At 34.8% G+C, this 72,089-nt stretch overlaps 1 protein-coding gene and 1 long non-coding RNA gene across 3 annotated transcripts; both read left to right on the top strand.

Moving 5' to 3' along the window:
• Positions 1 to 14,812: 14,812 nt before the first annotated feature.
• On the top strand, positions 14,813 to 17,093 carry LOC111022977 (uncharacterized). The gene is made up of 2 exons (XR_015790369.1): positions 14,813 to 14,956; positions 15,505 to 17,093. It is a non-coding gene; the product is annotated as an uncharacterized LOC111022977 (long non-coding RNA).
• An 11,305-nt stretch (positions 17,094 to 28,398) lies between these two features.
• LOC111022970 (WAT1-related protein At1g25270-like) lies at positions 28,399 to 41,787 on the top strand. Of its 2 annotated transcripts, XM_088122392.1 has the most exons (8): positions 28,399 to 28,532; positions 29,285 to 29,329; positions 37,253 to 37,315; positions 37,527 to 37,643; positions 39,334 to 39,586; positions 40,262 to 40,420; positions 40,515 to 40,666; positions 41,425 to 41,787. In XM_088122392.1, the coding sequence occupies exons 3-8, from the start codon at positions 37,269 to 37,271 to the stop codon at positions 41,612 to 41,614; spliced, it is 918 nt and encodes a 305-aa protein (XP_087978518.1). In that variant the 5' UTR covers positions 28,399 to 28,532; positions 29,285 to 29,329; positions 37,253 to 37,268; the 3' UTR covers positions 41,615 to 41,787. The 2 variants fall into 2 exon arrangements, with proteins under 2 accessions (XP_087978518.1, XP_022155995.2); XM_022300303.2 differs by lacking the exons at positions 28,399 to 28,532; positions 29,285 to 29,329 and adding an exon at positions 36,892 to 37,171.
• The last annotated feature ends 30,302 nt before the right edge of the window (positions 41,788 to 72,089 follow it).

Here is a 72,089-nt window from a genome sequence, read left to right as displayed (position 1 = left end):
TCAAAATTATCATTAAATTTTTAATAAAAATGATATTGAATGTGATTGTCTATTTTTCACATTTTTTAAACATGAACCTGCATTAAAATTACTAAAATGTCAAATATACGCTTATCTTGTGTGAAATTAAAATAATAAAAAAATTATACCAACTATTCAATATACAAAAACAAAATATTAAACCAATTAACGGCCTAAAAAATAAAATATTAGAATTAAGATAAATTTTTAAAATTACTATAATTTTTTGTTTGAAAAATTATTATAATTAATGATACTTCCAAAAAAAACATTTTAGAAGTAAGTTATTTCAAATAAGAAAACATGTTCATTGTTAGATCTATATAATATATTAAAAACCTATAATATTTGAAAAATATTTTTGAATTATATTATTTGATGTAATCTATATCAACTCATATTTATAATATATAATTAGAATTAGAATATATTAACCTACAATATTTGAAAAATATTTTTGAATTATATTATCTGCAATTAAATTTTAGATTTACAAAATGGGTCACTTACCATTAATTACTATTGATTAGTAACTTATATATTTAATTTAAATGTATAAAATATATTAAAAAGTTACCATCTAAAAAAAGATTTTGGTAAAATTTTAAATTTACATAACACGGGAAAAACATGTCTACAATCATATTTATATTTTTAACTTTTTATTATTATTACGAAAACATCTGACTTACAATCAATAATTATTTTTAATTAATAACTTACATATTTAATTATTTTAATTCTTTTAATAAACATATATATTTAATTTAGATTATAAAATGATTTGAAAAGTTAAAGCGTAAAAAGTTTACTCACCTAAATTAGTTGAATTATTTTTACCTTTAATTATATTATATTTAATTTAAGAATAACGAGATTTTTCGAATCTCTAAATATTTTTAATTTTAGTATATATTTTACATTATTAGCATATATTTAAGATTTTACTTTTACTTATAATTAATTATATATATATTTTTAGTACAACAAGCGGGATTCATTGTAGAATTATAAATGAGTTGGAATTTTAAAAGTTTATAACTCTTTGGTTCTATACTATTATAAAAATGAGTCATTCTATGGTTCTTTCACCAACAATTTGACATATTAAGGGAGCATGAGATAATTAGTCAATTCATATTTTATATGTTATGTTTCAGATGTTACGATTCAATTTTGAAGTTGTGTGTTTGCTTTAAAACATATTTTGCTTTCAAATAAATAAACATATTTTGAGAAAGTTTGCATACAGAAACATCTTAATTTTCTTCCTTGTTTATTATTATTTTTTTTTAACAATTAATGGTATTATTATTTGTCATTTGATTTATTGATTTTCCTATCAAATTAAATTAAATTAAAAACATTTCGTGCACCGCACGTGGTAGCATACTAGTGTAATATAAATGATTAAATAATATTATATGGAATCGAATAAAATATAAATATCATATTTAATTACATACATTGACCCAATCATCAAAGACATGTTTCAAACAATTAATACACTTCTCTCTTCATTCCATGCAAAACCACTACATTTTGGCCCTAACATTTATGCAATTGCATTATATTGCTTCTTCAATGTTTCACTCTTGATTCTACATTAGGTTGAGCTTTCATCTTGCATCTAGACAACTTTAACTTCATCATTTTATCTACTTGTTGTAGATAACCCGATCTAAATGTTCCATTAACACAAAGTCGTTGGCTTGAATTCGCCAACCCAATAGACACTCAACCAACTTCTCATCCTTTTCTTTAATCCAAACATGTTTTTTTGGTTGGAATTCCATTTAGAATTATCATTATCTTAAATTGTGAATTCGTAATTAATATTTAAATAAAATACTAACATTGAAATACTGTATTGGTTACCATACATAAAATATAATACAATGACATGTTAAAATCTATATAAAACAAAATTAAATAAAGAAACAAATTAGAATAACAAAAATTTTAATAAGCTTAGTTATAAAAAAATAATAATTAACAATAATAATATAATTAAGAAAGATATCTCAGTTAATAATGAATTGAAGGAAATAAATCTAAAAATATAAATATTTACTAGCTCATCCTAAACTGCCATTTATCATACATCTCTCGTGCTAAGTTATGTCGCTAAGCATTCCAGTCATTCGATGTCTCCACGTAAGTCATAGGGTCTAATTCAGTTTCATCGAAAATATTATGAACCAACTCATCTTCTATTGGATCAATGGACATTTCCTGTCTAATTAAGTTGCGGAGAAAACAACAGGTAGTAATTTTCCTAAATTGAATTTTTACAGGGTAATATGACTTTTATCTCACTTTTATCTGAGAATAGCTCATCTTTCTTTAAAAAGGCCAAAGTCCTTTTGAATTATATTCCTTGTAGAAGAATGCTTCATGTTGAAAAATTCCTCTGGTGATGTTGGTGTATGACCTTGTCGTCATTCATTTAAATGATAACTTGTCGTTTATATGGTGTTAAAAATCCCTACTCATTTGTATACCCACCATCAAATAAGTAATAAAATCCTACAAGTTCAACGGATTATATAAATTAGAATTTAATATATTAATCTTTACATTATGAGAAAATCCAAATTATTCATGTAGTCAATTACTACCTTTGGGAACTGTCAATTCATTCCTCCTTGATATAACATCTCTTAAAACTATAATATACATATCATATTCCCCTCAAACAAAAGCCTATAAGGCATGAGTTTGAACCGAAGAAATAATAAATGCTGAATAGTGAGGGGCTTTGTAAAAAGGTTTGGAAGTTGAGATGTTTTAGGAACAAAACTTAGTGAAATATCTTGCCGTGCAACACGCTCTTGGATAAAATGAAAGTCAATTTCAATATGCTTTGTATGATCATGAAAGACATGATTCTTAGCAAGATGAATAGCCGACAAGTTATCACACCAAAGAGTATGAGGTTTTATGCCAAAAACATGAAGATCTTGAAGCAACTAACGTGACCAAAACAATTCAGCAGCAATAACAGCTAGTGACCTATATTCATCATCCGTTAGTAAATTGTTTCTTAGCACCCCATGACTCATGAGATACGATTAGGACCAAAAAAATATTACAAAACCAGAAGTGGAGCAATAATCAGTTGTATCTCCAACCCAATTAGAAAAAAAAAGGCATTTAAGCATAAAACATTGTAAGATCCTTTCTTGAATAATAAGCCAGAAGAAACGATTCCACTGATTTATCAGAGAACTCGTTTTGCTACAGTGAAATGAGTGTAAGTAAGAGAATGCATATATTGAGATAATTTGCTTACTACAAAGGTAATATCGGGGTGTGTAAAGGTCAAATAATGAAGAACACGAATGATGGAGCGAAAATGAGATGCATCTTCATTGGAACAGGATGCAACAATATCGGTAGGAACTATCCAGACAATAGGAGTCACACACGTGGCTTAGCCAAAGACATACCAAAACGATGAAGAATATCCTTAGCATACTTTGTCTAACTCACAGTGATACCTTGGGTAGTATGAGAAATTTCAAGACCAATAAGATATTTTAGACTTCTTAGATCAGTCATATCAAAGGAAGAACACAGTTGAACCATAAGCTTATCAATATAGAAGGAAGAGGTCTTGGTGATAATAATATCATCCACATAAAGCTGTAGATAAGTAATGGAATCAGACGTTCAACAAATGAAGAGTGAAGACTTAGCAACAAAGCCAAGAGTTAAAAGATACGATGTAAAACACTCAAACCAAGCTTGAGGGGCTTGTTTGAGACCATAAAGAGATTTGACTAGCTTACAGATATGATTAGGATTTTTGGAGTCAACAAAACCTTGTGGTTGTTGCATATACACATCCTCAATAAGTTCACCATGAAGAAAGACGTTCTTCACATCGAGTTGCTGTAGAGACCAACCAAATTGAGCCGCTAGAGAGAGAATAACTCGAACTGTAGGATTCTTGACTACCAGACTAAATGTTTCATCATAATCAATTTCTTCCTCTTGATGGTATCTCTTAGTAACCAATCTGGCTTTGTGACGAGCTATACTTCCATCATGATTTCCCTTGTTTATAAAGGTAAAAAGAAGCTAAATTGGTGCTGTTTTCTAACATTTTACATTTGGAAACCGTGTTTTAAGCTTGGTTTAGTGTCCAAAACCTTTCATTTTAAGTTATCTTCGGTTATACATGCACATAGGACGTTTTTACATCATTTAGAGTTGATTTCTAACTGAAATTACAATTTTATGCAGAAAAATATCAAGCTAGGTGCCTAGCGCCTTCCCTAATACCAAGAATGCCCTTAATGTAAAACACACGTTTTGGTGTGATTTGAAGCCTCCCCAAGCTCTGCCACGTGTCTTCCATGCATGAATATTGTCAATTCAACAACAAACCAATTTAAAGGTGTTTGAAATGGATGGCTCTCCATAAAGCTCTCAACCTCCTAACCACCTTAAAGTCCCTATAAATCAGCAGCTCATTCTCTTCATTCATCATCCCGGAGTGATCATTTCAGCTTTAGACATTCCTTCTCAGCTTATTTACGTTTTTCCTTTTAGTCTTTGAGTTGTTATTATTTTAAACCTTGTTTATTTCTAGTTCACTCTTTATTTCCAGCTTATTAGTCTTGAATTGTAAGCTTTAATCTTGTTTAATTAAAATTCCAGCAAGTTCTTTGTTACTCATCTCTCTCTTTTCCTCATTATGAAGTTGTAATCACTCAACCTTGAGGAATCGACCGAGTACTACTCCCCAATCTTGAAAGAGAACGGGTTAGGGTCATTCGGGTTACAACTCCACCATTTTTAGCTTGTTTTAATCTTTTAGTCATGTCGCCTACTTCCATCAACATTAAATTCTGTTTTTCCTTTATCATGATGAGCTAAATTTATTTTTCCCAGACCCGGTTATGGATAGTTAGTTAAAGTTTTAAAATCCAACAAGGCAAAAGACGTTTTTCTTCTCTTTTATCACTTAAAGTTGTTTCCATAAGTTAAAACTTGATTTGACCAATGAATGTTTTAACCAAGCATCAATACTGAAAGGGTTGCTACATTTTCACAACTTTACTGATTTAACTTGAGAGGAAAATACTTTAAACATAAAGATTTCGCTCGGGTAGCCTAGACATAGGACCTCGACCTAAGGTTACGGTTGGTTTTTACTAAATTAAGTTCTTTATTTCTAATAGACATATTAGGAATGGACTTAAATCTTCAAAATCACTTAGACATAGGAAGATAGCAAAGTAAAACAGAAGAAAATTTATGAGAGGCGCCAGACGCCTAGCTGGAAAAAGTTTGCGTATTTTTAGCTAATTTGTAGTAACTGGGCTGGGTTTATTGCATTGAGTTTTTAAATATTAAAACCGACATTATCCTTATTATTTGTTACTCCAAATTCAATTACAAAATCACCAATCATTAACACTTCCTATAAAAATACTCATTTGTCCCTGAGGATCGATACTCGGAATACTCGTTCCGTTTTACTACTTGTGATGGGTGTACACTTGTGCTCTCATTTATTTTGAATTCAAAATCCCAAACAAGTTTTTGGCGCCGTTGCTGGGGACCAAGTTGATTTAGTCTTTTATTAATTTTTCTAATCGGTTTTTGTGATTGTTGTTTCTGTTCTTAAAAAGTTTTCAATTTTACATCAAAACCGCGAAGGATGTTGTTTAGTTCATGAGCACTGATTCATTTCTGTTGCCCTTCGATCTTGAAACTAAAAGAACCTTTCGTCAGTTGAGAAGAGAACAGAAACTTAGAAACTGAAAAAAAAAAAGAGAAAAAAAGTAGAGAGATACTTTTATTCTTTCATCCAACAAAAAGTGCTTGAGATGGATTCCTTTTCACCTTGGAATGTTCCAGTTCCATCGATGTTTCAAATGCAGCATAATCAAGCAATGAGAAGTAACTTCTCCATAGTTAATGAATCAATTCCTTGTAGATATTGTGGTGATAACCATCCATTTGATTATTGTCCATCTAATCATAATTCTAATTATTTTGTAGGTCAAAAACAAAATCATTGGAATTCAAGCCCTTATCTGAACACCTTCAACCAAGGTTGGGGTGATCATTCAAATTTCTCGTGGGGAAGACAAATATGATGAAAATTATTCTCATCCTACCCAGAAATATGAGCAAACATTCCCACAAGAGTTCCCGAAACAGCCTTAGCAAGACTACGATCAACAATGGATGCCAGTACAAGTGCAAACGTCGCAAAGTTGCAACCTTGAAGAGATGATGACGAAATTTATGGCAAGAAATGATGCAGCAATATGCAACCTACATATCCAAATGAGGCAGTTGGCCGATGAGTGGAGGAACATTACATAAGGAGCATTGCCGACTAATGTGGAATCCCCAATGCGAGAAGAGGAGCAAAGTGAGGTAGCGAACCTAGGGAGCAAGCTACTTTATGAAGAACCTGAGCTCCAAGTGGAAAATGATGATCCAAAATATCTGATATTACTAACGAGGTAGAAAAGGAGAAAGAAGTTGAACCAGAGCAGCCAGTTGAGGTAATTGAACAAAAAGATGAATATGAGGTAGCAATAGGCCCAAACCTAACGTTCGTAAATTTGGAACCACTCTCTCCATTCCCTCAACAAGTTTTGAAGAATAAGCAGGACATACATAAGGGGGAGTTGAACATTCATCTTCAGGATAAAGAAAGGAGATTAGAAAACAAAGAGAATTAGATAAGTTCAAATGATGAGATTGTAGTAGGCTCAAACACACCACTTGTAGCTATGTGATCACTTTCACCTTTCCCTCAAAAGATTTCTCAAGACATACAAAATTGGGAATTCACCATACACCTCATGGATGAAGAAAATAAACAAACAAAAGAGGATGAGACATATGTAAATGAAGGATTTTATGTTGAAACCGAAGTCTCAATTTCCAAAAGTAATTGTAGAAAAGTATCAAACCTACCGCTCGACCTGAACCATGAAGCATATTGGGCTTTAAAGAGGAGAAACTATGACATGGTTGTAGCTTAAGGTAGATTGAATGAGCTCGAGGAAATGAGTTGAAAGTCTGAAGCCTCCAAAAGTTCTTCAAAGTTAAATCTATAGGAGAGAAGTTTTAGCTTACTGCTTATTTAAATTCCAGTCTTTTATTTTACTTTTTAATATGTGTATTTTCATAGTGTATGATGAATTTTTCAAGAAAACCATAAAGATAGGCACAAGTGCGAGGAGAGCCATCTGACACCTTGGTGGATTCTCAGATTGAATGTTCAACTAGAAATCCACTATAGGTGATAAATCAATTGGATCCACCAAGAGAGTTTAAGACTACTAAGAACCAAGCATTTTCCCATGGTTAAGTGGGAAGAAATCATTTGAGTAGCGGTCTTAAAGCATATGAGATTGTCAAGAGAATACCAAGACCAAATACTACCTTGCAGCTGTAATTTGAGCCTGCACCATAAGAGAGTTTTCTTATCCTTATCTCTACTTTTCTATTGTTTGAGTGTACTTCGTAATTGCTTTGTTAGGTAGATTGTTAGGTATTAGTTTTCTTCTTATGAAAAGTCAGTTTATGTTAGTTAGGTTAGTTTTCTTTTGTTTAAAATTAAAAAAATAGAACTATTTTCAATTGTAGATAGGTTACTTTGGCTAAGATTAAGTTTTTAACAAGTTGTCCGGGCGGATTTTGAAAAATTCGAATTTTTTTTATGGGAGACGCTTGGCGCCTCGGCCCGATCCAAAAATTCAAAAAATTGTGATTTTAATTTTGGGAGTTAGTTTTGCCTTAAAATTAAGGGGGGTGCGATAATATTTCGTTTTTAATCGAATTGGGAGTTAAAAAAATAATATAAAAAATAATAAACACACATGTTTTTCATTTAGAATGCTTTAAGATAAAAAAGTGGGCTTTTGAGTTTTTGAATCCTTGTGGGTTTCCTTTTCCAATTGGGTTTTTGATTTAATTAACATTTAACCCTATTTGTTTTTTTTTTTAAAAAAAAGGAGCAAAGGACACTTCATCTCTTTCTTCCCCCTTATTGACAAAAAAATCAGCCCCAATTTTCATCCCTCTTTGCATTTTACAGCTATAAAAGAAGAAAAAAAGTCTCCAATTTTATTTTCATTTGGTTTTCTTCATCATCCATGGCTTCATCTTCTCAAAGCATTACCTTCCCCCGTCCTCTACCGTAATACCCATAAGTTCTCATCTCCCAAGCTCCCAAATTTTGAATTTTCAAACTCCTAATACACAGATTTTTTCACCCAATATCAGTGATTGGGAGTTTCCGGCCATTTATCGCTAACCCGACGTTGCCACAAGCCCCGAAAAGCAACTAATATGATGGATCATTGGTCCGGGCTCAAAACCCACCTATTTTGGGCACGTTTCAGCAGCGTTTGGACCCTTTTCCGACCATTTTTCAACAGCAATTCGAGAATAATTTTGTTGGAGAGGCAGTTAGAGGCGGCTCACCGAATTCTAAGATTCGAGCCCTGAGGGACACTGTTCGTCGGTTGGAACACAAATTGGAGGTAACAGAAGTGAAGTTGGAGGCCACGGAACAAAAGTTAGAAGCAGTAACACAGGTTACAAGAAAGATGCATTAACAGTTAAAGGATGTCTTTAGCATTGGGGCTTGGCTGTTTGATCCATGAGGCTGATTCTTCATTTGAGGGAAGTTTCATTCTTTTTCTTATGCTTGTTATATTATTTTTGGAATTTAGTTGCATGTTTAGGTTTTGATAGGATAATATTGTGAGCTTTTCTGGTTGTTTCTGAGTTTAAATGTGAAAATATGATCATCTAGTTTCTTCCTGTTTCGATCATTGCTCTCGTTCTTGGCCTTAGTGAAGTATATTTCTTAAACAAAGCATGCTGTAAATTTAATCTCATTTAGCATTTTGGAGTGTCTTTTCTTATTTTTCATGTCGATGATGATTTGTAAGGATTAGATAGACCTTTTTTTCTTTTTGTCCGAAAAAGCATGAGCCATTTCTGACCAAGTTCTTTTCAATAACATGTTTTCTTTGCTTGTTTTTTTTTCTTGTTGAAACTTAAACTTTTTCAATGTTTTATGAAGTCCTTGTCCTCTTTCATTTTGATTTTTGCATATGTTATTTTTTATTCATGAAAGAACATGTTATTATTTTTGCAAGAAAGAGTCACTAGAAAGAAAATGCATATAATAAGAGTCTTTGCAAGAAAAGAAAAAAGTCGGAAAAAGAGTCGAAAAAGAAAAAAAAAACAACAAGTTTGCAAATAAAAGAGTCTTCGTTCTTTGTATGAAAAAAAAAAGAGTGGGGAAAAGATTTAAATTGTGAGAGAAAAAAAAGAGAGGTAAGAAAAAAGAGTGGCAAGAAAATGTCTTTATTTTTATCACTATAGACACTCGGTGTAGCTTAGGTCGAGTGGCGTAAGCAGCTTCGAAGGTAGCAATTGGGTCTAGTGTAACATTGTGCAACTCACCGTAGATATGTTATGACCGGTTGTTACTTGAAAGGCCTTTACAAAGTTGTGGAGGAAATCTCCGCATAGGCTAGTAGCCATTCCTTCAATGTTAAAATTTAAGTGAAAAATGAATTGTGCAAATTCTAGAGCGTTGTCAAAAAGTTTTCATGTTATGAAAAAGGAAAGGATTTTAAGAAACTTTTTATTGTTTTGAACTTTGTTGGCTTATTGGTAATTTGACTTTTGAAGATAGGAAGACGATAAGGTTTTGATGATCTTTCCTGAGACACCATATGAAAAACAAGTCTAGTCTATCCTTATGTTCGATGTTGCTTATGGTTGTTGCATGTGATTTAAAAGATATAAATTGTTAATTTTGCTTGGAGACAAGCAAAAAGCCAAGTTTGGGGGTGTGATTTCCCTTGTTTATAAAGGTAAAAAAAAAAACTAAATTGGTGCTGTTTTCTAACATTTGACATTCGGAAACCGTGTTTTAAGCTTGGTTTAGTGTCCAAAACCTTTCATTTTAAGTTATCTTAGGTTATACATGCACATAGGACGTTTTTACATCGTTTAGAGTTGATTTCTAATAGAAATTACAATTTTATGCAGAAAAATATCGAGCTAGGCGCCTAATGCCTTCCCTAATCTCGAAAATGCCCTTAATGTAAAACACACGTTTTGGTGTGATTTGAAGCCTCCCCAAGCTCTGCCACGTGTCTTCCATGCATTGAAGATTGCCAATTCAACAACAAACCAATTTAAAGGTGTTTGAAATGGATGGCTCTCCACAAAGCTCTCAACCTCCTAACCACCTTAAAGTCCCTATAAATTCAACAGTTCATTCTCTTTATTCATCATCCCGGAGTGATCATTTCAGCTTTAGACATTCCTTTTAAGCTTATTTACGTTTTCTCTTTTAGCCTTTGAGTTGTTATTGTTTTAAACCTTGCTTATTTTTGTTGGGTGTGTTGCCATAAACTCGTAGTTTGTATTTATGTAAAAACAAATGTATATTCAATAAAGTTTTATTCAATAAATTTGTTGTTGAATTCATAGCATTGCATTGTCCAAAATCCAATAAACTAAACATCCAAGGTAATTATTATGTAATCGGGACAACATATATACTGGATATATATTTGATATACTAGGTATATATTTGATATACCCCTGATATACGAGTGGATAATGTCCCGTGAATAACCTAAAGGGTCTATAGTATATGGATAAGGTTGGGTACCTTATCCTGGCAACACTATGGATACGACCCACTCTGTAAATTTTACAGACGACGCGATCCAGGTCGTTCGTGTGGAGACATGCGAATGGGGGTATCCTATACAATGAGTTTGTATAAGACTAGACCACGAAATAACCAATCTTTAGATGTAACACCGTTAACTAACAGATTGCTATTTCTTTGGATGACCAGACAACTCATTCTCAATTCTGAGTGAGTTATGGACTCCTGCTCGTGAGACTCGTCCTTTGATCTGTATGGGTGAGAGTGGCTCGAGTCGCCGACTCAACATTCCTACCATTTTGGGGACGAGACCGAGTGGGGAGCTGGGAACATAACTTTACAAGATGTAATTCATTTCTCCCTGACCTTAGGGGAGTAGATCAGTGTTCTCTTAAATGCTGACTCTAGGACTTGAACAAAGGGCCCTACCCTCTCATTGGCCCAAGAGGGACTTCCAATTATTGGTCTAACCATAACCGGGTTGTTCATTAGAGGAGCAGTGGTACTTAAAGAGCAAGATGTAACTCAAGAGTAAAATGGTAATTTGACTTAGCTTGAGTTACGAACACTCGTGAAGGATTGATTTGTCATTAATGGTCATATATCCATGAACACGAAAACATTCTGCAGTGAGAAGAGTGCAACTGCAGGTCTTTACTGGAGTGACCTGTAGTTAACGAATGTTGATTAACTCGGTCAATGAGTTTGATCGGTTAATCTCGTATCGTTGGAACTTCTGATATGTAGGTCCATTAGGTCCCTTTGCTAGCTCATGACGGGTAAAACATGGATCAAGTTTTTGGAAGAATTTGAACTGTTCAAATTGCTCAAGGGAATATATCTATATTGATACATTATAATATATAGTTAATTTAAATGGAAACTATATATTATGAGAGAAATTATTTGAATGAGATTCAAATAAAATTAATAGGAATATGATTCATATTTAAACTATAGGTTAAAAAATAATGTGCCTAAGATGTATATTACGACTATAGGTTATACGAGAGAAATGCTATAGAATATGATTCTATTTTTGTAACAAATAATCGTGTTAATTATTTATTTGATTTATATATATATATATATAAATATATATATATATAATATATATATATATATATATATATATATATATATATAAATATATATATTAATTAATTATTAATTCGATTAATAATTAATAATTATTTATTAATTCATATGATTAATTAATTAAATATATATATATATTAATTAATAATATTAATATATATAAAATTAATATTTAACTCCCATGCATTTTAGTAAGGGAGCGGGCAGTTTAACGACGTGGGGTAACTCCCCACGTCATGTGGTTGATTTTTCTACAGAAGAGTTCTGCAAAAAAAGATATACAGAACAAGGAATATCCCAGTGGTCTTCCTCTCTCGATTAGACTCTCTTAACGATACCTACGACACCCGTTCGAAAACGATACCACATTTTGTCAAAAATTATTCTATTATTTTATTTGTTCCAAAAAAAAATTGGTACTTTTATTTTAAATGTCTCACATTCTATTAATTCATACTTTGTAATAAAATATGAATTGATAGGTGTGAGTGGCACGAAGACCATTAGAAAAAATTTAACACCTCGAGGCTATTGAAAGGTTCCAATATCCGTCATTTGAATTTTTAAATAATTATTTAGTAAAAAAATAATGATAAATAAAAAAAGAAATAAAAAGAAATCATGTCACAAATAAAGGCTCAAACTTTTATTGTGGTTGTTAGGATACAACTTAAATTCTTTTTTAAAATATAAAAGTTTTATTTTTAAAATTTGTTTAAAAAAATGAAAATTTTTTTATTTATTTAAAAAATATTTTATTTAAAATAGTTGTTTAGTAAAAATAATGATATTAAAAAAATAATAAAATAACTTTAATTGGGGAAGCAAAAACTCAAATTTGGGACAAGCAAATTTACCCTAAGAATCCTTCCACTATCAACACCACAAGATGAAATTTAAATTTCCTTTTCAAAATACAAATATTTTATTTTTAAACTTTGTTTAAAAAAAGAAAGAAAGAAAAATAAACGGAAAGGAAAAAGAAAAAAAAAACTTCTATTTTATTTTGGATCGGAAATTCGTTTAAAACTGTTTTATTTTTTAAAAAAATCTTATGTATGTAATAAACTTATTTAAAAGATTTTATTCAAAATTTTCAAAACTTAAATAACAAATCTTTCAAAAATTATTTTTACTTAGTTTTAGATTTTATTAATTTAAAACAAACTTTTCTTTGAATCTTTTATTTATTTTCCTAAAAACTTAACACTTGATTTAAAAAAAAAAAAACTTTCCTTTTTCAAATGTAGGTTTATTTTTATTTATTAAGAAATGTTTAAACTTAAAAAATAATAACAAAATGAAATAAACTTTTCCTTTAAAAAACGTAGGTTTATTTTTATTTATTAAAACATGTTTAAAATCTCATAAATGACTCTTAAACCAAATTTCCAAACATAATTAAAAATGATTTCCCTTCTTTAAAAAAAAAAAACAAAGACAAAGATTTGTTTCTCTTTCTTCCAATGAAAAAAAAACTTTAAACCTCGATATAACAAAATCTAATTAACCACATTACTTTCTAATTTTAAAAAATAAGGGAAAAGATTAGTTTATTTTTCATTCAAAAATGTTTTTCATTTAAAAATAAAGAAAAGAAAAAGCTTTCTCTCCAAACAAAATTCTTTGCCTTGTTTACTTTCTCTCTTTTCATGGTAAAACACAGTTTTAATTATGGAAAATAAACTTTTTCCTTTTTATTCAAAAAACTCACCGGAATCTTAATAACGCCGGGAGACGTGAGTGTGTCGTGCCGGGGGAGTGGGTCAGTCAACAAAAGTCGGCTGCTGGATCTGCCGTGGTCTACTCTACTCGTCGTGCGCCGTTGGGAGGGAACACCAGGATTTGCGGTTGTCGTGGTGTGTACGTCGTCGGAGATGGTGAGACTTAAAATGAGAAGAGGGGAAGAGGTGGGAGATGGAGGAAGAGGAGAAAGATGAAGGTGGGGTAGAGAGAGAATGAGCTTTAAATCTACCACTTCTTTTCGTTTTTTTTTCCTCTGTCCTTTACTCCCCATAACGGTAAAAAAGAAAAGTCAAATAAAACTAAAAAGGGAATGAGAGAGGAAAAGGAAGAGGAATAATAGGAATGTTGACGAAAGAGAAAAAAAATATGTTTTGCTTTGAAAACAAAATCTTTATTTTATTTAAAAAAGAAAAATCTTTTATTTAAAGTTTAAAATAAGATAACAAAATCCAAACCTTTAAAAACAAAAACAAAAATTTAATTTATTTAAAACCTTACATTAAGACTTATGTTACCTTGTTTTAACCAAAACAAATTCTATTAAACCCTTATCTTATTTTTAATCAAATAATAAAATAAATAATATTTTTTTAATAAAAGAGAGCCAGACCAAATACGGTGTTTACAGTCCTGAAAATTATTATAGTTCATACGATTGTAGCAGTTAAGGGTTGTATGACAACGACCCTTACAAATGTGACACAAAACAGGCTCATCTTGAGTGAAAAATTTTGTAGAACCAAAAGAGAAGTAGTTAGACGATCGACCATGATCTAGATTCTGTGAAGAAACATGGCCCCCACAATTCTGATTTGAACAGCCTTTACCATTGATACTGCCAGAAGATTTTTTCCAAGAGAAATTTGGGGAAACATTGTGCTGCTGATGAGACGCTCGAGAAGACATAAGCATAGCAGATGGCTGAGTCAAGGATTCATCACATTTCGCTTGTTTCTCAATAGCCGATTCTTCATAAATTAAAAGAACATGTAATTCTTCAAAGGTGTAAGGACAGTTTGTTCTTTTTGTAAAAAAAAAAAAAAGAGAGAGAAATTTGGGAATTATTGAAGTTTATGGTTTTAAGGGCATTTTGGTCTTTTGGCAAAAAGAAAAAAGAAGAAAATTGGAAATTGGAAATTGTGGTGAAGGGCAGGTGTGTGTAGGTGCGGGTGGTGTGTGTGACATGTGGTTGTGTTTAAAAAAACAGAAAGAAAAGAAAAGAAAAGGAAAGAAAATTATAGAAAATAGAAAAGGAAAGAAAATGAAAGAAAAGGAACGAAACAGAGGGGAAAAAAAAAAGAAAACCCTACGCTCCTCCGGTTGAGTTCGAAAACTAGAGAAAGAGAGGGAGTTGGGAAATCGAGCTCAGAAGCTTGAATCAAGGCGTTGAAAAGGTGAATTTGGGTAAGTTTATAGAGATTTAAGCTTGAGAATCCTTAGGTTCTAGGATTTTTGTTAATGTAAAACTGTGGATTTTGAGATTTATGGATTTTTCTTGAGTAGTAAGAACTGAGAACATTTGTTATTTTTGGTTGACATAAAAGATGGCATAGGATGATCGATTAAGTGAAGAATCTGTGAGTTTCTTACTAGGGTTTCCAATGAAAATTTGTTGGAGAACTTGTTGAGTTGTTGCAAAAAAAAAAAAAAAAAAAAGTGAAAAAGAAATGTTAAGCCTATGAGTTGTAGAAGGGAATTTAATTTGTAAACAAAAATTGGGTAAATTAAAGAGGTGTTGCACGTGACAAGATGAAAGGAAGAGAAATTGATTGGTAACTTGTGAGACCCACATGTGTAAGGTGATATGAAAGAGAAGGAGTGATTGTTTTAAATGAAGAGAGAGAATGAGGAATTTGGATAATTGATTTATTTTGAAAATATGGTGATTAAAGTTTGGAATTAGTTTATGTTGGAATTAAGTGAAATAATTTGGTATTGGCTTAATATTTCAGGTCAAGCGGAATTTGGAACGGCGTACGATCCGATTTAAAGGATTTGTGAGTGGTTACTTTATTAAATGTTTTGTATATTATTATTGATTTGTGAGTGGTTTATTTTAGAAATGTTTTTAGAAATATATTATGATAGAATTTCAAGAAAGTATATATTAGATATGTTTTAATATTTCTGTTGAGAATTAAAGAAAATGTGTTAGAAAGAATTATTTTAGAAATGTTGATTAGAATTGAGAAATGCTTTATGATTTAGAGAAATGTTTGAGAAAAGTTATGAAGTGTTATTTAGAAAGAGATTTCAGAAATGATTTTAGAATTTCACGGAATGTGTTTAGAAAGAAATATTTCAGAAATTATTTGAGAAAGTTAGGAAAGTTCTTAGAAAGAAGAAAGAATAATTTTAGAACAGTTTATGAGAATAGTTTCAAACCACCATGTTATTGTATCCAGGTGATTAGCCGTATGCTATAAGAATGTGTTTCTATAGTATACCCAGAAATAGAAGGTTTTTGGGACCATTTGACTCTACTTGTTTTGAAAATTATTCTGCTATGCATATTGAGATTACTCTATGCTAGTAGACCAAAATTATTATGCTGTGTGTATTAAGATTACTCTACGCAAGTAGACCAGAATAGAATATGGATACATGTGTGGTGTTCAATTTTATCTATCTGTTTTATGTTTGAAAGAACAATGTTTTATATGTTTTTAGAATGTGTTTTTATAGCAGGTTGAGAAGTTGACGTAACTAGGTTGCAGGGGACGTAGGGGAATGCCGGGGCAATTAGGGCCAAATCTGGATTCCGAATCCTGGACTTGGGAGCAGTTGCCTTTTCAATTTGACTAGAGAGAAATTGTTGTTACAAGTTTTATCTTGAGAAAGTTTACCGAGTTTTTAGTTGTTCAAGTTTTAAAACATCTAAATGAGAAAGTTTGTTACTTTAGTTTTATGAAGTTTATTTTAAGAATTGAATTTCAGTTGTTTATGAAAGAAGTTTTACGAGAATATTTTCTTATTAACCTACCACTCACTGAGCTTCCCAGCTCACTGTTTATGTTTTGTTTTTCCTCCCATACCTGAGTATTTGACTTTCTGAGTTGCAGGGAGATAGTAGTTAAGTTTCTACCACCCAGAGTAGTTCAAGAGTTGCATGACATTATGTATGCAAGTGGTTGTTTGTATAAAGTTTTTATCTACACCTTTTGATAGAAAAGATTGTATATAATGAATGTAAGAATGGTTGTTCTGTTGAGATTATTATTTTATTGTGCATCCATTCGGAGTTTGTTGGTCAAAGATCATATCAAAGTTAAAAAGAAAGTTGACCATGGACTTCGTAGCTAGTCGGGGTCTATGGTCGGCATGACTCATTCTAGGACTAGTAGGTGTTTTGGGACGGGTTGTATCAAAAGGTAACAGGTTGAGATCAAGTTCTCATTGAGGTATGGAAGGTGTTAGAATTCTGAAGGAAGTTCGTTTAGAGAGTAAATCAGCGTTCTTTATTTGTTGTATTCGAAACATTTGTTGACTTATCTTTAATTTCTTTGATGCACTTGATGTAATCACCAATCGTTTCGCCTGATTTTTTGGATAGTTTGTAAATCTGATTTCAGATTGAATACATTTGTACGACTGCTGGAGAAATAATGCTTCTCCAAGGTATACCAGACTTCTATTGAAGTATTTCTTCCAACAACATAAGCTAGGACAACGGATGAAAGCATTGCATTTGTCGCAACGACATCGCAACACGGAGCGATCGACGTCATCCCCTAAAGGGTCTCTTTCGAGATAAGGGTTTGGAGTAGTCATCAACCATCTATAAGGTTGATTAGTCGCCTATTTTAAAAAAACGGTCTGCAAAAATAGATTTTTGGTTTGGGAGTCGATTGAGCGGGGAAGGTGTTAGCACCCTACGACAACCGTTTGAAAACGGTACCACATTTTGTCAAAAATTATCCTATTATTTTATTTGGTCAAAAAATAATATTTTTGTGTTTTGATTGAAATGTCTCACATTATATTAATTCACACTTTGTTATAAGATATGAATTAATTAATAGGTATGAGTGGCACGAATGCCATTAGAAAATTTTTATCACCTCAAGAATATTGGAAGGTCTCAATTTGAGGCACGCAAGGACATGAACTTGGGTCATGAACATTAATACTCAAGTCTCTTGCCATTGTGTCAACACCTTATAATACAATTTAAGTTTCTTTTTTAAAATACAAACGATTTATTTTCAAACTTTGTTTAAAAAAAAAACTCTGAACGAAATCTATTATTCAAAAAGGAAAAAACCTTTTATTTATTTGGACTTTGAAATTCGTTTTTAATAAAAATCTCTTATTTTATAATCAAACTTATTTAAAAAAGGGGATTTGTAATGGGTAGCATATAAGTTTTCTATATTTAACAAAATAGCATGTCTTTTTGATATTTTCAGATATAGCATTTTTTTGAAAATCCTGATTTTAAAATTTTCAGTATTCCCAAATTACCATTTTCAGTTATCGCTTCGTTATTATATATCAAACATATATCGCATATATATCAGGAGTATATCTGACAACATTAGTGTATCAGAAGTAAATCAATAGTATATCAAAAGTCAATCAGTTCTATATCAGTTGTATAATAGTAAATCACTATTTTTCCTGCTTTAACCCATTGTCTTGTATTTTTTTGATCAGTTAGAAATTAATAGGTATTGGCATGCATGGAAAATGAGAAAAAAATTTGATACTTACTGAAAATGAGAAAGAAAACTTGAAAGGAACGTGAATGTGAATGTCAATGGTGATTTTCGAAATTACTGTGAATGAGAAATCAATTAGAAATTAGAGGTAAATAGAAACTTGGGGTTTTTCTGTATATCAATAATATATCAGTAATATATCAAGTATACATTGTACATATATCAATAGTACAATTAAGTTTTATTTAAAGTTTTAAAGATCAAAATGGAAGCAGCAACAATGTCATTCTTAAAAGGTTTAAATATCATTCTTGGGTATCAACATCAACATCAAATCAGCAGCAAAGTCCTTCAACCAAAAACTTAAAGGTTTAAACATCAAAACGAACCAGTAGCATAAACCAAAAGTAGACTAACAATATCATTCTTAAAATTCTATAAAAGAAGAAGCATAAGTTCCAGAAACATAAGTTTCAACAGTCTAGAAAAGTGTAAGTTTCATTCTTGTATAATCTTTAGGTAAAAGCTTGAGACATCAAGTTCTTGGTGATTGTCGTGTTTTTGGAGATAATATCTTTGAAGCTTTCCGTTTTTCCAAAGACAACACTTTTGGCGTTTGTTTATGTTGTCTTTTGGGACGAACGACATCAACATTTTCGACGATGTTTTTTTATTTCATTTTTCATGTTTGTACCATTGCTTTTATCTGAAAAAAAAATTATTTCATATATTAGTATATCATAAAACATATATTAGAGGTAATATGTTCGAAATAATTGGTAGATATCATAGTTATATAAGAAGTAAATCAATTTCATATTATATGTATATCAAATATATATCACATATATATCAAGAGTATATATGTTAATCATAGTTATATTAGAAGTAAATCAATAGTATATAAGAAGTCAATCAGTTTTATATCACCTATAGTAGTAGATATCATAGTTATATCAGAAGTAAATCAATTTCATATCATATATATATCAAACATATATCACATATATATGAGAAGTATATCTGTCAATCATAGTTATATCATAAGTAAATCAATAGTATATCAAAAGTCAATCAGTTCTATATCACCTATAGTAGTATATATCATAGTTATATCAGAAGTAAATCAATTTCATATCAAATATATATGAAACATATATCACATATATATCAGGAATATATCTGTCAATCATAGTTATATCATAAGTAAATCAATAGTATATCAGAAGTCAATCAATTCTATGTCACCTATAGTAGTAGATATCATAGTTATATCAGAAGTAAATCAATTTCATACCATATGTATATCAAACATATATCACATATATATCAGGAGTATATCTGTCCATCATTAGTATATCAAAAGTCAATCAGAAGTAATTTATTGTTGGTTCGGGCCTACAGGGTATATTTGTAATTTATAACGTGTGCCTCCGTTTTTTTGCCAAAAAAATGCTATATTTGAAAAACCCAAACCTTGTTGCTATTTTGCTTATTTTCCTAACTTTTTTTGCCATATCTCTTATTCAATTTTTTTAAAACTCATTTGACAAATCTTTTCTTTTAAAAACACCTTTACTTTGTAATTTGAGATTCATTTATTTTAAAACATAAAATAAAATTTATTTTCTTTTGAATCTTTTATTTACTTTCCTAAAAAACTTCATCCTTAAACTTTCCTTTAAAAAAACTTTTTCCTTTAAATTTAGTTTTTTTACTAAATCAAAGAAAATCAAACAAAAATTTTATTCACTTTTAACAGGGATTTATTTAAAAATAAAAAAACAAAACTTTGGATTTTAAAAAAACATTTTAAAACATAAAATAAAATCTTTCTTTTTTTTTTTTGAAAAAAAGTTCACCTTGTTGTCGAGGAAAAAAAGTTTTTATTCAAAAACAAATTTTATTTATCAAAATATTTTCTTTCATTTTCGAAGTTTTATTTAAAACAAACTCAAATCTTTATTTCTTTTTCAAAACTTGTTTAAAAAATTTAACAACAAAATCTTTATTTTAAAAGAAAATTAAAAACGAAGAATGAAACTATGTTCAGGATTATTTTTTTATTTTAAAACAAAATTTAAAAACAAATCAAAATTTTTATTTTTTTTCAAACAATTATTTAAACTTGGTTTACAAGATTTAAAAGATTTTCTTTCATTTTCCATGATTTATTTAAAGCTTATTTTAAAAACGTTCTCTTATTCATTCCTTAATAACTTTAAATACAATTTCTTTTCAAAACATTTACTTAAAAAGAAATGCTTTCCAAAACAGTTTTATCCTTATTTAAAAAAGTTCCTTTCTAAAATGTTTTTGTTTTTCAACTCAATTAAATGTATTGAGGAAGGAGGTCGCCGGAGTGTTGTGGAGGTCAAATGATGCTCGATCTGAGGTCGTGGGTTGGAGATGTGCAGTTCACGCGGACTGGGTGCCGGGGTCTGTGGTCGAGGCTTGCTGCGCTGCTGCCGGAGGTCATTAAGGCCGCCCGGTTCGTCGGACCTGTTACGCCGGGATGGCCACCAAATTATGCGGGTCTCTGGATCTAGTGTTGCTGTACTGTCGAAGTTTGCCGCTCGAGTAGTATCGCCGGAAGCCGCGAGAGGTTGTCGGGGTCATGGTAAGTCCTCCACATGTGGAGCTTTTGACGAGGGAGAAGAGAATCCTTTGAAACATAAATAAAAAATAAATAAAAATAAAATATTTTTATTTAAAAAAACAAAAACAAAAACAAAATAAAAACTAATTGGTTTAAAAACATTTTTCTCTTAATTTTAATAAAAACAAAACAAAATCTAACTTAAAACTTTACCTTATAAAAATAAAACTAACCAAAATAAAATAAGATATAGAATAATAGATAAATAGTAAAATAGTAATAATAATAACAATAATAATATAAAGAATCAAATACTTTTTAAAACTAAGTTATTTTTTAACCAAAGTACTTAATAAAGTAAGAATAATAATAGAAAGGAAAATTAAACCGGATCAAATACCATGTCTACAACATTGATTAACATTATAAGGGTTGATCCTTTGCGATCTGCCAAACAACGGATTCGGAATTAGAGATCAAGAAATGATTAGGTTGAGTCGTAGAACCATCGATAAAACCAAAGAGTTTGTGCCTTGAGAATTGTAGAAAGCAAAAATTTTCACAATACATAATTCGAGGAATCGAAATGGATTGGGATCAGATTACAAATATTGGATATCAAAAATATTGGAGAATGAAGATCTCCAATTGATGTAGCTGAGATATGTGACGAAGTTCCTGAAGCAAAGGAGTTCGCCATTGAAGAGCAATGGAAGGCTTGAGATTGATGATTCGATAATGTGATTAGTGACGTGTGGAAAAAAATACTCTGATAAAATATGACAATTCACAATATATGAATTATTTCCATTAATAATCAATAATGCAATTGATTTACAAAGCTTATATTTATAAGCTGGTCAAATAACTAATCTCCTTAACAAAACAATAACTAATTGTAACAATATTTAGTGAAACTATAATATACCTATCATAACGAGTACAAGATCCGATCTTTTTTAGTAGGAATTTATGTAGGCACAATATTTAATTAAGAACTTCATTAAAGTATCTACTAACTGTTTCATCCAACCATAGGAAATGTTTATGCATCACTCTATTGCCACCATTTATCCTACCTCTATACGTTTACTTGCATTTATCTTACCTACTGTGTTGAGCATATGACAAACCTCTATATGTTTACTTGCATTTAACTTACCTACTGTGTTGAGCATATGACAAAGTATACTAAATGTTCTCCTATTCATGCGTGTATTCTCAAAACATGATAAATCACACTCATGGATCAACCTATAGAGATTGGGTTAACTAACTTGTTAGGTAAGAAATATACTTTCACTTCTTTTACATATCTCCGGGAATACTTCTTGTATACAACAATTTTTTATAATGACAATAAATTAAAAAAAAAAGAAATTCATTTGGTTCAACATATCTATATATAAAATTAACATAGACACAATATTAACCATTAATTCAAAGAAAGATGATCCATATCTTCAAAGAATATAAATATATTACATAAGCTTCAAAATATTAACAATACTTCCTTTCAAATAGAATATTAGCACACATTGAAAAATGCAATATATTAAAAAAATACAGAATTAAAAAAAATGTAAGAAACTACAAAAGATAAAAAACTAAAATACATCAAGCTAAGAAAAGAAGAAAATTAAAATGCAAAAAATTAGAAATAAAAATAAAAAACAATAAAATCAAAAATAAAATCCAGAAATTTAAGAAAATTTATTTGCACAAAATTAAAATTTAGAAAACATAAATGCAGAAAATAAAAAATACAGAAAATTTAAATGCATAGAATTTAAATGTAGAAAATTAAATGCAGAAACTAAAAACAAAGAAAATTAAAATGCATAAAATAAAAATACAGAAAATAAAAGGCAGAAAACTGCTTTTGGATTATGTAATCCAAATAGTAGAAATTCTTAAAACAACTTTTTTAGGGTGTGTTTGGTTGGTGATCTGAAAACAAAAATATGAAAACAAGGAATTCAATGAAAGCAAAGTTGTTTCCAGTGTTTTCAGTTACGTGCTTGGTAGCAGATTTATGAATTGAGTTTCTATATAAAAGATTGTTCAAGGTGTTTAATAGTATATCTGTAAACTAGTATTAGTTATCAACCATATATTTAGTTAAATCTAAAATAATATTAATTGATTTGTTAACATATATGTTACAAATTTTGTATTATTATTATTTTATAATATTATATATATTTTAATATATTATGTTTTACATTTTTTTAGTTTCAACAAAGATGAAATGAGTTTATGACATGATATAATATATTTATCAAAGTTTTTATCTTTCTTAATGTAATTCTGCATTTATAGTTTTCAAATTCAGAATCTGAAACATTGAAAACATAAAAATATTGTTTACAGAATTTCCACTATTTTGATCATAAAATCTGTAAATAGTTTTCAAAAACAAATCTGCCAGACATATATTCATCGAATCCATTAGATTCAGTGAATTTGAAAATAAAATAGAATCTGGATTGCATACCAAACAGGCTCTTATGTTTTCAGTATTTTCACATTTTGAATTCAAAATTTTGATAAATATACTATTATGTTATAAACTCATTTCATTTTTGTTAAAATTAAAACAGATATAATATAATATATTATAAATTAGATAATATTGTAAAATATTAATTCTAACAAAATTTTTATAACATCTGTTGATGCGGAAATTTGGTCTCTTGGGATTCCGTCAAATTCGCACCAATCTTCTAGAATAAAAGGGATCGACGAGGTCTCCAAAGCAAAAGAGCACTAAAGACCGGTGTGGCTCTCACCACACAAGCTTCGATGCTTTATTCAGAATCGGAATTGTCGAATAGGAAGAATAAGATGTTTTTGCATAGAAAATAGTAGAGATTTGTAGCTTACCTCAACTATGAGTATTTTCCTTTTATTTATAGAGGGAAAAACCTAAACCTAGTATCACTAGAATATCTTATCTGAATCTAGGGAGAATTTTGAGGCCATTGGGATATCTTCTCCTTTTGAATATAAGATATCTTCTCCTGAATCTTAAGGTCATCAAGATATCTTCAATTTTTGAATTCCTTAAATAAAGGGAATTTGAATTGCAGAAAATAAAAATTTTCTCATCCATAACAATAGCCACTACTCTCAAAGTTGAAGATAACGAGTTATTCAAAATGTCAGACTTCTGCTTTGAGATTATTTATTTGTTCATGGGCTGCCATTTTTATAAAACAGCCCCCACACCCTTTTGTCGTAGTTAGTTGTCGTTTCACGGTCTGACCTTCTTAGCCCCCATGTTCTTTTGTCGTAGTTGGCTGTAGTCAAGTCTCTTGGGCTCTGCCATACAATTAATTTTAACTGTTTAGGTTTTTTTTTTGTTGGTCTTCTGATATAACTTTTAGTTGGGCCAACGGTACCACCATTGAGTTTCTAACCTATTTGGCTTTTGCCCATGATTTTATACCTCAGGGTTTACTCTTGGGTTTCTAACCTATTTAGTTTCGTCAATGGTTTTATACCCTGAGTTTAGTCGACACCATTAGGTTTCTAACCTATTTGGCGTCTGCTGGTTTTTCATCCTAAGTTTAATCAACACCCATGGGTTTCTAACCTATTTTAGCTTTTGCCAAATTGTTTTATTCCCTGGATTTCATTGATTGGTTTGACTTGTCTGCTTTCTGTTTTAACATTGCTAGGCCTGTATGCATGCCTTTTCAGCATCCTTGGGATTCTCTTCCCTGGTTTCACTGTGGCTTCTAGCTTATCAGCGTGCTTCTAAGTTTGTCTCAGTTCAAGTTCCTTGACTAGCTATTGATTAACTAACACCCAAGATCTGTTTTGGAATTTGTTGATTTGTTCGTTCTAGGTCCTGCCTCAAAACTTATTGATTTGCTTTTCCCTCGGCTACCTCAGGTAGGGGCAGCCCCTGAGACATATGACATTCGTCATCAAAGAGTTGTGGTATGCCTTAAGAATTCATGTTGATTTGTTTCTCTTGAGATCTCCTTGGACCCGAGCAGTTCTCGGTCAATTCGTTGTCAATCGTCTTGACTTTTAGATCTTAGTCATTCCCACAAACGGCGCCAATTGTTGATGCAGAAATTTGGCCTCTTGGGATTCCGTCAAATTCGCATCAATCTTCTAGATTAAAGGGATCGATGAGACCTGCAAAACAGAAGAGCACTAAAGACTGGTGTGGCTCTCGCCACACAGGCTTCGATGCTTAAGTCAGAATCGGAGTAGTCGAATAGAAATAATAAAGTGTTTTTGCATAGCAAAGAGTAGAGATTTATAGCATACCTCAACTATGAGTATTTTCATTCTATTTATAGAGGGACAAACCTAGTATCACTAAGATATGTTATCTGAATCTAGGGAGAATCTTGAGGCCATCGGTAAATCTTCTCTTTTGAGTAAAAGATATTTCTCCTAAATCTTAAGGCCATAAAGATAACTTCTCATTTTGAATTCCTTAAATAAAGAGAATTTTAATTGTAGTAAATAGGGAATTTTTCATCCATAACAACATTTATGTTAATAAATTAATTAATAATATTTTAGATTAAACTAAATATTTAGTTGGTAACACTTACAAATATATTACAAAACATCTTGAATTTATTTTTTTTAAATTGAGATTCAATTTTCAAATCTGCTACCAAACACATGCTTGAAAACAACGAATATAATTTTGTTTTCATTGAATTCTTTGTTTTCAGATCATCAACCAAATGCATCCTAAATACAAAAAACTAAAATTTAGAAAATAGAAATGCATAAAATAAAAATAAATTGAAATGTAGAAAACTAAAATGGAGGAAATTTAGATATAGAGAAACAAGCAGAAAATTCAAATGCATAAAATATAAATGCAAAAACTAAATTGAATAAAATAAAAATAAATTCAAAGGCAAAAAATTGAAATGTAGATAGCTAAAATGAAAAAAAAAATTCAAATTTTTTTGAAGATATAGAATTTGTTGTGATTCTATTTATATTTAGTTTTTTCACCGAAAAAAAAAACTCTTCAAATAATTTTTTCAATCTTTTTTAAAACAAAAAATAATTTTAAATTCATTATCAAACACCTTTAATTACAAAATGAAAAAAAAAATATATATATATAGAAAAGTATAACAATATGTGGAAAACAAAGATGAAAAAAAAAGACACTAATATTTCATTTTGAAGGTCAGTATATTGAAATAAATTTACGAAAGAAATTAATAAAGTTCAATAGAAAACACAATCGAATAAATGTGAAGAGATAGAAACATAAAGCAAAATGAAGAAAATAGTTGAAAAGGTAATGTGAAAATAAATACATGAATATTGAAGAAGGATGCAAAAGAAGATTGAAGAAATATTTAGTGCAGATTCTGAGAGTTTTTTTTAATTCTAGAAAATAGAGCCACGAAGAAGAATGAGACAACTGAAGAAGAAAAAAATAGTTGGCTTAATGATAAGGTTAGGGGTAAATGGAGTCATTTGATGATGTCTGATAGAAGGAATCTAAGAAACTCATCTTTTAAATGGTAATCAATATTGCTTCAAAGAGGGTTTATGAGATGTCCAATATATGCCTCGTCATTTTAGGATAACCACAATCCTAAACGGTAATCAAGATTACTTCAAACCCATATTTGTATGGTGTTAATCTGAAGGCTCAAGTTATCATGAGACTCTTGATGGCTGATCCAACTTTCAGGACCTACCCTCCCTCCTCTAGAAGTTATGCTCTTCTTTCATTCTATATTTCTTTTTAAGAGGAATATTTAGTATCGAGCTGAGCCAAATATAATTAAGTTCTCTTATTTTTTATTAATTTGATTTCATAGAAACTTAAGTGTTCTCGCCATTCAATGATGACTCATTACTTAGCTTCCGAGTTGAACAAAGTTCTGAACTAAACTAACTTCGTGTAATTAGGACTTTGAGACTTTTGACTGAATTAAAGTAAGAATTTTTTGTTTAGTTAGCCTAATCGTCATCTTAAGCTATTCGTCAACATCTCAAACCATTCTTCAAGTTATTCCGAGGCTGGGCTTGTTTAACCTGACGTCTTAACAAATTAATTAATTCAACATTAGGCTTTCAACAAGGATAGAATGCTCGACTGTGTGGGTGGTTGTGGATTTGCACAGACATACGCTTGTTTTCTAAATTTTGAAAAATTTCTTTTTCTTCTAATAGATTTGCATTGGTTGTGTTCCATACTCATCCTTGCCCTCATTTAAATTTTACTTAGAATTAAAAGTGAAATTAAGAGTAAATTTAACTTATAAGTATAAAAATGTCACCACTTTTATTCCTCAGAACGTTGTACAAGACTACTTTACATTTATTGATAATAAATCCTGAGATGTTCAATATTCTAGAGATGAGGCAGCTTGTTGCCATGTAGATCAGCCAAAATGTAGGTGTCGGGCCGAAGTATCTCTTTCACCCTATATGGTCCTTCCCAATTAGGCTTAAATGCTCTAACGTGTTGGAATACTTTTTTGATGACGAGATCATTCGACCTGCAGGCTCGAGGCTTCACTCTCAAGTTGTAGTATCTAACCATACGATTCTCGTACTCTACTACTCGCAATGGAGTTGTTCCTCTTTTCCTCTAAGAGGTCAAGATTCAGGAGAAGAGCTTCGTCATTAGCTCGAATGTCGAAGTCTTCTACACGTAGGGTCAATATTCCAATCTGTACTAGTATGACAGCTTCCGATCGGAACACCAAGCTATATGGAGTCTCGCTCGTAGCTCGGCAAGGTGTTGTTAGGTATGACCATAATACTTTGGGTAGATCCTTGACCTACTGCCCCTTCAGCGACTCCAATTTCATCTTCAACTCACGTTTGATCTTGTTTATCACCTCAACCTGTTTGTTTTCTTAAGGGTGAGTTGAGAATAGGCTGAAATATTTTATGCCGAGCTCTGCACATAATTTTTTGAAGCGGAGATTATTGAATTGCTTGCCAATATCCATGATGAGCGCATACGGTTTACCGAACCGACATACTATGCTTCGCCAGACGAAGTTGGTGATTTTTGCCTCAATTATTGTTGCCAAAGGCTCGACCTCCACCCACTTGATGGAGTAATCAGCTGCAACGATGACATACTTCGTATGCTCCTTGCTAGTTGGAAGTGGGCCGATAAGATCTAAACCCCACTGTGCAAACGGCTAGAGGCTCGAGATTGGAGTCAACAATTCAAGAGGTCAATGTAGAACATTCACGAGCATTGACATCTATCACATTTCTTGGTGGATTTCTAGTATGGTGTACGAGGTGTAAACGGTTCAGTTTGGCTTTATTTTAGAGCCAAACCGACAACAAATTGATAAAAATAATATACTGATATAAAATCGAACTGAGCTGATGTAAGGACCGTTTGTTTTTTTAGTAAAAGAAGAAAATATGGAAATTAAAAAAAGAGAGAGAAAATTGGAATTTTTGAAGTTAAAGTTTGAAGGGTATAATGGTCTTTCAGCTTTTATTAAAAGAGAAAAAAAAGAACAGAATTTTGTTGGATACGTGCGTTTGTTTTTTTTAGTGTGTGACATGTGTTAAGTAATAAAAGAAGAGATAAAACAAAGAAAAGAAAAGGAAAGAAAAAAACAGAAAAGAAAGAAAAGAAGAGGAGGAGAACGAAGAACAAGAAAAAAACAGAGGAGGAAGGAAGATTAAAGTTTAGTTTGTGCAGAATTTGAGATTTTTAGAGGAAGGAGTGAAATTGGTAAGTATGCTTGAGAGTGTGAAAATTGGAATTTAGTTGTGGGTTTTCTTCTTTAAGAAACCCTTTGAATTTGTGAATTAATGGGTTCTTATTGTTATGTTTAAGGAATTGTTTAGAGGAAATAGTGTACTTGCAACTCTCCTTGAACAGAGAGTATAAAGTTCTGCTTTGTGGTCTTTTTTAGGTTTATTGTTGGGAAGTAATGCTGTAAATGGGAAACAAATTGGTTAAAGATGAGATGAGAGGGTTTGAAGATGGAGAAGAATGATAGAGAAAGACCGAGAAATTAAGAGTTAATTTTTGATCTTTTGGGTACAAATTAAGCAGGACTATGTTGGTTTTCGAAGAAATTGCAGAAAAAGAAAGGATAAAAAAAAGGGGGACTGTGAGGGAGAAAGAAGAAAGGGTCGTAGGTATGTGTGAAAGAAGAAGAAGAAGAAGGATTGTTGATGAGGGAGAGATATATAAATTTGTGGATTAAAATTGAATAAGAAAAAGAAAAGAAATTGGATAAAAAATAAATGTGTATTACGTGAGGTGAAGTGAGACAAAGAGAAATTGAAGTGTTGTAGGACCCACTTGTAAGTGTTATGAGAGAGAAAATAAGTGTTTTAATGAAGAGAGAGAATGAGATATAAAATTGGATATGTGGATTAATTTGGTAGATAATGTAATTTATATTGGAAATAAGAATATGTTGAGTTTGTATTGAATTAAGCATGAATTAATTTGGCAGTGGATCGGTATTTCAGGTCAGGCAGAAGTTGGAGTAGATGACGACTCAGTTTAAAGGATTCGTGAGTGGTTATTTTTATTAAACGTTTTCTATTATCTAGTATTACAGAATTTCTGAGAAATTATATATATTATGTATGATTTAGCATTTATGCTAAAAATGAAAGAAAATGCGTTTGTCTGATAATTTAGAAATGTTTATGAGAATCTAGAAATGTTTTACGATTTCAAAGAAATATTCGAGAAAGTTATGAAATATTTTTTTTATACATTTATGAAATGTTATTTAGAAAGAGATTTCATAAATGAATTTTAGAATTTCATGAAATGTTCTTAGAAAGAAAGATTTTAGAAATGGTTCATATTTTATAGCATTTCTCTCGTAGAACCTATAGTCGTAATGTACATCTTATGCACATTATTTTTAACCTACAGTTTTAATATAAATCTTATTCATATTAATTTTATTTGAATCTCATTCAAATAATATCTCTCATAATATATAGTTTTAATTTAAAATTAATTATATATTATAATGTATCAATATACATATATTCCCTTGAGCAATTTGAACAGTTCAAATTATTCCCAAAATTTGATCCTCATTTTACCCGTTATGAGCTAGCAAGGGGACCTAATGGACCTACAGATCAGAAGCTCCAACGATACGAGATTAATCGGTCAAACTTATTGACCGAGTTAATCAACATTCGTCAACCGCAGGTCACTCCACTAAAGACTCGCAGCTGCACTCTTCTTACTTGAGAATATTTTCATGTCCACGCATTATGAAATCTAAATGAGAATGTTTGTTACTTCAGTTTTGTTTAGTTGTTTTAAGAGCTTAATTTCAGTTGTTTATGAAAGAAGTTTTACGAGAATATTTTCTTATTAACCTACCACTCATTGAGCTTCCCAGCTCACTGTTTATCATTTGTTTTTTTGCCCCAAGTTGTACCTGAGTTTCTAAGTTTCAAGGAGGTAGTAGTTTGGCTTCTGCCACCAAGATTAGTTCAAGAGTTGCATATCATTTTGTATGTAATTTCGTTGGTTTGTAAGAAATTTTATCTGCACCCTTTTGATAACAATGAATGTTTAGAATGAATGTAAGAATGATTATTCAGTTGAGATTATTGATTTATTGTGCATCCATTCAGAAATTGTTAGTCAAAATTCAGGCCAAAGTTAAGAAAGAAAATTGACCATAGACTTCTTAGCTAGTAGGGGTCTGTGGTCGGCGCGACTCGTTCTAGGACTAATAGGTGTTTTGGGACGGGTCGTGTCAGTTGAGTCGAGCCGAACCAGACTGTTTATCAATTCCGTCTAACGATTTTTTAACCGATTCGTACGAATACATGAATTTTAGGGTTGCAGATGCAGTATTCACTACCTCAGATCTACCATTGCAACGACACACCGTACTTGCTATAGATCCAATGTGGTGCTTTGCCAGCATGAGAGGAAAGTTAGAGGGGAAGTGAACAGAGGTGAGGGCGGCAGTGATGAGGGAGGGACGGAAGCATCGTTGGCCTGCTCATGCTGGCCAATTTATGCAAATGATGAAGAGAATGAGGGAGAAGATGGAGAAGAGAGAAACTTACCAGTCGAAGAGGTCGAGGAAGGTGATGGACTAGGCAGAAGAAAGATAAGAGTGGTGGAGAGAGTGTTGGTTGACTTTTTACTGCAGAAACATGTGTCGGTAGCCCTGTTTGACCACGTTTTTGATCCATTTCCCATTATTATTTGCCAAAAAGGACCACATATTCTTAAAGTAGAACATACATAGATTATTTCTGCATAAAAGTCAAACTATGGTACTTTAGGAAAAATATGAGATAAATACGGTCAAAGTTGGAAGAAAATAACAGAATTCTGTTTTTTTGCAGAATTGCGCCTGGTGCATTTTTGGAGGGCAATTTGTCAAAACGCACGTTTTGATTAATGAATGGCAAGTAGGACATTTCCCACATGTTCAAAACCGTGAGTCCAAGTCCAAGTGAGGTGGTTAGGTGAATCTCAACCCTTTTCCACCTAAAATGGAGGGGAGTTTCAACCAACCTATGGTGCTATAAAAGGAAGTCATCCATCCCTCAGCAAATCATCCCTTCCATCCTTCATTTCATCTTCTTTTAGATGCTCTCTAGTTGTAGAACACGTTTTTAGGGTTTATGTTCATGTTCTAGTTGTTCATTTCTTCATTTTTCACGCTTTTACCTTTCGTAGTGCTTTTAATTCGAGTTCTTACTTCCGTTCTTTGTTTATTCTATTATTTTAAAGTTCTTTAGCGAGTTTCAACTCCCCTCACGCTCGAGAGAGAAGAGGGTCAAGCTAGAATTCCTTGTACGACTTATTTATTCAGTTAAATTCAATGAAAAATACTTTCTTTATGTTTTCATGCATTTACTTTCATTTAATTATGTTCTAAATTAGTTATCAACCTCCTTGTGGAATGCCTTAGTCAAATGATTTGATTTTCAACACGCTCGGGATGTTGGCCAGATTGCGTCTGGCACTTTTTTGGGTTGGTTTCTAAAAACTTCTCTTTACGTCTTTTTTCCATTTGGCCAGTGGGAACTTGATTTATACACTAAAGCCCAACCTTGGGAAAGGTGAGTTAGGTAAAGTAATAGGAAACCAATATGGGATGTGACTTAGGAATAAGCGCATAAAATATGGTCCTAGGCATAGGCCCTCTGACTCATAATGCAAATGAGTTGGTAGATATTCTCTAGGATTGTAATCACACATAGGAATATGATTGTAGGTTACCCTAGCCTCTGCAGCAATCAAAAGCGGTAGTGAAAGAGTAGAACTCAAATTCCAAGAAAAGTCAGGAATTGCGCCTGGTTCATTTTCCCAACATAGTGTGTTTTCCATGTTTTGCATCAAAACTAAGGTAGGAGACAAGGAGGTTGAGTTTCATTAAATTGCTTGATAGTTAAAACCCCAAACAACAACATTTCACCATTATTTTCTTCCTAAATCACAATTGCATATTTGAACCATTTTACTGGATTACTTGATTTTGAAAAGCAACAAGTCCCTGAGGATTCGACCTTGGATTACTTCCAAGTATTACTTGTGACCGTGTGCACTTGCACGAGTCTCTAAATCTTTTTGAAGGTAGAGAAAATCCCAACAGAGAGCAATTGCACCATGACTAAAGAAGAAAATGGAGAAGAGGATGGTGAAGGGTACAAAGAATAAAAAAGAAAACGTATTCATGGCTTTGAGAGAGAAGATGAGAAAAGAAAAGGGACACGCCTTGCAAATTGGGACAAAGAAGAGATTTTTATCCACTCGATCAGTTTTGTTGCACACCCTTAATGTCGTAGTTAATGGCTGGTGAATAGTAGTAGCCCTATCAAATCTATCTTGGCTACTATTGATCTGGCTCCCAATTGGTTGTCACAAACTCCTTCATGGATCTCTCTCATGACATAGTTCCCTTTGTCCGAATCGAGGCTTCTAATGGCCGACCTTGCAACTTAGTTTCCAAGCCTCGGCCATGTCAGGTGGGACTTTTCCTCTGATGAACTCTTTGATCGGGTTCATCCAATTGAGTGTGTTAGGCTGCACATTGTTGAGAATTCTCTACCTCGATAGATTAGAGAAAGAATTAGACGCTACTTGATACTTTTCTAGAAATTGAGCTATACTCTTATCATGAACCACTTTTGGTTGTTTTAGAGCCTAGGATAACCTACTGTCATATGTCTATGCGTGATTACAATTCTAGAATATGATTATCAACTCATTTATATTTATGGGTTAGAGGACCTATGTCTAGGACCGTGGTTTATGCACTTATGTCTAAGTCACATCCCATATTAATTCCCTATTATTTTAATTAACTTAACCTTTTCAGTATTAGGTTTCAATGTTTAGATCAATTTCCTAGCGACCAACTTAAGAAATCGCTTGAGGAATTAACTAAGAAATGCTCCAGGCGCTACCTGGTTTTTCCGCCCGTGTTAAATTAAATAGATTTTTCTCAGACATTCCGCAGAGAGGTTGAAAACTAAATTAGTGCATAATTAAATAATGAAAAATGCTCAAAGAAATAAGAAAAATATTTTCCATTGATTGAATTTAAAGAATAACCAAGGTACAACTAGCACTGGCTTAACCTTCTTCTCTTTCGAGCTTGAAGGGGGTTAAAACTCGCTAGAAAAAGTTAAAGAAATGTAATAAACAAAACACAAATGAATTGAAACTTGAAATGAATTAAAACAAAGCTTAATAAAGGAATGCGATAAAAGACTAGGTTTGAAAAACAATAAAATGTAAAGAAATAAGAACAAACTAATTTTCGCTTCGAACTAAGACTAAAATGGAGTAAATTTGGTTGATGAATTGTACTGAAGAGACCCCGTCAATTTATAGGGTTTCAATTTATAAGGTTGGAGTAGGTTGAAACTTCTCACCAAAATAGGAGGAACTTGTTGCTTAAGCTTTGAAATTTGTTGAACAAACTTGATTCTTGTCCAAACGAAGTCGATTTTGACTGAGGCAACTGATTTGGGAAAAACCCCTTAAAAAGCGTCAGGCGCTACTTTCCTGCAGAATGGAAAATCATGAGTTTCTGCTATGTTTGACTACAAAATATCTTCTTTTATTACAAATCGTTCCACTTTGCATTTATCCAGAAATAATAAGCTTTTCTCACTATTTAACACTATTTAATCACTTTTCGAAAAATATGAGAGGAAATGAGTCGTTTTCATATCCAAACATACCTAGAAAATAAGTTTTACCATGAAAAGTCAAACTCATCACACATCCATCATCAGTTCAAACTAATTGATGGAGGTGATAAGACTTGATTTAAGGCTAAAAAAGGGTAGGTTTGCATGCTTAAGTAACTTATATTTGGGATGAAAATGTATGTTCATGCATATAATTTAGGAAAAATGTGCATAATTTGTGATTAGGGACTTTGGAATTCAGGTATAGGTAAATGAAGCTTAATTTGTGTAAATATGTTTATTTTGTAAGGAAAAATGAAGATTTATGATCACAATGCGTCAGGCACATTGCAAGGCCAGAATTTTTTCAGTTTCACAATGCTTCAGCCACATTCGATGCTAGATTGTCAAAACGGAAATAACAACTTTTGACCAAGTAATTGGTCCAAGATTTGGTTTTACTCCTAATATCTCTACAACAAGTGGTTGCCAACTTCCCTTGAATTTCTCAAATCCTTGTTACTTCCATGGCCTATAAAAGGAGCCTCCAAGCATCACTTTTACACACCTCATTTCCATGCCTTTGCTTTCCCTTTCTAAATTCTTGTCAACTTTAGCTTTTAAGTTTTAATTTCAGCTTTAAGTTTTGTTCTTCCTTTATTGTTTTTACAATTTTTCCTTGCTTATTTTATTGCAACTCTAGTTATTCTAATTTATGTTCTTCTTTCCCGATTCAATGAAAATGAATTCTTTTGTTATCTTCTTTTGCTATTGCATTTATTTTAATTCCATGAGTAGCTAAATTAATTTTTCCAACCCTCTTACGAATGACTTAGTTTCCATCATTTTAATTACATCTATCAGATAGCACGGCGTTTACGCTCAAATTGCTTATCTTGATTGAGTTAATTAATCTAGTTGATTTTACTTGCTGGCCACTTGTTTAAATCACAACAGTTGAGTTTAATTCTGAAAAGGTTAGAATCAACGAAGTTCATCAAGATAAAATGGGAAGTTACTTAGACATAAGAACTTAAACAAGATCCTAGACATAGGCTCTCTTACCCATTAAACGTAAGTTGAAGTTTTAATTACTTAGGATTCTTCTAGTATTTTACAGACATGTTTTAAATACTGACTTAATCTTCTAAACAAACCAAAGCGGTATGGAATAGGAGTTGAACCAGTTTGCAATTAGAGAGTAAATTTAGTGTGAGATTCTAATAGGTGTAATTCATTTCTCTTCAAACTAGTCAGTAGTATGAGGGTTGGTTTCAAAATTCTATTTTATTAAATTATAAAACGTGCATTTCAACCAATCAATTATTTTTATTCCCAAACTCGATTGCTCATTCCAACAATTTTGCAAAATCAATTTTAAAGAAAAACTAGTCCCTATGGAGACGAACTTGGAATATTTACAGATTATTACTTGTGACAGTGTGCACTTGCACTCGTCCCTCTTGCTATTAAGCAGAGGCGCTACAATGGAGGGATCGTTAATTAGTACTTCTACTGGCATCGACAGTTTCGTAGGCCTATGCCAAGCGAGCTAATGCATCGACATTTGAATTTTAGGATTGAGGTACTTGACGAACGACATAATCCTTGAAATGGGCGAGGAGCTTTTCAAACCTTGTTCAAATATTGCCCCCTTCGACTATCTTTGGCTTGATATTGGTTGACTATGAGTTGAAAGTCGCTGAGGATGAGAAGATGACGGACTCTTATTCCTATGGCTACATGCAACCTCGCAAGCAACACCTCATACTTAACGCATTGTTTGAAGCTCGAAAGTTGAACCTTAGTGCATACTTGAAGCGGAGATCTCCCGAGCCGAGGAGCAGGAAGCTCGCTCTACAACCTTTCTTGCTTGATGAGCCATTGATATGTATAAAGTCCATTGGTCGCAAGTATCAGCCCCCGACCTAACTAGGGTCAGCTTAGTGATGAAGTCTTCCACTGCTTGACCGTTTTTAGTATTGTCCGAGGTTCAAAGTTTATGTCGTATTCATTCAATTACGATGCTCATTTTATGAGACGAGACTTGCCTCAAATGAAAGTTGGTCAGAACAGTTATCTGATGGGAAAAGTAGGGTCTTAGTCATCCAACTTTAGTAACTAAAGCTAAAGCAAGCTTTTCAATACACGGATACCGAGCTTTGGCGTCGCTCATGGACTTGCTGTGTAGTAAACTAGACTCTGCCGGTCTTCCTCTTCTCTAATAAGAGCAAAATGAACTGTTCTTTCCGAAACGGCTAAGTACAAATATAACTTATCACCCGACATTTCACTTTATTATGGCATAGGTGATCACTTATAATTAAATATCTTATAGTTAAATATTCTTTTAACCAATAATTCTTTCTAAATCGCTCCCAAAGCCTGCCTTGGGATATTTGATCTATAATTTTACTAAAAAATAAGAAAACATATTTTTTTAATATTAAAAGTTCTTAATCACATTATTAGTTATAATATAGTAATATTTTAATATCACATCAATACAAATTATAAAGAATTCTGATAATTAATTATCAGAAATATTCTTGTTGGTTACCAAGTTTATCTTAATTGAAAAGTAGTGCTCCACTGGTAAAAACTTCGGAAAACATTTAGAAGAAATTTGAATGGTACACATATTACTTATTGGGATCGAAATTATGTATTTAAGCCTAAAACATCAATACAAACTCTTTTTTCTTAATAACTTTTTTTTGGTAAGGTTGGAAAGGGATTGATTTGGTAACGTCTGGAATTGTGAATGAGAGAAATCTCGAAGAAATGCAAGAAATTGCCAACCTTACGCACTTTACATGTCATCCATTGCAAAAGAAGTGATGTAAGACATTTGATATGTGTTCAATGTTTCTCCTTCGTCATTGTCAATAAATACTTCACACTCTTACAATTTCTAAACAACAGCCTTTTTTGCATTTGGGTTTTCCATTTTTGCATATAAAGTTTAAGCTGCAAAAACCCAATGGGATTGAGGTCGGAGTCGGGGTCGGGGTCGGGATCGGGTGCAAGGATATGCAATGGCTTGCATGGTGCCAAACCCGCCATTCTAATGGTTGTGGTTCAGATGGTTTTTGCGGGGGTTAATGTTCTATACAAATTAGCTGTTAATGATGGAATGAGTTTGAAGATTATGATTGCTTTTCGTTTTATATTTGCCTCCATTTTCATCCTTCCTCTTGCCTTCTTTGTTGAAAGGTTTTTCTCCTTTTTTATTTCTCTTACATATAGTGTTCACTTCTATTATTATTAAATTGTTTTTTACCTTGTTCATTACAGAAATAAAAGGCCAAAGATGTCGTGGTCGATACTCTTATATGGATTTTTCTCAGGATTATTTGGGTAAGTAATTGAACGGAGAATATAATTAAATATATAAACATAAACCTAGTTCAACAATAAAAAATAATTGGAGTAAAGATCAATAACTTATAAAATCGTAATAAATATTTTATTTATTAAATATGTAAAGGTGAGAAGATAAATACTTTAACAGTAAAAGTTAATTATCGACAGTAATATTGTAATAGAAACACGATTTGGTGACGTGCAGGGGAACGTTGAGTCAAAATTTATACGTTCAGAGTCTGGCGATGACGTCAGCAACATTCGTGTCAGCCATGCAGAATCTGTGTCCAGCCATTACCTTCCTTCTCGCCCTCTCCTTCAGGTAAAAATAATAAATGCACTTCTCTGATAAGCTTTTGTTTTAACAAATGATTTTTTATTTTTTTTAAATCTATAATTTACAACATTTTAAAATTACTTTTTCCTATTAAATTCTAGCGTCACATTCAATTCCATTCAAATTAAATTCGCATGATGATATGAATTACTGATTTGTAAATTCTGAAGTAAATTGACACACATGAGTTGTTATTTTATGTGTCTCATATATTGAATTGTGTAAATTCAATTGACATGAAGGTAAAATTTGTGAATGACTTATATATCAATTTTGTTGGAACTCAAATGGATGAAATTGAATAGTTGACAAATTCATAAATTAGAGTGGTGTTTGGAATCTTGCTATAGAATAGCATTAATTAACGTAAGGAAAAAAAACCTTAAATGAAGGCTAAATATAAATTTAAATCTCTAATATTTGTTATATTTTTCAATCTTGTCTCCAATATTGTAAAGTTTTATGTTTGAATTTATTCACATTCTTATTATGACTAGACATTAAAACATGATATATACATAAAATTTAAAAAGGTTATCTAAACTGGTATTAATTGGTAGTATAATACGATTTTATTATAACGTCGATTCATTTCAAGTCAAGTAAGTACAAAGTAAAATAAACTAGTTAAATTGAATTTTTTATACCGTATAGATATGTTCATAATACAAATTAACAAAATACATTTTGATATCACATCCTCATTTTTGTTAATAAAAAATCAAATATACATGAATAATGAGATCGAGACTTTTAAATTAAAAAAAGGACTCACATACTTAGAGATTAAACTATATATTTAACTTATAAAAATAAATGAATTGTAAAAAAACATGTAAATATATGAGTAACTTTTTCCAAAACTTTAGAATAGTTTTGATTGATCTCAAGTCTACTTGGCTTTAGTAGAAGGTCTTTCTACTTTGGGAGAAGCCACCAAAACATTTTTTTTTTTGGAAAAAAAGAAAAGAGTTCAGATTTATTTCACTTTAAAAAGTAAGTGGGGACGAAAGAGAAGGGAAGACGGATGCCATTTTACATGTGATGTAAGCATCCACTACACATAACATATACCATAGGAACTCAATTCAGTTTTGGATTGAAAATGAAAAAACAGAAACTAACAAAGAAAAGCTAAAAGAGGTTAAAAATTGGATGACACGAAAATCTCCATTAACTCAACTCAAATCATTTTGGGTTGGATTATAAATTTATTTGGTTCCATTGGATTCAAATAAATGAAAATTCTATAGCTTAGTTTGGTTCAGTAGTTCACCTAAAGTAAATTTAGGTTGAATCGAACTAACTCGAATTTATTATTTATTTTAAAATGTTTTACTTACCATAAAATTAATGTTATTTTAATTTTATTCTATTCATTAATTCTTTATAAATGATTTATTCTCCAAAAATTTTGAAATGTAATTTTTAAATTTTTTGAATAATTTTTTTAATGTTAGAAAATATGTAAATAAATACTTAAGATATTAATATTAAAATAAAATATTTTATGATTAGATTAAATCGAGTTCATTATCTAATAAAGACCGTTTGAGTCGAATAAATATAAGTGACTTGGTCTGAAAGAGTCAACCAAATCTAATCCATGGAACGAGGCAATGAAATTAATATTATTGAAATTAATTTAATTGATAAAGGTTTTTAATATATATAGGATGGAAAAGTTGAACATAAGGAGGAGGGAAGGGGTGGCCAAAGTGTTGGGAACATTAGTGGGAATCGGTGGGGCCATGTTTCTCACTTTCTACAAAGGCTTCGAGATTCGCATTTGGACTACGCACGTTGACTTTCTCAATGATCGACACGTGGCACATGCTCCGGAAAACGCTCATAATTACAACCCATTGCTTGGATGTCTCTTGGCCGTCGCCAGCTGCGTCTCTTACTCTTTCTGGCTCATCCTCCAGGTTAATCGCCAAAACTTTTAACTGTTGAGTATTTCTTTTTTTTTTTTTTAGTTTTTATGTGTTAATATTTTTTAAATATATTTTTAGTGTTGGTAAATCTTAAAATCGACTTCTGATAAATTTACATGATTTGATTGTGATACTTATTGAATTTGTATAAATTTAGAGGAGAAATTATATTATAACATCGTATGAAAAAGTTTATAATTTCCCTTTATTTTAGTATTTGCTAAATACAAGAGATTAAATTGAATTTTTTCAAATATAAAGAATTAAGTTTAAAAAACAACGAAACATTAGGGACTAAAACATTTGGTCTTTAATCAATTAAGTTTTCAAAATATATTATATATTTCTAAACTTCAATTTGTGAATATTGTTCTATAAATAATGACTTGATATTGTTCAAAATGCGACTAAAATTTTACACGTATACAAGTGAGAGACAACATCTTTATTGATATAAGATCTTCTGAGTAGCAAAGGATAAAGGCTTATGCTGTGATACATCACTCCAAACAAAGAGAGGATATAATTATCCAGCTGCCACCATTGTGTTAAAATTCAGACATAATTGTAAAATTGTAATTAAAGTTTAGAAATTAAAAAGAGGCAAATTTTGATTGTGAACATGGATGATTTATTGAAGAGTTAAATTTATGGTTGCGGGTGCAGACAAAAATGACGGAAATATACCCGTGCCACTACTCGAGCACGGCGCTGATGTGCGTAATGGGAGCAATTCAGGGAGTGGCAATATCAATGTGCGTGGAGAGGGACTGGAAGCAATGGAAACTTGGCTGGAATATCAGGCTCCTCACAGTGGCATACGCCGTAATTTCAACTTTGTTTTCTCTTTCTTAATATTAGCCTGAAATTGAATTTATATTTATTTATAATTAATTAGTTACCGTGCACTCGGATGCAGGGAATCGTGGCTTCAGGAGCCGTAGTAGTGATAATGGCGTGGTGCGTACGCGCGAGAGGCCCGTTGTATGTTTCGGTTTTCAGCCCTCTCATGCTCCTGCTCGTAGCTATTGCAGGATCTCTCTGTCTCGACGAAAAATTACACCTTGGCAGGTACACTTTCCTAAACTGTAAATTTCATTTTTATATTTAATTTGTTAATTTTAACCATCTTAAATGTCACAAAAGGTTAATTCGTGTAAAGTTAAAAAGCATGATGATTCGAAAATATTTGGCTCATTAACAGTAATGATCAATCTTGTTTTCACTACCACTGAATGTTTGACAACTAAGTGAAAGAAATGTAAAAATTAATGAGTTGTCATTTTTTTTAGTGGGGGTGAGGATAAACTTTGATCCTCATTATTAATGAGCCAAATATTTTCAAATGATACAAGCCAATTCGAGTATAGTTTAGTTGATAAAATATCTATTGCTATATCAGAATTTAAAAAGTAACCATTTTTGTTCCTAAATATTCATAATGTCTATTTTAATTATGGTACTTTAAAAAAAAAAAAACAACTATTTTAGTCATGGTTAGATATTATTGTTCTACCTAAAATTTAGGTACTTAATACTCCGCTTAAATGCATGCTGTACTCACTCTAACTTGTTAGTACACATGTTATGATATTAATATGTTATAATCAAAATAAAAGCAAGGATAAGAAATGGTTACTTTTTTAAAATTCAACAACTAAAATAGACCTTTCAAAAATTTGAGAACCAATATAGAACAAACCTGAAAGGTTATTGACCAAAATAAAAATTTTTAAAATTTAGGGAGCACTTTTTTGAATAATTTTGATGTAGACCTTTATATTTATGTGACATTAATGAGTTTTGTTTGTGTTTGGAGTAAATTGCAGTGTAATTGGAGCAGTGTTGATTGTATGTGGTTTATACATGGTGTCGTGGGGCAAAAGCAAAGAGATGAACAGCAGTCTTCAATTAGCAACAGCTGAAAGCGTTGGGGAACTCGAATTAAAAGACGTTGTGGTTACGACTCCAAAGCCTCAAAATGACTGCCTCAAGAATAACAGCACCACTAGTACTTGAATAAAATGTTAAAGTTACACTAAATATATGTTTTAGTCCTAGAGTGTTTTTTCAATTTTATCTCCGATCTTTTAAAGTTTTAATTTCATATCTAATGTATCGTATTTTTAAGTTTGAAAGGAACTAATCCGTTGCTAAAACCTAAATTATTATCAATAAATCCATTTATGAACCTCAAAATTATTGATGGGATTGTAGTGGCTGGTTAAAAAGTAAGTTAAGTCGAGAGCTTGAAATTGCAACATTATAAAAATAGTAAGTTATCAAAATAAAGAGGTGACAAAATGATGTTTTTAATGTAGTTCTTCGATTTTTAACCTACTCTACGAGATCATGCCCAACAAATAAGATTAATATACCAAAAATTAGTAATTTAATTAATATTGACTTATGCATAAAAAAACTCCATTTTTCGAGGAGAAGCCGACGAAGAAGAAGTCGAACCTTACGTCTCACTGAGTTAGGGGAATATTCATTGCTGCTGAAGCTTCCTTACTCAATTGGCTACATTTCTTCTCTACCCATTCTTCTCTTTTATTTTGTTATGAACTAAACCGGGGGGATGAACTCACTGTAGCTCTCATCTATTTATGTTTTAGTAACTCATATGTATTTGTGATGATTTAATAGAGGTGTTTTTATTCTTTCATCTTACTAATTTTGTTTGGCCAACATTATTAGTTTGTTATGCTCACTTTAGGCTTGGGAAAGTCTGTGTTGTGTGTTTGCCTCTATTTGACTTAGATTTCTCTCTTTGAAGTAGAATGGTGAGTACTCAGGGATGAGACTCAACCTTTCGTGCCTATAAACCGTATGTATTGCTTGTTTAGTCTACAACGAGCCGTTAGGGTTAAACATGTTCTGGTATCTCGGGAGAGAGCCATATCTATTTGGGCATTCAACATTTTGAGTTTAGTAGTGTATAACTAGACGTGAGTTAGAGCATTAGAGTGATTCCCCCTCGATTTACCTTCATATCGCATCTTTTTTACATTTTCTGCTTGTTTTCCGTTTTCGGATGCACCAGAGCAGAATCGCATAATATTTATGTGTTTGTCAATTTACTGTTTTTATTAATTTCCTTTACAGCATCCATACAACTTTAATATTTTATTTTTAGTTTTGCTTTTTGGTATTATAATTTACTATTTCAAGTAAAATTGTAATCCCCGTGGAGACGACATTGTTTTTATACTACAACGGATTAGTTTGGTGCATACTTGCACCAATTTTCTCCTAGTTGTTGTTGGGTACTCTGTCCTAAAACTTGTAGTTTGTAAACAGTGAACATTAATGTGAGGTTATTCAGACAAGTGTTGTTAAATGAAAGTGAATTTGTTTTTTAATAAATCCAATAAACTACGAACCCTTGGCTATTATAATGAATACTTGGACTTTATGTGAAGACATAAACTGGATCAAGTTCAAGTAAATAGCCTAAACAGTCTATAGTACATGGATCAAGTTGGGTACCTTTTCCTGGAGACACTATTGAATACGGTCCGCTTTATGATTGTTACAAATGTTGTAAGGTGTCATAAACAAAGTGATCCTGATTAGTTCGTGTAGAAACATGTGAGCGGGGGTGTTCTACACAATGAGATTGTGTAAGACTGACCCTGAAATAATCACTGTTACGTATTAACACCGTTTACGGATAACACTGATTAATTTCGTTTATCGATGACCTAAATAACTTGATCTAAATCCTGAGCCATCTATGAACTCCTATTTATTCAGGATTCTCCGTTGATCTACATAGGTGAGAGTAAGCTCATCAGCGCTGCTCAATATGCCTCCCATTTCAGGGATAAGACTGGGTAGATAGCTGAGGACATAGAATTAGCAAGACGGAATTCACTCCTACCCAATTTAGGGATAGTAGAGAGGTTGTTCCCTTAAGGGCTGATCTCGGGTCTTGAACAAGGTGCCCCATCCTCTCACTGGCCCGAGAGGAATTGGATTTAGTGATTTGATCCTAAATCAATTGTTCATTAGAGGGATAGTGGTACTTAAAGAGAAAAGATGTAACTTAGGGGTAAAACGGTTTTTTTCGACCTAGCTGAGGTTACGAACGGCCTGTGAAGGATCAACTTACCGATCATGGTTATATCGGATGGACACAAATATATCTACAGTGAGGGGAGTGCATCTACAGGCTATAGGGGACAGTCTTGTTAGTTAACGAATGTTGATTAACTAAGTTAAAGAGTTTGACCGGTTAGTCTCGAATCGTTGGAGCCCATGATCTGTAGGTCCAACGGGTCTCCATTCTAGCTCATAAAGGATAAAATTGATGAACTAGGTGAAGCAAGAATTTGAAGTGTTCAAATTCGATTTTTAAGGAAATATTGTATTTTATATGAGATATAATATATAATCTAATTGATATTTAATTATTATGGAGACTATGACTTATTTAAATTAGTTTTAAATAAGTTCGAAGAATGAAAAAGAGTTGTAATTTGATTAATGTGATTAATCAACCTTAGGTGTCAAAGACCAATTAATATGAGATATTGATTTGGCTTGGTTTTTGTTTTAATAGAAAATTGATATTTCAATTTTTGTTTTTATAAAAATTAGTTTTATGAAAGTTTTATTTAAAAAATCAAGTTAGTGGAAAAATCCAACTTCAAAGTTGGATTTTCCCACTAACTAGTGGTTTTTGAAGTGTTTCTTCAAGACAATGACACCTATCTTTTACATGCTAGTGGAGTTTGAAGTGGAAGGCATGCAAGGCTTGTCTTTGCATGCATTTGGTCTTTATATAGGTGATGAAGATCACTTGGATAAGGCTAATGCTTCCTTGCATAAGTGCAGAATTTTTCCACTCAAATTTATATTGTCTTCTCCTAACCATTAGTATTTTCCCTTTGTTTTCACTCAAAATTCGGTCCCACAACCGTGTTCATCAACCCGAAGATAGCACGGATTTGTCGTTGGTGGTCCCATTAAGTTAGGAGAAGAAGTTATAGTGGAGCTCTTCAAAGGTATAAACACTTTCTCTTTACCTTTTTCATCATATTTTCAAGCATGCTTATTTTAGTTAAATTGCTTCATGAAGTGTATTATGATCCTTAGCTTCCGCTGTGCATGTCTAAGAGTTCCATCAGTTGTGAGGAAGCGAACAAGCGCCCAAGCTTTTCTGAGTGCGACTGATCAGTCCACCCTTACTCACGCTGAGGCCGAGCAAATTCAGGCGGAGAAACGCATTGCTCGAGAGGATGCATCGCGGGCATAGGAGAGAGCTGCTCACCAGCGTATTGAGTTAGATCGCGTCCAACGTCGAGCAGCTTCTACTGAGGCTACCTTGGTGAGTTGGAGGAGGATGTTCGGTCCCGCGTGGCCCAAACGATTGAGGCAAAGTCTCGTGCTCAAAAGGCTGAAGCGGCACGTAAGAAGGCCGAGGAGGATCTCGAGATGGCACGGGTGGAGGCAGCCTCTCGGGATAGTCGGATCGCGGACCTGGAGGTGGGCTTGACGGAAAATGAGGATAAATTGCTTAAAGCCGAGGAGGAGCAAGCACTGGTGGCGGCCGATTTGTCCTTGAGCAAAGAGGCTGAGGAGACTGCTCTGGATTCCTTGCACCAAGAATTCACTAAGGTCGCTAGTCTTGAAGTGGCTCTAGTTGAAGCTAAGGCCATCTTGGACGACCCGGAGCTTCTGGAGTCTCACTTCCGCAATACGGATGTTTTCCGTGCTTTTGAGCAGGAACTTCAGTGTACATGACTCGACTTTGAGCGGATTTACCTACAAGATCAGTGTCCTAAGTAATGAGGACGTGTTCTTGACGCCTTCGAGCCCTTTTAGTTGATGCCTGGTAACCGCGAGTCTGAGGAGCATATCCAACACCTCTCTCAGGGATACAGCTACCCTGATGCTTTGGACGCATCGACTCTCCAATTTGCGGTTCCTTCTTCTACTCCACCCTTTTAGGATTTATTATTTTTCTTGTGCTACTTTTGTTTTCCTTTTGCGTACGGGGCCTTATGTTTGTTGCCCTCATTTGTTGTTTGTAGCCTTTGCTTGTTCTTCATGAAAGACGAGACCCTTTGATATTACTGTTATTTTGCAATGTCTTCAATGGTTCCCTCCCCTAGTGACTTTCCTATCACCTTTGGGAGGAAAGTCACTGTTCACGCTTGGAGACTTACTTGGGATGTCCTTTAAATTTATCAAATATGTCCGAGTGGGAGCCCTAGTTGGCTGCTCTATTAGGGGAGATGCCTTAGAGTGTTCCTAAGAATAAAGGAATTCGTCCTAGTGGGAGCCCTTGTCGGCTGTTCCACTCAGGAAAATGCCTTGGAACATTAGTTATCCAAGAGCCTGCTCGTGGCTGAGTGATGCCACATGGGTTATCCGGACTCGGGGGTAGTCTTTGGATTTTAGAGTGTTCCTGGAAAGGCAGGAATGCGTCCGAGCGGGAGCGCTATTCGGCTCCTCCACTCGGGAAAATGCCTTGGAACATCAATTATCCAGAGGCTTGCTTGAGGTCGAGTGGTGCCACGTGGGCTATCCGGACTCGGGGGTAGCCTTGGAACTTAGAGTGTTCATGGAAAAGCAAGAATGCGTCCAAGCGGGAGCCCTATTTGGCTGCTTCACCCGGAGAAATGTCTTGGAATATCAGTTAGTCAAAGGCTTGCTCGCGATCGGGTGGTACCATGTGGGCTATTCGGACTCTGGAGAAGCCTTGGAACTTAGAGTGTTCCTGGAAAGGTAGGAATGCGTTCGAGTGGGAGCCCTATTTGGCTGTGCCCCTCGGGAAAGTGCCTTGGAACATCTGTTCTCTAGATGCTTGCTCGCGGTCGAGTGGTGCCACTGATGGGAGGTGAATCTTGGAGTGGATCATCGTTCATGATTTTTTGAGAAAACAAAAACAAAAGTGTGAAGAAGAAAATATAGGGGAAACTTACATTTGAAGAACTTTTCTTCAACGATTTCCACCAAAACACCACCAAACAATCTTCCGTGCTATCCTTTTGGGTCTCGAGATCGCGCTTGTGGAAGCATTTCTTTGGAACGAGAGGGAGTATTGAGAGAGAGAGCTTAAGAGAGATTTGAGAGTTCTACAACTTTTGTTATCTCTGTTCTGTCTCTTTGCAGAACTACAAAAGGAACAATAACAAAGACAGTGACGTGCCCCACGTCACTTAACTGCCCACTCCCCTGCAATTTTGCAGGGGAGTTAAATATTTATAAATATATATATTAATATTAATTAATCATATTAATTAATATATATATATATATATATATATTTAATTAATCATATTAATTAATAAATAATAATTAATTATTAATCTAATTAATAATTAATATATATATATATAAATTAAATAAATAATTAACACTTAATTATTTATTACAAAAATAGAATCATATTCTATAAAATTTATCTCATATAACCTATAGTCGTAATGTACATCTTATACACATTATTTTTAACCTATAGTTTTAATATGAATCTTATTCATATTAATTTTATTTAAATCTCATTCAAATAATTTCTCTCATAATATATAGTTTTAATTTAGAATTAATGATATGAACCAAAGTGTCTTAGTCCTCAAGATTTAAAGGAAGTTGTTGGAGAATCCTATGTTGAAGTTGACAACAAATTGAAGTTACATTAAATGCACTCTAGTGTCATTTATGGCAACCTCAAGTTGCATTGAACGAAGTGAAGAACAAGTCCAACTTCATTTACTACAAACTCAAGTTGCATTAATGGAAGTCTAACTTGAACTCAAGATGCATTAAATGAACAAGACTTCAAAGTAGTTCAAACTCCAGTTCATTCACTCTTGGAAGGTTACAACCTCTTGGTTTTATGGTGGAGGAGTTTCATTCTATGATTTAAAGCATGTTTAATTGTATTTTCAGTTTTAAACATTTAATTTATGTGTTTTAAGTCACATTTGAGTTAGTGGTGGTTATGGTATTTGTAAAGACCCAGATTTCTGACACGATTAACGAGGTAACGGCCCTATAATGCTTACTGAACCCTCCCATTTAAAGTAACGAAAATTTAATGTTCTCCTAATGCATCATACAAAATGAAGGTACACAATAATAGAATATTCAGGAGATAATACCCGCCTCAGTGGTCAGGAATCCAATCAAGAATATAATCATTTTGTCTCGTAATCCCAAATACATCAGTAGTTCGAGTAGTAAAAACAAAATACCCATAAAGCAATAAAAGAAAGTGTCCTTGGAGTTAACCCAATGTCTAAATCCCCTTTTTATTTCATAGCAGTAAGATTTTAATGATGTCTGCATTGCACGACATCATTCCCTAGCCTAACCGACACAACTAGTGATCCCGCCTCAGTCAGACCTCCTCCACGGTTGGCCCGGTTCACACCTGAAACAAAACGGTAGAGGGGGGTGAGTACATAAATACTCCGTAAGTAGCCCACCCTAACTAGACACCGCAACACGCTCGTAATCACAACCACATCAAAAGAACAATAGCAGAACAACAGATAGGCAACACGGGATAATAATAATAGATTAACAATTCCACACAAGCAACCCAACACCTAGACTTCCGGGACCCCAACCACACTACCCACTAGCACTTGTCCGTACTTGAACTAACACACACTCCCACTCTATGTTAGTACTCCAAGTCTAACTTTTCGAGGCGTAACAACTCTTGACATTTATTCCCAAGATACCGACCTCCCTCTACAACGCTTGGTGTTCGACCCTGCCATTTATTCCCAAGGTCTAGAACTGTTACATCTTAAGCACCCCTTCACATTAGTCCTCCGTACTTAACTCCTCTAATCGTTTTAGCCCTTGACATTTATTCCTAAGGCCCCAACACTTCTCTACAGAAACTTGAAGTTCGACTTTGCCATTTATTTCCAAGGTCTAGAACTGTGCACCAGTCTTTGACATTTATTCCCAAGGCACCGATGACTACCCGGCATATTGGTTCTTGATATTTATTCCCAAGACCCCAATACTTCTCCATAGAAACCTGATGTTCGGCCTTGCCATTTATTCCCAAGGCACCCACTCAAGCTTTGAATAACCATGCAACTAGTATGCATTTTCAATTCAGACACCCCACAGGTTAACGAACCACTAACCCGTCCTTTCGCTCGTGACAATCCCTACTAATCTTACAAAGACAACCTATAAATAAGTCTTCCACATTTCAATTCACAGCTCAATTTTACCAACATGCTTTTCTTCGTACCCACAATACACTAACTCAGCAGCTTCTAACAAAATAATATAAAACTATATAACAGGCTATCAACACATGCATTTCGTCACTGAGAGTTCCAACTACAAAAAAAAATCATAATGTCTAGCAATGAAACAACACGTAACACAACGATAATCACTGAGAGTTCACAAACCACGGCTAACAATTTTCTAATGCCCGAAATAAATTATTCTAAATTAAAAATCAGCATCAAAACCATTCAACTAATTAAAGATCAGCACCAAAACCATTCAACTAATTAAAAATCAGCACCAAAACCATTCAACTAATTAAAAATCAGCAACAAAACCATTTCCGTTAACACTAAATAACGCACGCACTAGCCCCCTGGTGATACTTACACACTGCTATGCTCCTATATCTTGCGTCAACCCACCACCTAAACAACAATAGAAAACGAAATAATTAATACAAAATTTCCAGCCGTCTAAATTCATTCTAAGAGATATTGCAATGTCCATTACCGCACAAATCGACTTCGTCTAGGTGCGGGTAGCTCAGGCCTAACTCGAATGGTTGTGGGTTGCGTAAATCGAGCCTCTAATGGTTATGGGTAGGTGCCGGGATCGGAAACTGCTGCTCTCCGGACTATTTTAGCAGTAAAAATTCACCAAAACGATGCCCACGACGCTGTGTGCAGCAAGAACCCGCGCCACGACCCGCTGCTATCGGAACTCGCGCACCACTGCTGCTGCCCGACGCGCCGTGCACCTCCGCCGCTGCCCGACACCTGCGCAACGCTGCTGCAGACGCCCGCGCATCGCTACTGCCCGTTGTCCGAGAACTGCTGTTGCCGTCACCCGCGCGCACCTGCACGTTGCTGCCCGACGCTGCACACCGCCGCTGCCCGGAGTCGTCGCCGAGTTGCCTGCAGCCCCACCTGCCGCGCCGTCGCCTGCTGCCGCTGCTGTCAAATCGCCGGTGGTCACCGTCCGTCGAGTGTTTCGGGGAGGGTTGAGGCGCCGGTAGAAGAAAGAAAACGAAAACTAAAACGGGGAGGGGAAGAAGAGGTTCACGAAAGGGGAAGGGTTGTTGAGGGCTAGGGTTTCCTCTTACCTTTCTTTTGTTTTAAGAAGAAGGGACCCACTTGGGCTAGGCCCTTTTCTCTTTCCCCCTTGTTTTAAAACAAGAAAGGCCCACTTACTTAGATACTTAATTTGGGCCCAACGGACCAGAACAATTATAGAGAAAATCATTTCTTCGTTACACAATAATTGGATACGTAAGTACACTTCAACACTCATAACAATTACCACAGCAGCTCGAAATAAAATGAAATGAAATAAAAAGAAATTTCTAAGAAAAGAGGCCCGGGGATCCGAGATAAACTAACCTGAGTAACGCGGGGCGTTACAGACTTCCCTCCTTTAGAAACTTTCGTCCTCGAAAGTTCGTCGTTCGAATAACTCAAGGTACCGGGCTCTAATTTCATCCTCCCTTTCCCAGGTGGCTTCCTCCACTTGGTGATTTCTCCACAAGACCTTCACCAAGTCAATTGCCCGATTCCGCAGCACCTTGGTCTCTCTTGCTACAATCTCAATGGGTACCTCCTTATAACACAAGGTTTCGTCCACCTGCAGCGGTTCATAATCCAAGACGTGTGAAGGGTCATGAACATACTTCCTCAGCATGGACACGTGGAACACGTTATGCACTGCACTCAACGACGGTGGCAAGGCCAACCGGTAAGCGACTGGGCCAATGCGCTCCAAGATCTCAAAAGGGCCAATAAATCTTGAACTGAGTTTTCCCTTCTTACCAAAACGTAGAACTCCCTTCACCGGTGCCACACGAAAAAAAACGTGGTCGCCAACATCAAACTCCAATGCTCTTCGCCTAACATCAGCGTAACTCTTCTGTCTGCTCTGAGCCGTCTGCATTCTTGCCCTAATCCTTTGGATGGCGCCATTAGTCTCCTGCACCAACTCTGGTCCCAACAGGGCCCTCTCACTGACCCGTCCCAATGCACCGGCGACCTACACTTCCTCGCATACAAAGCTTCATATGGGACCATGGCAATAGTTGACTGATAACTGTTGTTGTAGGCAAACTCCGTTAAGAACAGGTATTTGTCCCAAGAACCATCGAAGTCCAGTACGCAAGCCCTCAACATATCCTCCAAAATATGATTCAGTCGCTCAGTCTGGCCATCGGTCTGGGGATGGAACGCCGTACTAAAATTGAGCTGAGTCCCAAGTGCTTTATGCAAACTTCACCAAAAAGTTGACGTGAAGCGGGGGTCTCGATCTGACACGATGGATGCTGGTATGCCATGGAGTCTAACTATCTCTTGCATATACAACTCCGCCCACCTTTCTACTGATAAGGTGGCCTTGCCTGGTATGAAATGCGCAGACTTTGTTAAGCGATCCACAATTACCCAGATCACTGTGAAACCTCTAGCCGTCCTCGGCAACCCTGTAATGAAGTCCATGGCTACGTCATCCCATTTCCACACCGGTACACTAAGAGGTTGCAGCAACCCGGCAGGTCTCTGCCTTAAGGCTTTCACTTGTTGACACATCAGACACTTACTAACAAACTGGGCAATCTCGCGCTTCATGTTATGCCACCAGTAGTGCTTCTTAAGATCCCTGTACATTTTGGTGCTCCCAGGATGCACCGAGAACGGGGTACTATGAGTCTCAGTAAATAGGTCCTTCCTTAAAGAGAAGTCTCTTGGTACACACAGTCTCCCCTGATAAAGCAGGACCGTATCTCCAGAAAGAGAAAAATCCCCTTGACCTACCATACTGAAACCCTTGCTCAGGCTGGGATCTCCCTTCTGTGCAGCGATGACCCGCTGTCTCAAAGTGGGTTCAACCGAGAGTCGAGATAACACTGCCGAGACATCCTCCACTGCTAACTCCACCTCAGAACGATCCAACTCGTCTAGTACTAGTCTACGAGACACTGTCGGAGGTGCCATGCTCGTTGCCCTCCTACTGAGTGCATCGGCCACCACGTTCACCTTGCCCGAATGGTAGTTGATCTCACAGTCATAGTCCTTTACCAGTTCTAACCACCTCATCTGCCTTAGGTTAAGTTCTTTCTGAGTGAAGAAATATTTCAAACTTTGGTGGTCGGTGAAAATTTGAATCTTTTCTCCATAAAGGTAGTGTCTCCATAGTTTCAGGGCAAACACCACCGCAGCAAGCTCCAAATTATGGGTGGGGTAATTAAGCTCGTGTACCTTTAACTGCCGCGAGGCATAGGCCATGACTTTCCCATGTTGCATCAGAACGCAACCCAAACCTCTCCGCGAAGCATCACTGTACACCACTAGACCTCCCGTCCCATCCGGTACCGTTAGTACCGGGGCCGTGACCAAACGCTTCTTTAGTTCCTGAAAACTCTTCTCGCACCCATCGCTCCAAGTGAATGTGGCATTCTTACGGGTCAACTGAGTCAAGGGCGCTGCCAACCGGGAGAAATCTTGGACGAACCTCCTGTAATAGCCAGCTAGCCCGAGAAAACTATGGATTTCGGTCACTGTGCGAGGCCTTGGGCAACCACTGACCGCCTCTACTTTGGAGTAAATTAAAATATCGTCGATAAATACGATCACAAACAGGTCCAAAAATTCCTTAAAAACCCGATTCATGAGATCCATGAGTGCCGCAGGGGCATTAGTGAGTCCGAAGGACATTATAGTAAACTCAAAATGCCCATACCTTGTCCTGAAGGTTGTCTTTGGTATGTCGGCGTCCTTAATTCTCAACTGGTGGTACCCCGATCGTAGGTCTATTTTCGAGAACACCATCGCTCCTTTTAGTTGGTCAAAGAGGTCGTCAATACGAGGAAGGGGGTATCTATTCTTCGTTGTCATCTTGTTCAACTCTCGGTAATCGACGCAAAGTCGCATAGATCCGTCCTTCTTTTTCACAAAAAGCACTGGAGCACCCCAAGGAGACACGCTCGGGCGAATGAAGCCCTTGTCTAAGAGCTCTTCTAGCTGAGCCTTGAGCTCCTTAAGTTCCGCTGGAGCCATGCAGTACGGTGCCTTCGAGATAGGAGCTGTCTCGGGCAATAAATCGATGCAAAAGTCCAGTTCACGGACAGGAGGTAGCCCCGGGAGGTCTTCAGGGAACACATCTGGAAACTCTTTGACCACGTGGATGGAGTCGATGCTGGGTGGAGTCACACTAATGTCGACGACATTGGCCAGATATCCCCAGACACCATTTTGTAAAAGGCGCCTTGCCTTCAACGCTGAGACTGCCCTTGGAACTCCACCTGAAATTCCTTTAAACGTAAAGCTCCGACCCGAAGGTAGTTGGAAAGAGACTTCCCTCCTCGAGCAATTAATGTTGGCTTGGTTGGTAGCTAGCCAATCCATGCCTAAAATGACGTCAAAATCCCGCATGTCCAATTGGATCAAACGTGCCTCTAGGGTCTGATTGTCAAAAGATAACTCACCTGCTCTCACCATTTGACTAGCAATCAAAACCGACCCTGAAGGTGTAGAAACTGACAACAGAAACCCTAACGGCTCTAGTTCGAGGGTTGCCTGACGAACAAACGCAGTAGAGATGAAGGTGTGACTCGATCCCGAGTCAAACAATACATAAGCAGGCACATTATGGACTAAGACCGTACCTGGGAGATAATGCAAAGGTAAAGACATAAACCCCGCACACAAACATCTCAAAGAAAACAAAAAGAAAACCCCAAGCGAGAAAGGAGTACTTGTGACAATGGTTTCGGCATCCGCCGCTTCCTTGCGAGTAAGTGCGAAGACACGAGCCCTCTGATTACCTTCCTGCGTCGAAACTGTTGGGGGAGCCCTCTACCCTAGCCTCTGAGTATTTGCGGCCGTCCATATTCTTCGAACCATGCTCCATGGTCCGATACTCGTCAGTCTTAGTGACCTCTTTCGGCCTCCGGTCCTCGTCCATACTCTTCGGACCTCCATCTGGTGTTGGGGCCTCATCAGGCCTTTGATCCGATGGATCATCATCATCGGGCCCACCCCCACGTGCAAAATATTTGGTCGGATCAGGGAATTTACCCTGCACGAAAAGTACGGACCAATAAGCATTATCTCGGACCCAACTAATCATAATTAATAACTAAGCATACCTAATGTTATATACATATAAAATGCGTACCTTCGACAGTTTCTTCAGGTATCTCTGGATACCTTTCATGGCGACCCCGACGCCAGTCAGTGTGGCCTCGATAGCACCAACTCGGTCATCGAGCCTCTTCAACCGTCTACTGATATTATTTTTGAATTTTTTCCGTTTCGACCTCTTCTGTAGCGCTTCGCTGTCATTTCCACTGGGTCCAGCATCGTCTAATGCAGGACCCTGTAATGCATCATTGTCCAATGTCTCGGCCTCTTCTACCGGATCCTCTATGATATTCTTTCCTTTGTCCTTCACCCTTCTTTCCTGAGTACCCCTTTCCAGATCTGCAGGCGGGTCAGCTACTACAGTCGGGTTACGTACTGCAGCCGGGGCAGGTACAACAGCCGGGTCAGGTACTGCAGGCGGGTCAGGTACAACCGGCGGGGCAGGTATAGCGCGGGCTTCCGGTGGACGCATGATACAGACCATGTGTTCTGCCTCAGCATTCGTCGAAACCAAGTATTCCTTAACCTTGGACTGCAAAAAACTCATGATTAGACCCAAATGAAAAAATAAATTTGAATCGCACGGCCACAAGATAATTACTTACTATCATGTTATCGAACACGTCTCTCTGCAGAGTAAGAAACCCACGAGAATAAGTGCACGACCACCTAAGGAGTCGAGGAATGGCGTCGTCGCTCAGCCTCGTGGCTACGCGCAGACTCAACGTCGATATCGTCTCGTAAGCCCATACCTAGAATCCAGTTGTAATGGCCTGCGTTACTCAGGTTAGCTTGCCCCGAGTTCCGGGAAATTTTATAACATAATAGATTTTATTTATTTATTTATTTATTTCATTTTATTTTATTTGATCCATCAGTTATCTTTATTTAATTTAAGTGTGGCATCTCGGCTAGTGTGTATTGTTACAGATTTAGTGGTGAGTTAGTAGCGTGTAGTTATTTATCAAGTTATGGTTTAGTATGGATTCCGCTATGTGACACTTGTTTTGGACCATTGGGCCATTTACGAAATTATATTATGGGCTTGTTTTAACAAGGAGGGGTTGGGTAAGTGGGCCTTAAACAAAAGGAAAAGAACCCAAGCCCAAGGGAGTTAAAGTTTTAAAACAAAGAAAAACCCTAGCCCTTATTCTTTCCTCTTCTTCTTCCAACCTTTCCCTCTCTTGTTGGAGCCGCCGGCCACCCCCCACTCGGGTTCTTCTTCTCCGACGAGCAACTCCGTTCAGGCGACGCGACGATCAGCGGCGACATCGGAGCAGTAGGTGCAGCGTCGGGCTCGGGCAGTAGCAGGCGGCGTCGGGCAGCGCAGCAGCAGCGTCGGGCGTCGGGTAGCAGCAGGCGGCGACACGTGGTCTCGGGCAGCAGCAGGTGCTGCGGGGCGACGCGTGGTGGCTGTTCACGTTGTTTTCCCTCGATCCGACAACCTCCAACGACTCGAATAGCTTAGATCCGGGAAGCCCGGTAATTTTCTTTGACCCACCCTTGTTCGAAGTTAGATTTGGATTACCCACACCTAAACAAAATCGATTTGGAATACCCACACCTAAGCGAAGTTGTTTTGTAGTAACGGGAATCAAATCGAAGTCGTTGGAGGTCATTTTGGGCGTTTCTCGCTGCTGTAAAAACGTGGACAGCAGTGTTTTGGGTGGTATCCGGTGATTAACTTCATCCGTTCGAAGCCCGATTTACGCTACCCACCCCTTTGCAAGCTAGATCTAATTTACCCACACCTACACGAAGTCGTTTTGCGGTAATGAGACCCGTTGAACCCTCTTAGAGTTGTTTTCGAAGGCTGAACAGTATATTTATGTTGCTGTTTTTTTTTCTGTTTTTGTGCGTAGGTGTGAGTTCGACGCAAACTTAAGAACGTGGTCGTGTAAGTAGCACCAGGGGGCGAGTGCGTGCATTATTTAGCGTTAACGGAATGGTTTTGATGCTGTTTTTCTTGCTAAAATAATTTAATTGAGCATGTAGGGATTGTTAGTTTTGATTTGTGAACTTCTAGTGATTTTGTTGCCGTCTTTCTATTATTGAACACTTATGAGGAAACATGCTTCCTGTTCTTATTGTTGTAGGTGACTAGTAGATTCTGAATTGTTGTAGTTAGAAGTAACTGGCTCATGACGTTTTGCAAATATGTTGTAAATGAAATGCTCGCGTTGTTAAACTGATAATTTAGTTTATATTGTTTTAGTTGTGAGCTGTTGGGTGTATCTTGTTTATTACGAGGAAAGCATGCTTGTAAACTGTGCAGTGAATTAGAATGTGGAAAATTTACTTGTAGGTGGTCATGGGAGGGTTAGTGAAGTGGTGAAGGGTGAAGGGTGAAGGGAACGGGTTGGTAGTCCGTTAACTATGGGTGTTCTGACCTGAAAATGTATATAAATCGCTTGGAGGTTCAAAGCCTTGAGTAGTGGCCTTGGGAATAAATTACAAGGCCGAACGTCAAATTTCTGTGAATGAGTATTGGGGTCTTGGGGATAAATGTCAAGGACCAATACGTTGGGAAGTCATCGGTACCTTGGGATAAACGGCAAGGACCGGTACACAGTTCAGGCCTTGGGAATAAATGGCAAGGCCGAACATAAGTTTCTGTAGAGGAGTATTGAGGCCTTGGGGATAAATGTCAAGGGTCAATGCGACTCGATGAGTTAGGCTTGAGGGATTAAAGTAGAGTGGTGCTTGCGAAGTAGTGGTGCTAGTCCTTGGGAATAAATGGCAAGGTCGAACATCAAGTGCTGTAAAAGGAGGGGGGGCAGTATCTTGGGAATAAATGTCAAGAGCCGTCATGCCTCGAGAAGTTAAGCGGGGAGTAACACAGGGGGGGGGTGTAGAGGAAGGTTTAGTACTATGGGACAAGGGCTAGTGAATGATTGGTTGTAGTCTTGGTAGTTCCAACGCATGGTTGTTGTATGTAAATGTCAAGTTATTGATCGCTATCTCTCGCTGTCTATTTAATTGCCTTGCTATCGTTTTATTTTATATGCCGTGACTGTGAGCATGATTTTTGTGTTAGTTAGAAAGTGCTACTTACGGAGTACCTTATGTACTCACCCCCCCTTTTTATCCTTATTTGTTTTCAGGTGTGAACAGGGTCGACCGCGGTGATGACGTGGAGAGGGCTTGACCGAGGAGGGATCACTAGTCTAGTTAGTGAGGATAGAGGGAAGGGTCGTTTGGTACGAGTAGCGTTGGGATTTATGTTATTGCTAGGTGTGGACCGAGGAGAAATTTTGTATTCTTTAGAACTACTTTATTTGTTATGGATGTTGCTGGTAAACGCGTCACTGTTGTCGTTGGAGTTTAGGTGTACGGTTGTTTTATTTATTTAAAAATTTTAGCCACTGAGGCGGATATGAGATGTCTTTGTTTTTAAATTGCCCACGGAGGGCGAAGTTTTGACAGTTTATAACATTGATATTTCTGGTAGAACGTATGGGAGTCGTAGCTTTATTTCATTTAAATTATTTCCCAGGGAGTTTCTTATCTCGTGTTTAGAGTTAAGGCTAGCCAGGTGAATTATTTAGCGTTGCCTAGGATGGTATATAACATCTTGGGGCGTTACACCAGTGAAGACAAATAAATAATGGATTTAAATAATATATTCGATTATGTAGTTGACTTAAAGCTCGCTAACCTGAAATGCGTACGGAAACCCGTAGAGACTACAAGTCTCTTGGTGTGTGGGGTCATTTCTCGCCTTTTGTTGGTACGCCGGTAGTTTATCCTTCAGGGCATTCTTCAGGCTCCAAAGTGTTCTTTCGAAAATCAACGAACTCCAGTCGTGATTGCAGAAGAGCTCCCACCTATCCACAACCCCTAAAAGGGTCGTATCTATAAACTGCTTCCTCTCCTTCCCCATCATGGCAAGCTCTACGAAGTAAACTATGCCAACCTTGACAGCATCCTTATCGTCGTCAAAAACTGCCTCCATAAAAATCTTTTCTAACTCACTACACTTAAACCTGACACTATCCTTAAAGTAACGTGCTCGAAGTCGTCGGCCAGGAATATCGTTATCTACCCTAATCATCCTATGACTGAGGCTGGTGATTAGGTTAAACTCCTGCTTACCAAAGGAGACCCTTTTCCCAAACAGGTCGAAACTAATGATGTCCTGCCTAGGCTCCTCAACCTCTCTCAACAATAGATGATGTATTAATGGACCGTTAAAAACTACGTCCATGTCAAAAATGGTACTGAAACACGTTTGCCTAAACATGTCTAACTGGGTTGGGGTTAACCTACCCTTCAGCCTAGAAGTGGTTTTATCTACATGGGCAAGGTTGGTCAACGTGGCCGGAAACCAGTCATCATGATTTAGAATTAGTCTCAAATCCATTATATGTCCTATACAAAGGTAAAAAAAAAATTAGATAAAGACTAATGCAAGGAAATTAAAAAAAACGTTCAGTGCAGACCAACTCAAAAAAAAAATTTCGAAGTGTCTAAATTCTGCCTTCCATCCCAGACCTTATCCCGGACCATTTCGCCTCCGGGATGAAAGGCAGAAAATAAAGCCATATTAAAGCATTTATGCATTCGGCCTTCCATCCCGGACCTTATCCCAGACCGTTTCGTTCCGGGATGAAAGGAAGAGACTATGGCTTTATTTTCTGCCTTTCTTACCGGAGGCGAAATGGTCCGGGATAAGGTCTGGGATGGAAGGCTTATGCAGACACTTCGAATTCGATCCCGGACTCTATCCCGGACCAAAATCATCCGGGATTGAATACGGGATTGAATCGGAGATTATTTTTTCTCCAAATTTCTCAGTCCTGCAAGCATAACATGAAAATGACCCTAGATCTACATGGCTGCTTCAGATAGCGCCGATAATGATATCAGAACAACAAATGTTTCTAAAAATTTTGTTATAATCTACCCGACCACTAACCTTGCGATCGATGACTTCGTAAGGGGAAACAATGGAAGAGAAAGTCTTGGAAGCGTAAGGTCCGAGATGGATGAATCGTCCAACGTCCGAGATAACGTTCAATCCGGGATGGGGTTTAGGGTTTTAGGACAAAGGAAACGTTCGAGATGGGGTGAAAATTTTCGTTGGGCCAGGAAACGTCCGAGATGGGGTTTAGGATTTTACTTGGAGGGAGTTCCCTTCATTTTTAAACATGAGGGTACTATGGTAAATTGGTTTGGGGAGAGGTTCAAAATTAAGTAGAGGTGGGGTCAAAAATTAGGTTTTTTTTAAAGGGGTTCATTTATCCAATTTGAACTATTGGTGAGGTTAAAAACCTCAATTTCCCTAGGATTAATGGGCTGGTTTCTACTCAGCAAGCCACACCACTAAATGGGAAGTCATGGGCCCATAATTAAGATCACTTGTATGCCCATTAAATAGCCCAAATATAATTACTCTTTAATTTGTTACCCTGTAACGACCCAGAATTTCCCCCACACTTCTAGGTCACGTTAACTACCCAACTGTTTAAACTTAACCCCAAACGCATGATGCCAACTCCCTATGCAACAATTATATAAAAATCAAGGTCCACCTCTGGTCAATTCAACAATAAATCAATTTCATAGAATATCAATCAACAACATCCGTGGACAACCTCACGGGGCAATTTTATTATTCAAACTAGGCAAAACTCAATGAATGGTAGAGAACTAAGATAGACACTTATCCTGAAAATAAAATCAATAACAAGTGGGAATCTCCCAATTATTCAAATACGAACAAATAGTTTATTGACCATAACATACGGTCTTAACTAATAACTTAAGCTAAGCAAGAGTGACTAAGCAGCCTATGGTCCTCGCTCGTCATGTCTCCTTCGCCTCATCACCATGGTCGCCTACGAGTCCTTCACTTGAAACAATCATTGTAGAAGGGGGGGTGAGTATATAAAATATACTCCGTAAGTAGCCCTCACCAACAACTCACACACATCATGCTCAACTAAGTCATGAAACATTCATAGTCATGCCTTTCATCACATTATGCATTAAAACATAGACACATTCCATAAAATTTGGTGACAACCACAACCAGGAACACGTTAACTACCAACCTCTAGTCTCCCTCACATCTCAAGTACCTCTACGCTTATCACAGCTATCCTAGCCTTCCACAGTTAACTCCTTCGAGTAGAGTCGACCCCTGACCATTTTTACCCAGAGCCCCGACACTGCTGCATCAGCCCTCGACCATTTTTACCCGAGGCCCCGATGACTTCACCATCTATTGGCCCTTGACCATTTTTACCCAAGGCCCCAATAGCCTTCCTTCCAAAGGACCCCTCGTATCGACCCTCGACCGTTTTTACCCGAGGCCTCGATACTCAATTAGTGACGTATCAGCCCCCGACCATTTATACCCGAGGCCCTGACACTCACTCATTCATTTCCTCCAAGAATCCAACTCTCACCAGAGTCTTACTATATACTTTCTTAAGTCATTACCCCTGCATCTTTCAACTCACAAATACAATTCAGCATGCTTCCACAACATAAACAACATTCTAATAATGAACTAATAAACCAATCATGCTCTCACAATATAACTTTTCTTAACAACGGCTCCACAATGAGTTTCGTCGCAACAAAGCATAACCAAACAAATTTTAAACCATTGGAGTCCGACATAGTTCACCCAAAACACTTAATATCCAACATCAATATTCAATAGGCATTACTAAGTATAATAACACACAAGGCACGCCGAACAACTCATGCATATTCAGACAACAAACATTTCCACAGCACTACTCAGCAGTTTAGCGAAGCAGAAACCTCACCATTTTCACCGACATATACCCAACGTTACTCCAAGTATACCGATTAACACAACGAGAGTTATTTAGCACAATGACGTAACAAAATTAATATTAAACGCCACAAAACCAGCACATTAGAGACCATTTAACATATATTAATGCACGCACACGCCCCTTGTCTACTTACACACAACCGCGCCCTTAAGTTTTGCGTCGACCTCACACCTAAGCACTAAAACAGAAAAATACAGCAAGTTACGTACACTATTTAGCCTTCGAAATCAATTCTAAAAGGGTTCAAATGACTCATTACCACCAAACCCGACTTCGTATAGGTGTGGGTTACTTAGATCTAGCTCGCCAAGGTATGGGTAGCCTAAGTCGAGCTTCGAACGGATGTGGGTCACCACCAAACGTCCTAAACGCTGTTGTAACACACAAATCCCCCCGTTGGAGTTGCTGTTCGTCGGATTGTAGCAGCAGGTCGTCGAGGTTACCCGCGGATCTGACCCGTTCGTCGTGCGCCGTCGGTTCGCCGCTGTAACGACCCGTTCGCCGTGCGCCGCCGCGGATCTGACCCGTCGTCGTGTGCCGCCGCGAGGAAGGCTGCAGGGAGCGGTGCTGGTTCGTTGCAGACCGCCGGGGAATGCGCCGCCGCTGCTGCTGCTACGGGTGTGGTCGCCGGCCGCCGCTGCTGCTGTTTCGAGGAGGCCGCCGCTTCCGTCGCCGCAATGAGGTGTGGTCGCCGATGAACAAGAAGAAGAAGAGGGGTGGATGACGGCTAGGGCAACAAGGGAGGAGAGAAGAAGAAGATGAAGTTTGTTTTCTTTTTTTTTTCCTCTTTTCCTTTGTTTTAAAACCAACTTAACCCAATAAAGGCCCAACAAGTCCAAGCCCAAGAGAAAAGAAATTCATTCCATCTTAAAACAAGACCCACTACACGAAGTCCGGTAAATATAAATTTAATTGGAGTTTAGAGCCCGATAAATATGTATAAATTTAATTAACTATTAATTTAGAAATTAAATGAAAAATCTCGTGATTCGAGACTAACTAACCTGAGGAACTCGGGGTGTTACATACCCACATATGAATTAATATTAAATTAATTCCAACAATTTACCACTTTGGTAACAATTTTCTTTATTAGCAATTATATTAATTTAGTTCTTTAGTGCACATCTCAATGCTATTAAAATAAACTTCCCTTTAATAACAATCCGGTCCATCTCGTACATCGATGAAGAACCAAAGCGGCTGTTGTCACATGTATAATCACGACTCAACCTTCAATGATCACCATACCAAATATACTCAATGACATAGATCAAGTGTGGAAGAGTAGCATGAGAATTACATGTAATGTGATCTAAACATATCTATTCTCAATTGGTCCAACTTTATTCTTTAAAGAGATCCAAATTTATGCTTTCTAGCTTTATGTTAAACTACATTTAGAAAGAAAACCATTCAGAGTAACAAAATAAATCTTCTTCTTTATTCTGCAGAAAAGAAAAACAACATGTCTAATTTAAGAAAATACAAACTCCCACTCAACTGACATACCATAATTTTCACATCTATATGACCATTATGTTCGTAAAACTTTTGTGAAAATTCTTAATGAGCGGATCCGCAATGATGGAGTTGCATTTCTTTAAACAAAAATACTCTGAATTGTCTTTATCAACTAAAGCTTAAATATTCATACAAAAGCTTTTGTTGCTGTAATATGGAAAAATACAAATCTTTGTCAAAATAACCTAATGACAAAATTTGATAACCATATTCTTAAGTTCGTTGCCACATACAAAATGCTATAAACACAAACTTTAGTGGTGAAAGTGACTAAAGTGACTATATACCACAAGATAGTAGTATCCTTTAACATATTAGTGAATATAGCCTCAAAGGTGGATCTAGATGGCAACTCAAATTATCAAAATCAAATAGCCTTATGATCTCTAATTAATACGATTATGATGAGTGAGCATACAACTATTTTTTTTTTAACACCTTATAACTCTTTAGATCCAATTAAGAGTTACAAATATTGCCTTTCATTCTTGATATGAATACTGCAACGGAAGCATATAGACTTTAAGCATGAATTTTTTTTATTTTACTTTATTATTCAAGGGACCTCTATTGACAATGAGTTTATCTTCACTAGTGATTCAATATCCCCTAGTGCATAAATCTTTATGCTAGAGAACTTGCAATACCTTCAACATAGTTCTTCTGTGAATTCTCAATGTTACTTGAGATTGATCTTATAATATCATTTTACAATATAAAAGAGATATGTCCATGCAAGTTTTCATCCTCTAACAAGACATTTATTATGTCACAGGCATATTACACTAGATAAATAAATTTACTCCCACTAAACCTGTAATTCATAATTATTACTCCTATTATCTTCCAATATTACATATGATAATATCAATATGTAATGAAAATTATGAAATTGTAGATAAAAAATTCTTCATTGAGATCACAGATGAATATAAACCTTTTTTAACTTTGTGTTACTAGATCAAAAGTTTCCAAAATATACAAATTTGTTGATTTCATAAATTATACAATTAAGAAACCAATCTTTATATTCATCTGACAAAACTCAAAAAAGTTATAAGTATTGTCATTTACTTGAAATAACTTTTCGAGAAGCCATAGAAAAGATCTCTAAAAAATTAATGTCAGCCTTAAGATTTGAAATCATAACAACTAGATGGGTCTTATATTTGTTAACATTGCCTTTTAAAAGCAATATAACAAAATGTAAAAGATCTTCGTTGTTTGTTGTTTCAACACATTCTTCATGACATTCATTTTTCCTTTTAAGAGATAAGACTTTGTTTAACTGAAGAGAATATACTCTTTTTATCAAAATTTAATCTTTATAATCATATTTCTCCTACCTCTTCTACTTACTTTAATCACATTTTTAATGATGTTGAGCTTGTTTTACTAAAATGAGGAGAATCTTTATTCTTTGCTAATATTGTTATAAAGAGAAAATAACTAAATTTCTCTTAAATACAACATTCTTTACTTTATATTCCCCTCAAACTCAACATCCTTAAGAAACTTTAAGATCTCATCCATATTAAATTTAAGTGGGAACTAACTTTAGAAATTATATATATTGAAAGACTAGTGTATCTAGAGTGACAACTAAAAACCTTAAGTCCAATTCTCGTAAAACCTTGAATTGCAAGTGATTTTAGTTGTTTCTTTATTTGGTACACCACTTAAACTTTTTTATAACAAACTTAAGTGCTTTCTCCAAATAGACTAAGGGTAAGGAAAAATGATTTGTCATATTTCTTACCACACCTTTTTGAGCTTTGAATCATTTTATAAGCAACATACACCTCAGGTTTGTCTGAAAATATATATTACTTATTAGCTCTATAAATCCTTAAAGGAGTTAGTAAATGGCTTAGACCTTATCTTTTCAATCCATCGTATTTCCAAACAATTTCATTCACTACGAATTAATATATGATGACTTTTAAGATATCTAGGAATAAAGACCTCTCCTATATCAAATATCGGTGCCCTTTACGAGAGTAAATTTAATTTCTCATAACTTTATGCAATGTTGTTAAACATTTAAAGAAGCCATATTGAATAGGCTATAAATTGATGTTCTAAAATACTAAAACTCTCAATAGCACCTAAATTTGACAATTCCAGTTATGTCCCCTTGATCATTCCTAATACAGACTTGAATGTCTGTTTAATCTTGAGAACCAACAAGCAACGAATAGAAATACCAAAGTCTATTCAACATATAATATAAGTTTTCATATGCAAGTCTAGCTTGTTAAATACCCTAAGTGAGAAGCCAAATTTTCTTTATACCTCATGTGGCAATGTATTTGGAACATTTTTTTGTTTTTTCTTATATATGTTCAAATTTCCTAAAAATATCAAGAGAAGTCCTAAGCTTGATTCTTTTGTGGTTTAGGCGAACATATGTTCCAAATAAACCTTAGTACGAACTTTAATTTCTTTCTTTAAGGAAATAAACAATTAATGAGTACAACTTTATCTTTTCTTACTTAACCCATTTTCCTTAAAACATCAGTTATAAGTATCATAACCCACTACATACGTACTGTATAATGTCTCAAATGGTATCAAATGCACAAGTAAATCCTTGAATATTTTAAATTTTGTGCATTAGATCCTTTAGTGTACTCACTAGTGTTCCTTTATTCTTTATTAAGAAATAGTCAACAAAAATTTAAAGTCTATTCCTTTTGTACTTTTCAAAACAATCCTTAAGGAACTTTCCTAATTATTTCCTCATGAAACATAATCCCCTTGAATGTTGCAAAACACCGTCATAATACTTATGTAATTAAGGTTACTCCGACTTTTCAAATCCCAATTAAACCTTAGAGGGATATTGATTTGCAAAAGTTGAAGTGTTTCCTTTCTTTATCAAAAATTCATGCAAACTTGAATAGAAATTATTCTTAAATACACAATAAGGCAATTAAATAATATTTAACAATAACTAATTCAATAATAAAACATGCTCGAAATTAACCTTAAGTATTTATAAAAATACTTTATAATTAAACTCAATCAGGACAACAAGATACCTAACACAACATTGATAGCCTTCCTTTGGGCCGAGAATATCAACTTGCAAGTGGTACTTTCCATGTGGTGATCAAACATTGATAATCAATCATGTCAAGTGAAAGCCTTCCTTTGGGCCGACAATCACTCACATGACATAACTTTATATTATCCATGTTTATCACTATCTAACTATATGTGGACCTGTTATTTGGCTAAACTGAAGTCTTCCTTTGGGCCGACTACAGAGTGCATAAATACACAGATCCACAAACATCTGATAATTTTGAAAGATATCAATATCAGAAATCAGAGGTTACTTTGGTAGCATGATTCATCAAATTAACACCAACCAAAAGGATCAGAAAATTATGCAACATATATAACTTTAATTATTATTAATTTTATCTTTATGAAAATAAAACTACCAAAATTATTTTCAAAATTAATAATAATATCTTTATATGCATAATTTAATAATGAGAAAAGTCCTCTAAACAATTTATTAAATCCAGAAATAAAAAGTAAAAACTGGATTTTCCCAAAAGGAATATTATTGATATTATAACTCATCAACAATTCAACATAGACTATGGAGCACTAATTGCAGCACAATAATCTAATATCAATAATTAATTCTATAATTGTAAGTGTATTTGTTATTTGGCTAAATTGTGACCTTCCTTTGGGCCGATCACAATTCGCATAAACAACAATACTCAAGTCTCACAAAATTATTACTTAATTATTATTAATTGTTTCCATATGAAAATAAAATACCTAAGTTATTTTCAACAATTAACAATAATATTTCTAAATCAAAACATTCATAGAAATTTAAAAATTTTATAAAGTATTGGTTAAATTGTTAATTTATTCACCATAATCAACAATCTTTAATTAGCACAACATAAAAGGAAAATTAAATCGACCTTCATATTTAAATTCGCCCATAATATTCAAAACAGAATATAAATTGATAACTAAATAAATAATTATTAAAAATTAAATAAATAGCCATGGGCCCATAATTAAGATCACTTGTATGCCCATTAAATAGCCCAAATATAATTGCTCTTTAATTTGTTACCCACATATGAATTAATTATTAAATTAATTCCAACAAGTTTTTCGAGCTTCAATCATACCATATGTTTTGATGATAACAAACTTAATCTATTGTTATATTGTTATGACCAAAACAAAATTGAGAAGGAAAATCCTACCTAGATGATGACGTGAACATGCAGACCAATAAAAATTTGACACGTACAAGATAATGACGTGTCCCTCAAACGATCACATGTGATGACGTGGCAGTCGACATGGTTGATGACGTAGTAGTTTAATGGTCAAATTTGATGACGTGGCATGTGACGTGGCGGTGCGTGGTGCCCAACGGATTTATTTGCTGACATGGAATGACATATGTCGCACCAATCACAGTGCGACACGTGACCAGATAAAATTGAATTTATTAATTTATTAATAAATTCAAATTATATTAAATTCGGACTAATGAATGAGCGACACGTGACATTTACTATTCATCCATGTTTGACTAGTCAACTACAAATTATTTTAATATTATTTTCCTCAGCCAATCAGATGGTGACACGTGGCAGTCAACGACTAATTTTTGGTTTCTAGCTCTATTTAAGCTCGAACAAAATTCTAAAAAATAACCAAAAATTCTAAAAAATCCATACCATTGAACTGAATCTTTTGAAATCCTTTTTGAATATTTTTCTTGAGCTTTTTGTGTGTATTGAGTGTTGTGTGATTCCATCTTCTTATCTACTGTTTGGGAGAGTTGTAGCGTGTGAAAAATCTTTGTTTCCACACTTATTTGGGTTTTGTTCTTGAGCCTGGTAAAAAGAACGCGAAGTGGTGGATCTTGGTATTTGTCCCGAGAAAAAGGTTGGGTTTAGTTCCATATCATGTAAAAAGAGCAGTTTGTAAGGTTTGGTTCTGATCCCATAAAAGAACCGAGTTTCCAATCTTGAACCCATAAAAGGATTGTGTTTAGTAAATAATCTCGAGAAGTGCTCGTGGAGTGGAGTAGGTCGGGGGTTGACCTAACCACTACAAATCTCTTGCTTAACGTTTTCTCTATCCCCAAACTTTTTATTTCTTGCAATTTATGTTTTAAGTATATTTTCCTTTATTGCAAATAATTGATGTACTCATCTTGAATATTTGTTTTATTATATTTTGAATTGTGTATAAATTGATTTGTCTTAAAAAGTTTACTTAGTTATTTGATTTGTGCTTAAATTCGAAAAAGTTTAGTAAATTGATCTTCAACACTATTCATCCCCCTCTAGTGTTGTCATACCGATCCAACATATTGTATGATGATACTCATTTCTCATTTGTTTGGAGATATAATTAAATGCGCAGGGAGGAAATATGGTAAGTTATTCTTCCCTCAGTTAATAACAACTTTATGTAAGGCTATAGGAATAATCCCGGTACATGAGGAGATAGCAAGGCCAAGCGGCTGCTTGGATGCCATTATAGTTAGAGGTTGTGTGGCTTCTCAACAGTGAGGAGAATCCAAACATCCTCTCCTCCTAGAGTTATCGATGGAAGTCTCAGCATTATGACCACTGCACCAAATGATAGCATCAACGTATTGCAACCCCCCTAACACAATATGTAGACTCAGTATCTGGCATGTTGCCTTTTGCCTGCACCACAAGCCGAGTCGTTAGACTGACCCCTATTTTTATGCTTTATACGCTCATTTCGAGTGGAGCGTACGAAGGACATTTCCAAAGTTAACGTTCCAAGTCAAGTCGACGATGTTGGAGTCAGTATGAGTTCGATTGAACAAAATTATCTAGTTTTTGCTTCAAATTCCTTCTATTTTTGTTGCTAGTTGCAACCACGCCAGTTCATATAAATTCAAGGCTATCATCAGAAGTGGATCATCTTAGTTCATTTCAGTTTTTAGTTCATAATCATCTTATTCATCATTATTTTTAGTTTTAGTTTTGAAGAATTCTCAATTCATCAATTTAAATTCGTCAAGACATGTTTCATTTTCTTTTTACACTTCATCTCTTGTGTATTTCGTTTATTTCAATCCCAAATGCTTACTAGCTAGTTTTATCTCACTTCAAGCTCGTAAGAGAAGAAGGTTAAGTTACGACTCGCTGTTACTTTGAATACTTTGGTTAAAATTCAATTGTTGTAAATGGCAAACATTACCTTTCTTTCCATGAGTACTTGTTGCAGTTTAATTACAAACAAAATTAGTTTTTCAACCTCTGCGTAAAATACCTTAGAAAAATTAATTAAAAATATAACACGAGAGAAAAGTTGCAGGTATAGTGCTGTTGGTTAACTTCTCAACATATTTTCTCAAGCGATTTGTTAAGCTGGCCACTAAGAAGTTTTGCTAAATTGAAACCTAATACTGAAAGGGTTAGGTTAAGTATTTAATAGGGAGTTAATATGGGATGTAGCTTCGACATAAGCACATAAAATAAAATCCCAAACATAGGTCCTTTAACCCGTAAAAGAAGAAAAGTTGGTAGTAATTTCTAGGTCGTAATCACGCATAGATATATGACCAGTGGTTGCCCTAGGGTTTGAAGCAGCCAAAAGCAATTACGATAGGAGTAGAACTTAGTTTCCAGTAAAGTCAGAAAAGTGTTTGGCGCATTTTTCAAAATGTGTTGTTGCTTTCAAAAAAACAAGGCAGGAGACAGAGGGGTTATCCTTAGTCAGTAGCTTGATATTTTTAAAACCAAACCACAACTTGAACAACTATTTTTTAGACCAATAAAACCGATTGCAATTCAAAACTCTTCACAACATCTCTTTTAAATCAAAGTCTCTATGGATACGAACTTGGAATACCTTTTCTCTGTATTACTTGTAGCAGTGTGCACTTGCACGCAACCTCTAATCAATCAAGTAGAGGCGCAACATTGCTTCACAATTTAATTTCCATTGAATAAATTTCTTCCTCCGTTACTTGAATTTTGCCACTTAAGTAATCATAGTTGTTGTGTTGTGACTCAAGCATATTTCATGGGTTATTAAATTAAAGAAGCTGGGTTGGGCCATTAGTTCTTGTTTAAGCCCAATTATGTGGCCATTTTATTACATGGTGTGCAACCCTAATTTAGAACCATTCTTATTGCCGTGAGATTGAGAAAAAGAGGCACAATTTTATTACACTCTTTTTTATTGCAATAGCCGAGGGTGGAAAAATCTACAAAAGAGTTTGTTTCTTTCTTCTTGTATTTTTGTCCATTGTTTTCATCTTCTTCTTGGGTTGTTCTGCTTAGAGCTTGAGTTTGTTACTCTTACTATTCCGTTTGTATTGTTCTTAGATATTGAAGCTAATAGAAGTTTTGCTCTCACCTTGCACAGTGGATGTAGACCACATTGGTCGAACCACTATAAATTTTGTTGTCGTCTTCTCTTCCCTTATCTACTTGATTTAGTGTTAATATTGCTTGGTGGATTTATTTGGATTAATGATTAATACTGTTTGATAAAAGAAGCAGTGGTTATTGGTATATTTTGCACAAATGGTATCAGAGAATAAGATAAATTATATAAGTCGCAGTCTATTATGTTTCTTGATTTTGTAATCTTCCGTTCAAGCATCTGGGCTATTATGAAATTTTCTGATTGGTCGGTTTGGTTTGAAATTTCTATTTGGTTAAATAGAAAATATTTTTGGGTTCTACTGAAGGTTTCTGGCTGTTCTAAATTTCTGTTTGGCTGATTAATAATTATTTTTGGCATGTTCTGTATTTTTCTGTTGGGTTCGACTATTCTGAATTGTATGTTTTGGCTTAATAGTAATTATTTTGAGTTGTTCTGTTATGAATTTTTTTCTGTTTGGTTAGCCTAAAATTTATGTATGGCTATTGAGAATCCTAAAATTATGTCAGCAAAAATCAAACTAGATAAGTTTGATGGGAAGGGGGATTTTAGCCTTTGGAGAAAAAAGCTTAAAGCTCTTTTAGTTTAACAGAAAGTGGCAAAAATTTTAGATAAACCAGAAACATGGCCGACATAGATGACCAAAGAAAAACAAGTTGAGATGGAGGATATAGCCTATAGCACAATGATTCTTCACCTTTCTGATAATGTGCTTCGACACGTTAATGACATTGAAAAAGCAAATGAATTATGGGACAAGTTGGAATCACTTAATTTAAGTAAATCTTCACCAAATAAAATTTACTTAAAAGGAAAGGTTTTTTGGATTTAGAATGCAACCATCAAAATCTTTAGAAGAAAACCTAGATAATTTCAACGAGATATTTGTGGACTTAGCAAATACAAGAGAAAAATTAGATTATGAAAACCAAGCTATTATTCTCCTAAATTCATTACCTGACAGCTATAAGGAAGTAAAGTCTGCAATCAAATATGGTAGACATTCGTTAACGTAAGCCATTGTTTTAGATGCTCTAAGATTGAAAGATTTTGAAATCAAACATGAGAAAAAGGATGCTGAAGTGCTGATGGTGAGAGGGTGATCAGAATCTAAAAGAAAATCTCATGTAAAGAACACTAAGCATATATCTAAATCTAAAGGTAAAGAGAATAGAAAATGCTATTATTCCCACAAGGTAGGGCATTTGATACAAGATTGCTTCAAATTAAAAAACAAGAACAAGAGGGAGGAGAAAAATGGTGAGCAAACCGTTACACATGTGCATGAAAGTTATGAGTCAGCAGAAGTATTAGCTGTGTCTGAGAATTAAGATAATGATGAGTGGATACTTGATTTCAGATGTTCCTATCATATGACACCTCATAGACATTACTTTCAAGATTTTGAGAAACTTGAAGGTAGCAAGGTTTTAATGGGAAATGATCAACATTATCTTGTAAAAGTTATAGGACCAGTCGAGTTGAAACTCTATGATGGAATGAAGAAGATTTTGTCTGCTGTTCGATTTATTCCAGACTTTAAGAGAAATTTGATCTCTTTTGGACAACTAGATAAAAGAGGTTTTAGTTACAAGTCAGAGGGAGGTGCACTTAAGATCTATAAAGGTTCATTTCTAAAAATGAAAGGTACTCTTAGAAATGGCATGTATGTTTTAAATGGAACCTCTGTTGTTGCTCATTGTGCAAATGTTGTTTTAGGATAAAGTGATAAATAAACTGTCATTTGGCACAATAGATTAGCTCATGTCTCTCAAAGAGGTTTAAATGAATTACAAAAACAAGGTTTATTTGGTAAGTTCAAGCCTTCAGAATTACCTTTTGGTGAGCATTGTACTCTTGAAAAATCTACTAGGGTAAAATTTTCTAAGAGTAGAGAGTTATCCAACGGGATTTTAGACTATGCTCACTCGGACTTGTTGATAAGCGCCAAGGTTGCTCGTGTTTACAAAGCTAGAGGTCCTTCTAGGATCCTTGCAAACATTCACAAAAACGACTAACTTACCGAATGATTCCAACCAAGAGTAAGGTTAGAAGATGAATCACTCTTAGATCGGACTTAGAATCTACGATGGTCACTTCTAGATCCTAAGACGACTCACTCCAGAATTAGCTTGATCGAGACTAATCCAATGAATCGGTTTAACATCAAACCTAAAGCAAGATTTGAAAGAAGCAACACCAAAAGTGTTAAGGAACAAAAGTTCTTGAATTTCAATATGTTTTAATCTTAAGTTATCCATAACAAGAGCATTACAAGCCTTTAAATAGGCCAAATGGTCGTTCAACATAAGAACACCAAAAGTTTTTCAAAATACTACTTAATGCAAATTGTAGAAAATAAGACATGCAAATTAA

Source organism: Momordica charantia (assembly GCF_013281855.1).
Source record: "Momordica charantia cultivar OHB3-1 chromosome 4 unlocalized genomic scaffold, Mcharantia_2.0 BLBB01000004.1, whole genome shotgun sequence".
NCBI classification, from domain to species: Eukaryota; Viridiplantae; Streptophyta; class Magnoliopsida; order Cucurbitales; family Cucurbitaceae; genus Momordica; species Momordica charantia.
Note: the sequence above shows the minus strand (reverse complement) of the source record. Positions and strands in the feature narration are given on the sequence as shown.

Coding starts and splice junctions, on each gene's coding strand:
- LOC111022970 (XM_022300303.2), top strand. CDS start 36,939: ATGGGATTGAGGTCGGAGTCGGGGTCGGGGTCGGGATCGGGTGCAAGG. Junction 37,172..37,252: donor CTTGCCTTCTTTGTTGAAAG/GTTTTTCTCCTT, acceptor TGTTCATTACAG/AAATAAAAGGCCAAAGATGT. Junction 37,644..39,333: donor CTTCTCGCCCTCTCCTTCAG/GTAAAAATAATA, acceptor TAATATATATAG/GATGGAAAAGTTGAACATAA.